The sequence below is a fragment of the Glycine soja genome, chromosome 3 (genome assembly GCF_004193775.1).
Source record: "Glycine soja cultivar W05 chromosome 3, ASM419377v2, whole genome shotgun sequence".
In the NCBI taxonomy this organism is placed as follows: Eukaryota; Viridiplantae; Streptophyta; class Magnoliopsida; order Fabales; family Fabaceae; genus Glycine; species Glycine soja.
In genome coordinates this window covers 846,420-901,166 of record NC_041004.1, presented here as the reverse complement: position 1 = coordinate 901,166, position 54,747 = coordinate 846,420, and the positions used below count along the sequence as shown (strand labels likewise).

Sequence of the window (54,747 nt, the reverse complement as noted above, 5' to 3'; positions counted from 1 at the left end):
TTTTGGAATAAGTCTCTACTAAACCATCAATTTTATTTTTTGTTTTGATTTTTGATAAATTAGCAAATTTTATGTTTGTTCATTGATAATTAACAAATTTTGTTTTAGTCTCGTCTAATTACAAATGAAACAAATTTTATTAGGGAATAAAAAAGATGTCAAGGACCAAACATAAAATTATAGTTTTATTAAGGACTAAATACAAAATAAAAATTTATTAAATAATAAATACAAAAATTAAAAATTTATTAGAAATTAAAAATATATTTAAGCAAAAAAATAAATCAATTCCTTTATTAGATTTGCCAAGAGCATCACAAACATACTTTCTACACTCCTTCAAACACATACTAAGACATGAGATAGACAAAAAGTTGTCTTTCACTAAATCTCAATCTAAGAGAATTTGTGTTAAAAAAAATGTGTGTCTAAGTGAGGATGTGTTCCTAACATTTTTATAGATTTTTATTATAAAAAAGTTGACTTGAATATGGTTAAGTTTTTTTCTTCTCTTTTTGCTTACCCCAAAAAAAAAGTTGTCTTTTTTTTATAATTGACCATTGAGATTAATTTTATAATTTTATGATGAGTTAAATATGTTTTTGGTCTCTTGATTTTTATCTATAATAATCTATATAATTTTTTTATTAATATTTTTAATCCACATATTAAGTGTCATCATTAACTAACGATAAGACAACCATGCTATCAATCACATGACATCATATGGACTATTAATCTTATGTAACAATTGCATAAAAAAATTATGTTTTTTAGTCTCTTATATTTTCATAAAATTCACTTTTAGTCTCTCAACATTTTCTTTACCTATCTAGTCCTCCAACTATTATTCAACATTGTTTCTAGTTTCTCTCATCAAATATTATTGTTAAGTTATGATGTAACAATAATATTTGATGAGAGAAAATGTTGTTGTTTAAAGACATTTTCTAGTGATTATATATGCTATGATTCTTTTAGCAATATAAAATCACCCAAAAAAAAAAAGTTTGAAAATTCGAAACAAAAAAGAAAACGAGATGTAGTAAGCAAGATCAACAACCCCCAAATAATACACAAAATCAACAATCCATGGTAAGAAAAAACATAAACCATCAAACTCATGAACCAAAACTTCAAGCACTAAAATCGGATAACTCATCGTGGTGTTTTCGCTCTCTTGTCATTATCACCACCTTGTATTCGCCCTTTGCACACAATGTTATCTGTGGAACATGTTAGTAGAAGGATTTGTGGAAGTGAGATTGGAGGATTTAGTGTTTATTTGGGAAGTAGTAGTTGAGATGAGAAAGGTTTGAAGATTGGGGTTTGGAAAGGGTACTTAAGTTGTGTTTCTTACTAGTTTCTTTCACATTTTTTTCAATTTTTCAATCTCTCTTTTGTAAACTATTTTCTCATAGTATTACACCACCATAAAATTTGTAACTTCTTAGATTTGCCAGAAAAATATCTTAAACTAACAACATTTATTATGCTATTAACACAGTATACTTGAAGTCAACAAGTCATATGTCTTTCACATTATCACTTAAAGGTGATATTTTATGGGAAAGACTAAAAACAATGACAAATGATAATTAAGGGACTAAAAATCAGTCAATTGTTAAAATGTCAAAAGTGAATTTCTTGAAAGATATGAGATTAAAAACATAATTTATCCAAAAAATTTACACGTAATTACTACATTAAATTATTAGTAGTTCATGTGATAAATTGCATAATTGTGACGTCATCACTTAAAAAAAGATACATGAAGTTAGACACTATAATTATTAATGAAGAAAATATATGAACTAAGATTGATCAAAATTTTATTTGAGAACTCAAAATAAAATTAGTTAAAAGTTAAGAGAACAAATACATATGTAATACTTATTTAAATATGCAATACCCGAGAAAGAAAGCAACAATTCAAACAAGATAATTGAAAAAATGTCTATGGATAAAAAATTATTACTTATGTACTCTATGAATAAAGATGTTAGAAGAATTGTAATACATCCTTAGACACTAACAAATATCCTTACCCAAGCTCAATTATTTCTCCGAGTGTGACTTGTTGAGTATTTTTTTTTTTCATATACGCATTAGATTATACTTAAAAAAAACTTGGTATAAAGGTCATTAATTTAGGTTAGCTTACTAGATAATTTATTAGTTATTATGATATTGATATTAATGATTCGACTTATGGCATCATCATCACACGCTAGAGACATGCATAATGTCATTGGTTTCTAACTCTTAGTTTATTTTGTATCGATTAAATTTTTTTGAGTTACATTATGAAATAAAGATAATTTTGATTATAAAAAATTATATTGATTATAACAAATACTTACACAAGCTCATCGAGAAATATAGAAAGTGTTTTTAAGTATCGATAATTGACACTTAACATATTACTGAATAGATATATTGATTATCACTATTTATTGAATGATGTTGAACCTAAAGTATATCTTGGTTGTAAAAAATATTCCAAGCTATCTTTATGAATGTTACAATACTTCATTCAATTCACTACTAAATTGACGATTGTATCTTAGATTTGATTATGTTACTAAAAGATAAATGTTTGCATGGACAATTGTATCTTGTACAGAGAAAAGTATGAAATCTTGATAAATGTATTGTTTGTGAGAAAAAACATTCGGCAAGAAAATAAGAAGAAAAACAATGTTCCCAATAAAATAGGTTGTTACTTTCCTAAATTGAGATTCTAAAGATTATTTATATCAAGGGTCAAATTTTGCCAATTGAATTCGGGAGTTTTCAGTTTTCACTCACGGACCCAACAGAGTCTCGGTCTCGCGCCGCCGCGCCACGCCGTAAACGGTACAAAGTTTTTTTCTTTTTCTTTTATACCCTCTTTCATCTTCCACTAGAGCTCAATCTGCTACCATTTATTATTATTATTATTATTAAATGTATCTGCAAATTCTGCGTAGATGCAATTTTGGCTGCTTGAGCTATTTCTTCTACTCTTTATTTTTTGAAATTCCGATCTGTCACAATGTTGAAGGTTTCATTTCGACGATATTTGAAGATCTTATTCTCTCTCTCTCTCTCTCTACATCTTAGATTTTTTCTGTAAATATTTGTTCTTTCTTTTGTTTACCATTTCCACTTTGGTAGCATCTGCATAATTTAATTTTGCTGATGTAGATGCTAGATGGTTGGGTGTGTGCTTTCCTTTTGGTGCTTTATTGTTCTGTGGAGGTAATTGATGCAAGTGCTGGTGATGCTGATCCGCGCTATAGGTGCTTACTACTTAGCTCCATCTTTACTATTTTGATATATTTTGAAAGTGCATAACTACTGCTAATGTTGGGACTTGGGAGTCTTACAAGGAATGTTAGGAGCTGTTTGGATTGGGAGGAAAATGTTTTCTGTCTTTAATTTTTGTTTATAATCTTCAAGTCGTTCGTCATGTATTAGGCTGTGAGCCACGTGTTTGTGACATGTGGAGTTGATATTTACCCCATAACAATTGTCCTTGAGTCGATATTGTCTCAGAGAGGCAACGTCGGCTTATCAAGTAGAATTGTCCTTGAGTCGATATTGTCTCGGAGAGGCAACATCGGCTTATCAAGTAGAAGTTGATATTTATCCTGGAACACCTGTTTTCCAAGTTTGTACTGAAAATAGTGAAAACAAAATCTTATACGACCCTAAGCCAAAACAGAAAGCATTTTCTCACACCAAACATCCCCATACATAGTAGTTTCCGATATAACAACATCAACAATAAACACCCAGGCCTCATCACCAGGTAGGATTTGCCTCTTGGATTAATTGACATCACTGGGTTCTATGAAGAACTAAACTTTAGATACTATACTACCATTAAAAGTGATGCCTATCCTACTGGCCCATCATTTATTACCTCTGGTTCCTTTTTTCAGTTTTGCTAATTTTAGTATGTAGGAAATCTTCATTGCATCCAAATTTTCTTAGTTACTATTTGCTCTATGATTTAAGTTATGTTGTTGGATTTCTCCAATCTATTTTTATTTCTTGTTTGATTTGGAAATCAGGGTTTGTATAACACAGTGTCAGGAAACTGGATGCGTTGCGCAAAGATGCTTTCCAAACTGTAAATTTTCTTCTGATGGAGAATTTATTGATCGCCCATGGTATATGCAACAAGAACCACTCTATTTACAATGGAAAAAATGGGATTGTCAAAGTGACTGCCGGTACTACTGCATGCTTGATAGAGAGAAAGAAAGGGAGTCACATAACCTTGGACCTGTCAAATATCATGGAAAATGGCCATTCAGGCGTATATATGGGATGCAGGTATGATAGCAAACAAGCTGTATCCTTATGTTTTTCATTTTGAGTTGGCATCCAATGATCTTAAATCCCTTTGTTTAATGAACTATCATGGATCCTTTTAATCAGGAGCCCGCTTCTGTGGCTTTCTCAGCTCTCAATCTCGCAATGCATTTTCATGGTTGGGTCTCCTTTTTCATTCTTATATACTATAAATTGCCTCTAAAAGATGGAAAGAAGGCATATTATGAGTATGCTGGTTTGTGGCATATGTATGGGCTTTTATCACTGAACTCCTGGTTCTGGAGTGCTGTTTTCCACAGTCGGTAAGTTATTTATGCCTGTATTTTCAGTATTTTGCACTGATTCTAAAGAATGATTGATTTAAGGTGGGGTCAGTTATGCTGTCATTGGTATTTCTTACTGTAGTGATGCTAATTAGTTCTTATATTTAAGTCTGAATCCCCTGGCAAAAGATGTGACACAAATTGAATAACAATATATGCATATGACATGTTAATCCATAAACTGTTTCTTATGTTAAGTTTTAGTATATGATTATTCCTAATACTTCCCCTTTCTAAGACACATTAACATCTGTGAAGGCATTTTTCCTTGAAAATGAAAGCCTTTATACATTTTGTGTAGTCCGTAATATAATTGGTTTTAATAAACTAATTCTGATATTGTTCTGAATTATGTTAATTCTCCAATTGTTTTCAACCTCAATCTTGTTTTAAAATCCCACTTAAACTGTGAGAAAGAAACAAAGCATGTTTCAATTACTTGTCGAATATTGCAATTTATGTATCTTAAAACTTTCCTTTTATCTCAAGTTCTTTGTCCTTTTCTTCTAAAGCTTAAATTTCATTGTTTTGTACTGCAGAGATGTTGATATAACAGAGAAACTAGACTATTCATCTGCAGTCGTTCTCCTTGGGTACTCCCTCATTTTAGCCATCTTACGAACATTCAGTATTAGGGATGAGGCTACCAGAGTCATGGTTGCTGCTCCATTGATTGCTTTTGTGACCACCCACGTAATGTACATCAACTTCTATTTACTAGATTATGGTATGTCCTGTCATGTAATCTTTATATTATTATTGCCAAGACTGAGAGTTGATTGTAGGAACAACTCTGCTTGACAAAAAACTTACCTTGAGCTGTCCATTAATTATGTATGCTATTCATCTATGTGGCTTCTTCTTCAATCACAATGTAGGAACAACTCTGCTTGACAAAAAACTTACCTTGAGCTGTCCATTAATTATGTATGCTATTCATCTATGTGGCTTCTTCTTCAATCACAAGATTGTTAACTTATTGTTTTTCTTCCAACCCACTCTTTCGGCTTAAGCTGTGGCAGTGAGTCTTACTTATGAGGGGTGCAAAGATTGGATTTGGCTTGAATAGCTACCATCTTTAACAAAATTGAAGTTATGGTTTTACAGCAAGTATCCTAATGCGAGGGATTTTATGTGCTTCTGAGAGAAACATAAGTTTTAACTTGTAATTTTCTTCATTATGTCTGTCATTTCTCTTATTCATTCCTCTTTCTCCTCTTGTGCTTGCGGATTTTGATAACACTCCATCTAACTGTGTAGGATGGAATATGATAGTTTGCGTAGTGATGGCCATGGCACAACTTTCCATGTGGGCAGTTTGGGCTGGTGTTAGTAACCATCCTTCACGTTGGAAGCTCTGGCTCGTTGTTATTTCTGGTGGCCTTGCAATGCTCCTAGAAATCTATGATTTCCCTCCATATGAAGAACTTTTTGATGCACATGCTCTTTGGCATGTCACCACCATTCCTCTAACTTACATTTGGTGGAGTTTCATCAGAGATGATGCAGAGTTTCGAACCTCTAATCTTCTCAAGAAGGCCAAGTAGCTTCCTTTTAAGCTCACTCAATCTTTAATGGTCATGCTTATACCCCAGCTAAGCCTGAATATATTATCATCGATGGTGTACTTGTGAGTGTTCATTTCACTTTCTATCTGTAGTATAGACTTAGTTGGAGTTTTGCCTTTACATTTGGGTGAAAGATGAAGTTGACAGACATTCTTGATGCTCTCTTCAAGGCCGAAAGATCATTTCGGGGTTTTCCCATTTCTCTTTAGCTTACTTAAAATGTGTACACAATCTTACTTCTATTGGTGGAGTGATTCAATTTTGAAGGATTCTTAGGTCGTGTTTGCATGTGGACTATGAACAGAACAGAATGGAACGGTTATATTCATTTCTCTTTGATTCCAACAAGAATTTTAGTAGCATCACAATGTGCCCTTTGTTTTAAGAGAAAAAACTGTTATGCATTGAGAATGTAAAAAGTTTTCCGGCCATCTAATCACAACTCATCATGTATGATAACGTTGTTGACTTTTAAAATAATTATCTTAAAGTAATTCAAACGATGATTTGTGATTGGATGATGGTGTAAATTATTTTACACATCAATGCATAGACATTAAACTCTAATTTAAATCTCATATTCTAATGTGCTTATTTCTAAAATTCATCAACCATGTGTTTGGATAAAGCATTTAACAAAGAGAATGTAATTTTTTAAGGCATTTCATTACTTGGTAAAATTTTCCCGATTGGATATTTTAGGATTTTAAGAATTTTTCAATATTTTAATCCTTTATTTCAAATTCCTTGTTCTCTAAGGTCAACATGCTTGTACTCTGCAGATCACATGCTTGTGAGTTCCTTTGCCTCTCCATGAAACTGATTTTTGACGATCTCATGTAACCAAAAATTCATTGGGATGTGGCATTTCTTCGATGAGACGAGGCTACGAATTGAAAGATGAATGAGATTACATAATATTATTTGTCGTGAGACTTCAACGACAATGACATGCACATGGTGGCGATTGTCATTGGCATGTGCTTGTCGTTAGCATCTATGTTGGGGTATGCCAACTCTGACATCCTCATCATCGTTGTTGGCGTGGTGTCCCTCAACATTGGAGGCATGGTGGTGTTGTGTGGGGTCACCCACCACTTTCTCTTGGTGGAGCTTCGACACTCCTGTGGTTGGAATTCTGGATCCACACCGCCATAGATCCAAGAAGGAATAACTTTGAAAGGAGAGGTTTTTGGATGGAAGTGTACATAGGGAAGATGGGTTTGGTTGAATAGAGGTGGAAATAGGTCAAAATGTTTGACATAGACTATGACCTAATCTATATTAGGCTTAGGTCATACCAAATTTTTTCATGATATAAATTAGGCCATAGCTTTTATTAAAGCTTATTTACTTAAAAAAGCTAAGCCTTAGACAATTTAAAAAGCCTTTTAGGCCTAACATGTGTGCCTATATTAAAAATAAGCTTACATAATTTTTAGGTTCTTGATAAATATCCAATTTTTATTTTGAATTTCTAATAAATGTTTTTGTCGTGATGGGTCCTTGATATATTTAAAATTTGTTCTGGATTTTTGTTATCAATTAAGTGATAACGTGATATCATCTCAATGATTGATATATATTAAAAGAATCGTTAAGAATATGTCATATCATCACTTAACTGAAGGTAGAGATTCAGAACAAGACTTTTAATATATTAGGGATTTGGAACAACGAAAAAATGTATCAAGTACTCAACAAAAATCGGATATATATTAAGGATCTCAAACATATTTAAGCCTTAAAAATATAAATAAACATTTATTATTATTATTATTAAATCTTACAATTATTTTATCTTTTTAAACATGTTGATCTATGTAAAAGTCAAACCAAAACTTATATTTAACTTTATTAAAGATAAATTTGTGTCTCATTTAAAAGTCTTATTTTGGAATTTTTTTATATAAATTATCATGAATGCTATATTAAACCTTTAAACCTTAAAAAGGTTTAACGTACAAACAAAATAAATTTGATTTTTATAAAGCTCAATATATATATTTTTACCTTTATCTTGATGTTAAATTATAACAAAATAAGCTCTTAATTAGACTTGTAAGTCAGTCTTAGGTCTTTAATAAAAACCTTTGATAGGGAAGCAGGCCAGACTTAGGCCACGTACTTTTCACTTAGACTGAGACCATACCGCATATTATTTGTTGGTTGCTAATGTATATACTATTTGATATTTGATTTGATAATTTGGTATATAATCTTTCTTTCTAGTTGGCTGTTGTAAGCTTGATTTATAAAATAAAAGTGTAATTCCATTAGTTATGAAATAGTTTAGTATGTTTCTATTTTGAATGTTAGATTTTAGAAGTATTAGGTCCATAACTTGTTGAACATCTCAATTAAATATTATGAATGTTGCAACATTGGTATCCAAAAACTTAATTATGTATATCTTAAACCTAAAACTGTTTTTATTTATTTATTTATAAATGTGTAGTTAATTTTGATTTAATATAAAAAGATAAAAAACATTATAATTTGTAATCTTGTTTGGTACTTATACGATTGATTGCATAATTTTCAAATGTATTAATTTCAATCTTTGATTATTTTCTTCCTACATCTTTCAAATGTAATATAATTTTAAGACTTAAATATATTTGAAGTTATTAATAAATGATTGATTTTTGTTTTTAGTCCCTAACAAAATTATGTTATAATGGATCTCTAATATATTAACATTTTTATTTTGAGTTCTTTTCATAAGCAAGTGATTGAAAAAGAATGAATTGAATACCTTGAAAAGTCAAAATATGAAGCATATATACCCTGGACATATTCATGTGTAAATCGTGTAGGTTTTATTTAAGGTAGGACTCCTCATAACAAGAAAAAGAAATATTTTTGAATAATTGTATTGTGCTTCATTCATACTAATTTTACATGGGAATAGCCTCATAGGCTCTCTCTGCACTTTGATCACTAACCAATCATACAGGACACTGTAGCTTAGGCTTGGGCCTGTTAAGCTTAATATTCCTCTTTTATCGGGGCTTTGCTAGGTGCACCAGGAATATTATTTGTGCACCCAACATTAAAAGAAAATTTCAAAAATACCCTTAAGTGTTTTTTGTTTTTACAGATTACGTAATCCATATAACTCATATGGATTACGTGATCCGTAAGTGTTTTTTTTTTTTAAAATTTTAATAATAAATATTTTTTTATTTATAAAAAAATATCATATTAAATAATTCGTATGAGTTATATCAAAATTAATTGTCACAAAATTTATTATTTAAATTTACATGTGCATTAAATATACATTATAAATTTTTAGTGTTATATATAACAACATTATTTATTTTATAACATAAAATTAGAATGTCGTGCTAATAACCTGAAAGCCACATATTCGACTCTTACTTGGATAATTAATTTTAAATTTACGGATTAACAGCTAATCCGCATGAGGTACCAGCAATTTACGGGATTAACAGCTAATCCGTATGAGGTACCAGCAATTCCGCATTGAATATTAATTCATAACTCATAATATATTTCTAAAGAAATGAGATTTCATGTGTAAGTGTCAGCTTTTTATAAGAAAAATAGAAACTAAAATGTGATATACTAGTTATTACCAACCGAACTACTAATTAAAAGCTTACAAAATGTATCAAGCAATGAAAATTTGTTCACATGTTCTTTAGCTTCAAACAAAGCACTTTGCAGTTTCCTAAGACGCTACTGTCACGGTTTCATGTCTCTTCTTTCTTCTTCCCTTGAAAACTCCAATATGCTGAGTTCACACTATTATTTTCTATTACATACAATATATAGCTTAGCCAAAAAAAACAAACAAGTATACAAAGTAAGGATGATAATGATATGATTGATATCAAACACACCTGCTAATATATATGATCAGCATGTCAAACTCTACAAAATCTACAACTAAATACCATTGGCCCTTAGTGGGTGAAGTGAAGCACACACAAAATAAAAATGTTAAACTTTTGTCATTGTAAACAAGACAAGCATCATTTGTACTTTAGCAAGAAGCAGTTGCAACTGGCTTCTTATTTACTTATTGTGACTTGTGGTCCCTTATTTGAGTATCCTCAGTCACCATGAAACTATTTAACACTGGAGAAGTCAGGCATGACCAAAGAGAAATGTTATGCTACCATATATGCTTTTAAAAAAAGCCTACAAGTCCCCAGTATTATTTACTTCTCTTCCACCTCTCATAAAGGAATTTAAGAGGTGATAATGAACAAAAAGTAGTGTGTTGTCTTTTTACACATTTTAGCTGTTGTCATTGGCCTTATATTCAAATTGAAGCTGAGAACATTCACTTTCTGGACTGTTGCTTACACAGCTAAGTATTGTATCTTCCATCAGTTCTGTGAGGATCGCTTCTCCCATTTCAAAACCAATTGTTTCAGCTTCAAGACTATGGTCCAACCATGCCCCATTTTTATCCATGTCTTTTTTAATAATTTTGTCCAAGGTACGTGGTGGGGGCAAGGGAAGGAAATGCCAGCACACTCCTTCCCAGACCATGAGAACAACCTTCTTCATATTTGGACTAAGCCTTATGCTAGGATTTTTGAATGACACACAAGGTGAGACCCCGAAGTAATTCCGACAAACCTCCATGAGAACGTCATTGATGCAGTCATTGATGAGCTTCAGATCATGGCAAAGCTGGTTTGGTAAGAACTCTATTACCTGATCAAACAAGGAAGGATCTAGTATCTTGTCTGAGGAAAGACATTTCATCAGCAATTGATCTGCAGTCAATCCAGAGGCTTGCAGGACTGCTTTGATGCAATCATATATCCATTCATTTTCTTTCAGACAATATTTGTCTCCATTGATTTGATTCAAAGGAGAACAATATTGTTCTTCAAATAGCAGCAGCCGTGCTGGTACTTCAACTGAAAATCATGAATGAATGCGATGTCAAATTAAAATTAATATGGCAAACAAAAAGGTATGTTACATTGCTACATTTTATGCTGATTGGTCCCTCAATATAATTCTAACATTTATTATCTCCAAGGAAAAAAAAGGATAATAATATGAAACTGAACAAATAAGTTGAAACTATTAATTTCTAGAGGAATTTCAGGATAAGTATGATTTAGAGCTCCCCACTAACCAGCAAGCAGAACTCTATACTTTATGTCTGTGTTTAGTAAACAGTTAGAGGCAGTAAAACCATTGGAAACAAGTTTTTAAAGATCTAGCTTTTAGAAAGAGAGTTTAACTGTTTAGGAACACTGTTAGATAGCCTTGATGGCTTTAGTGCAGGAATTCTTACCAGGTTGAAATCTGGAGTAGCCAGGATTGATATCATCCTCTGAGAACGGTGTGTCAAGAACAGATACAGGACTTGGTCGACCAGGTTCCTCTGTAACACTTTCTAGCTCTTCAATTTTTTTAGTGGTGGAAGAGTGTGGGGGGGATGACAGTGGAGATGTTGTTGGTTTGTTTACTTCTGTTACATCCTATAGATAGAACAAATGATAGTTTTGAATTAGTTAAGGGGTCACTTTTCCAAAGAAGCCATAAGAGTACACTGCTAAACAAATCATAACTAGTCCTTAACATATATGTCTGGCATAATAATCAATTTATCCCAAATCATTGATTTATGTGAAATTATAATGCAGATAGAAATACTACCTGCTTTGAACTTTGGGAACATCTTGCACAATCAGAAGTTTCTGAGATACCATAGTTTTGGTCCTCCTTTCTTGCACTGAGGTCAACTGGTTCTGAGGAAGATTCCAAAACGCTCACCTCTTTTGCAGATTCTACATCACCTGCACAGAAATCAAGAAAATGATAAGCAACAGAATATGTAAATAAACATACACCATAATCTATCATAGAATCTATTACTTAAATCATATATTTTAGACATGATACCTTCAGTAACTATCTCATCTCTAACAGGACTAAATTTTTTTGCTTTATCAACATGACTAATGTCTTCTGACTTAATTTCTTGTACTTTATTATCAGATCTTTCATCACAAATGCTTGACTGCTTCCCTGAATTGTCCATTTCCTGATCCAAATCACCAACAAAGGTTCCTTGTTTGGAAGACACATTATCCTTATTAGCCTCCCAAATTTTATCTGAGGAAGAAAATCTTGTCTGTGCAGTCACAAAATGGTGCTCCCAATCCCTTCCAGGACTGCTAAGGGGGGAAAAGTTGTACTCAGGAAGAGATAGTATTTTCCCAAGGGTTCTGGAAATATTCCTACTTGACAAGTCTATTTTCTCATCTCCATTACCTACAATCTCAGACAAATGTTTCTTAGCCTCAATGTACAAGTTAGAAACCCTTTGTTTTGGATAAGTACCATTTTCATGTTCCACAATCAATTCAGAATCTTTAGCTGTACCAGTCTTGTCTCCTTTCAGACCACCAGTGGTAGGTCTTGCAATTTTTTCAATGAAGAAGTGGTCTTTATTAGGAGATCTCATTCCAACATTGTCTTTACCAATGGCTTTGCTGATAGGCCACTTATTTTGAATTTCAGCAGCAGGGTGTCCAGGGTTTGCATGTCTCTCCTTTCCCATAGCATGCTTTAACTTCTTTTTTATCTCTGCAAGAGAAAAATGTGAACTACCTCTCACAGAAGGACCATTATATTTGACAGAATCATGAGTATCTTGGTATGAGGCAAGGTTGTTTCTAGTTTCAAAATTTTGCAAGCCTATCTGCCCAGGCTTCAGAATAACAATTCTACTTGACGAATTAGTATTCTCATTTTCATTTATTGATGTTTTTGATTGAGACTTCTCCTTTTTTCTGAAAAACTTATGCTTTTTATGGTTGACTATCTCCCTATTCTGTTCCAGGTTGCCATGATCTTGTTCTGAGAAGTTGGAACCAGTGACACAACCATATTCTTTTTCATTTGTTCCCTGAGAATTCCTAAACTCTTGAACACATTTCAACAAAAGTGAATTCGGGTTTTGTAGAAGTGAAAGAAACAATTCCTTATCCGAACTTATAAGCTGGAGAACTTCCATAAGTTGATGGGAGCAAAGGAATTTTCTCGCTTCGGCTGGATCTTTGCCATTTAATATCATCTGATCCACAAATTCACAAATTGCATCTCTTGCATTTTCAGAAATAGCTTGCCTGTGGTTTGATTGTGCATTAACTTCTACTTCTCCATCATTGCCATGCATCATGGAATAAGCATCTTTTAGATGACAAAAGTCTTCAATCATCTTATCCAGATCAAGATTATCTTTCAATTGCTTCCTTGAGTGCTGATTATGTGTGAATTTAGATTTCAAGGTACTATCCAAATTTAAATCATTGGTGTCCTCCTTATCACGGTTTTTCCTGTAAGATTTCTTCTTCCTTTTGGTATCTAACTTCAAAAGGACTTCACGCCTTAATCTGGATTCCTTTGATTCTATTTGGGCACTATATGTATCCTTCATTGTATTCTGGTCAATGAACATCTCTTCTTCTATGAGTTTCTTCACACTAGGCTTATTAGCAGCAGTTGCTACTGTTGGTCTTCTACTCTCTCCATTGCCCTGAAACATTCATGATACATCAATATCAATAAATGCACAGGCATCCTCTTAGCAGATAACCGAATTTTACCAATGACCAAGAATTTATTAAACGTTTTAAGTTTCAAATTCAAGACTGGCAATGTGGCATAAGCATATGGATGGACAGACTTACAGAACTGCCGTGACAAACTTCATCCAAATTGCCCAACATCTCAAACTTGTTCTTAGAATGCACAACACCTGTGAGAAAAGAAAATGAGATTCAATAATTTTTATTAATTTTTCTGTGAAACCAGTGCAGTTGTACCACAAGGTATTCCACAATCATTATCATTATACATTAGACAGAAGAAACATATTTTTTTATGATTAGGAAATATTTAAAATCCAAATCATTACAGGAAATTGCTTGACATGCAAACATCAGCCCCTGCACAATTATTCAGTATATAGTGATTTTGTTATTCATTTAGCATATAGAAAGTCTTAGGTGTTTGGTGGACATATCTTATAGATTTATCATTTATGCACATGAGGATGATTCTCAATTCTGTACCAATCTAGATATTAAGTAGAGTTCTTACCAACAGCATGCTTGCTGCTTTGCCTCTTATCTGCAATCATCTTCCTTGTAGAGTGACCATGGCGAAAATCAAACATATTAATAAAACCCCACATGCAGCCTGATTTATCTTTCTCATACTGCACCGGGCGTCTTTGGGACTTCTTTGTCATGATGATTGGGTACAATTGACCTTCTTGTTTCCTCTTCTTTTTTTTCCCTTAAAGGGTGCTAAGATAGTCTTGGCCTCCTTTGCCACAATCATTCAAATGATTTCATAGGTGAGATTGCCCAACCTGACAGATGAACAAAGTAAATAGATGCAATTAAAAGTCAACAAAACACGTATCAATATATCATTACTCACTCACTCTAATACCCCCAAAACCACTTCGTGTGTGATTTGATTTAGAGTTAGCACAACTTTCAATGCACCCCAATGGAAAAAGTATGTCTCTTATTGCTTTTAGTTGAACAGACGTTTGAACTGGTTCAAGGTTAAAACAAGCATGCTATTAGTTCATGCATACAACACACTAACAATGGGATAAATGATGCATTAGATACATGCACATCAAACTAATCTCTTCATGCCAACATATTTTGTTAAATCAATTTGCGCAGACAACCTAGTTACATATTGAGAGGATGTTTTTTTTTGGTATTTATGACATTGATGCAGAGTATCCATCAGCTTTGTTGATGACTAATCTCTGCCAAGAAACTTGGTTGATCATCTTTAGTGGGGTCTCCCTTCCCAACCACGATTTTTTTCATCCACAAAGCTCGAATCCAACACCTTGCTTAAGAGGATGGAGTCCAATACCGCTCAGACCAACTACTTGTTGGTATGCTGAGAGGAATGAAACTTAACCACGCAGTGATCATCAAAATTATCAATTCCTTGGGGGCACAAAAGACAAAACTGAACAGTCATAGGAAAATAACTAGGAAATATAAGAGCCGAACAATTTGGCATGTTATGCAACTAAATTGGTTATCAATTTATGTCATGTTACAAGAACTGAACAATCACACAAAAAATTGAGATTGGTTCCAACAAGTACCTCATATTCTGAGCCTTTTTGACTCAATATGGCGAAGGAACAAAAGACAAAGATGCAGCCTGATGAGTCCACTCAGGAAGCATTTAGGAATTCCTGTTTCAGTCCTCCAAGTTTCCCAATTGAGTGAAGCTCACGTGGTTTTAATCTCCTTTGGAGGGGAAGGCATCAATGCTTGGTTCCCACTGGCCTTAACTATATCAATTCTGAAGTTCCACAGAGAAAGCTTAAAATCCCAGTTATCTATCTGCTCTTCCCCAAAAAGAAAAGGCCAATTGAGATAACTCTATAAGGCCTTAGCTTTTACAATTGACAACAACGAGTCAAAGAATCACAGCTCATTGATTCTCCCCTTCTTCTTCCAATAAAAAACATATTCAATGATCAAACGTGATGAAAAAAGTTTGATAATTAATCACACCGCACCAAGAAAAGCTTATCCTTAGCACTCTCAAAATCACCAATTCACGCAACAAGACTCATTACTTCTGCCCAACTGAATCCATGCCTGCAATAAATAGCACATTTATCTCCTCCAACAATTCAGCTACTGAACATAACAGCATGTGGTGCATCCAAATTCCATTAAATCCTTACCCACCTGTAACATAAAACACCTACACATATTTCTCTCCACAAAAGTCACACCATCAAAATTCAAAATAAAAATAGAATCAAAACTTATGACTCTCTCAATTCTCAATTCCACCACCAACTTATAATAATTCCCTCAAAAGACCCAGATTGCAAAATTGTCCATCAATTATCAAACACGTACACCACACACACTCTTTGAGAGGAATGCCACTTGGTAGCAAATTTTTCCCACAAAAAAAAAATCAGAACTCTTGCTCAAGGGCATCTCTTTTTTGCTGTCAAAGATAAGAAAATGCTAATCTAACACCGTCCCAAGATTTGTTGAGGCATAATTCTGATATGGGGAGGCATTGAATACATGGAAAAAGTGAAAGAAAGAAAGTAAGGAGAGAGAATTGGTGGTGAAGGTTAGGATTGTGGGAAGAAAAGTGAAAGTTGATTGAGAGGGTAACACTTTTACAATGTTGTTGGGCGACACGAAGAATAGTCATAGTACATGACAGTTGAGAATAGCTAGATAGAGGGGTCCACACAACAGTTTTTGTAGTTAATGTCAAGGAAGAAAAAAATTGTTATTTTTTTTTTGTCTATTTTCTCTTCTTTGGTTCTATATGTTAGAAAAATAACTAGGAAACCAAGCTGGAGAATTATTTGACATATAATCAATATACAATTTTTTTTTTTAAAAATACTTAATACAAAAATAAGTATAATAATAAAGGAGGGTTTAAAAAAAGATTGGGTTTAAGCACATTATACATTATCTTTAGAGAAAAAATATCCCAAGTGCACCATTAAAATAAATTAATATACATGTGCTCATTTCTACAATTCATTAATCCAATTGACTGTGGTAAAAAGATTTCGAACCAAAGAACATCATATTTATACTGCAAAACATATAATTGTAGTAATATAATTTTAAATTTATATTAAAGGAGAGATAGACAAATGATATTTTGCTGTAGGTGTGTAAAAAAAACCCACCAAATATGCAGTCCAAGTATCAACTAACAAATTAGTAACAAACATAATATCAAATTTTAAATACAATAGATAAAAAGACTAGAGACTATAACATCTAAAATATAGGAATAAATAAATAGGGAATAGTTTTTATCTTAAAAAAATATTGAGAAAACAAATATTTACTTTAAATTTTAATGTATTGGAAAATATTTTCCAACGCTACAGTGCTTCAAAGTTGAAACAGCATCATCAAAGTCCCACCAAAATGCAAATGCAAATGAGAGAGAGAGAGAGGAGACAAGGGATTAACGTGTACGCCACTTTCAACAGGAACGTGAGCTTTTTAGGCGTTATGCAAGTGACAAGGAAAGTGATTAATAACGGATACATGTAATCATATCATATCATGTGTTCATATATTTATATTTGTATAGTATTGAAATAAAATAAGAATGAAACGGTGTAACATGATATAACGGTTCCAAGTTTCAACTCTAATGGTATGTTAAGTTTAAAAAATGAGAGAAAAGAAAATATGGAAAACAATATGCATTTTTTTTTAATTTAGTTGGAAATAAAATAGAAAGAAAATGAATACATGCAATTGACTTTCAAAAATAAAATTCAAAAACTATATTTTTGTAATTTTCTTTTTAATTTAAATTTCAAACTTTTTTACTTTCTTTTATCATCTTTCTGCGTTACCAAATATAGAATCTAAGATTTACATTTCTGACCCTTTGCAGTCAATTATTTCAAATTCACTCTTTGAATAATAAGATTGACTAATTAAAAAATAGATTTTTTTTGGGTACATTGTCCTTTTTTTTGGGTTCATAATTAAAAAAATAGATTGACCATTTCGTTTAATAAAGATTGACCATTCTTATAATGTTATTAATTAATTTCTTTGAAATTTTGATCAAATTTTTATTAATAATGTGATTTAGCAATTAGAAATATACTTAGTAGTGTAAGAATTGGATTGTCCAATTATTTTTATTAGTTTTAAATATAGATTATTAAATTTGAATATATAGTTAAAATTTTGGCAGAGAGGATATAGAAACAATTTTTTTTATTATAAATTAAGCTTTTAAGATATTAAAAAATCTTAGTATAATAAATAAAATTGATTAATAAAAATATAATATTTTATTCTTTAGAAATAACGTATATGTATTTATGCAATTTATTTTTAATTTCAAACAAAATCTAATAATTATTATGTTATAAAAGCACATATACCAGATCAATGCACATGCACACAATTTTTATTGTGTAATTACAATACTCATAGTATTATTCTTTAATTTTACCCCCTCATCAAAAATAACAAATTATAAATGTGTGGTAGAAACTGAAGTTCATCATGGATTCTTCTGATCAAAATCGAACTTTTCCTAATGATTTCTTTATTAATTTATTATTATATACAAAAATTAAATTTACATATGCGTCCTACTACATGTAATGGTTACCCAAATTATCCTATAGTAAAATAGTCGTCCACTATTTTTGCTTTTGACTCTCAATTGTCAATTATCCACTGCATAGATCAGTTCACTCATTTTGGAATGGGCACTATGAAAAGAAAGCAATTTATTTTCAGTTTTTTTAGAAAAGGAAACCGAATTGAGTAATGTTCAATTTATATTTTGCCTCTAAAAAATGTTATTTTAATATTTTCAAAGATGAAAGATTTACAATTTTTTTATTTTTTTTTTGTGAAAGAATGATCACAAAGGGGCCTAAAAACCTCTAGGGAACCCAACTTGAGCTAAATCACTCTCAATTCAGCAAAAATAAAATCAGGAGCAAAGGAATAAACTTTGATAATTAACTTATGTCGTTAATGCATGATTCCAAGTGATCTGTCCAATAGGAATGCAAAGTTCCACACCCTTTACTTAATAAGTTTATTATCGCCAACTGTGAATCTGAATCAACTCTGATATGCATGTATATATAGATGAAAGATTCACACTTTTCCAACCAATGGCGGATCCTTATGTTGAGGTGTTGGACAATTGGTCCTACAAGAATATATTTCTTAGTTATACTTGCATAATAAATTATTATTCTTCTCCCCATAAAAAAATAGGTATTATCCTCATAAAATATATAAAAAAATATATAATAAATGAAAAATACATTATATTAATTTTACTACTTTATTCTTTTAATTTTTAGGTTTAATTACTTTTTATTTAATTTGGTCCTTTAATTTATATTTAAATTCAATTTGATTCTCTTATTTTTTAAAAATTGAATTTGATCTTATGAATTTGTTTATTAGGTTTAATTTGACTTTTTTTATTTTAAAATATTCAATTAGATCCTTTATTCTTTTTAAAATAAATTCAATTTGGTTCTATTTTTCTTCCCTTGATCATCTTTGACTATTTAAAAAAAAACTTTATTTATAATTTTGATCATCTAATTTATTTTTTGGATATAATTAACTCTATTATTATTAAAATATTCAACTAAGTCTTGTAATTTTTAAAAATAATTCAATTAAGTCTTTTTATTTTTACAGATTGGATCCACATATGTTTGGTAAAAAGAAAGAAAAATATTTTTCTTTGAGAATAATAAAAAAGGAAAGTGTTCAATTGGAACATGAAAACGTGACAGAATTAGTCCTAGTTACTCGGAACGGAATAGAAGAAGGGGAGAGATTCCCGAACTGTACTAGAAAACAAATCCAATGACTTCAAAAGAATTGAACGAGGAGCCATATGAAGTGAAAATCTCATGTACCGATATAATCAAATTTGTTCTATTTTTAAATTGTTATAAAGCAATTAGAAGAAAAATAGAACCATATTAAACATATTTTAAAAATAAAGTATCTAATTAAATTGTTTAAAAGTAAAATTAAGAATCTAATTGAATCGTTTTTAAAAATTATAGAACCTAATTAAAAAATTTTAATAATAAGAGAACTAAATTGAACCACACAAATAAATTAAAGGGTCAAAATAGAAAATAAATCAAATAATAAGACCAAATTTAATTTTAAATGAAATCAAATTGAATTCATTTTAAAAAATGAAGGACTTAATTAAAAAATAAAGAAACCAAATTGAATAAATAGATTAAAATATCAAATTAAACCTTTTAAAAATAAAAAATCAAATTAAACTTAAAAAATAAATTAGATGACAAATATAATAATTAAACCTATTTTTTTCCACTAAGAAAGATTTTTGTATCCGCGCCAATGTAGCCAACATATTAATGATCATTTAGAATTGACAAATATATTAAAATATAAAAAATTCATTAATTTAGTTTTTTTTATTAAAATAATTAAATAAAAAAATATTTTTATATAGAGACAATAGATTATAAAATATTTTAAAATTTATTAAACAGACTTATATCTGATTAATTGTTTAGTAGTAACTTACAAAACATAATACGACACATTTACACATTATTTTTCAAAAATTTAACGACTTGATAATTTAATTAAGAGATTAAGTGCAAGGCCTAGTTAAGTAAAAAAAAAAAAAAAAGAGCAAGGCCAAGTTATTCTAGCTTTTTTTTAGATAATTATTCTAGCTAACAGTAATACGATATCTAGCAGTTAATCTGTATTGATTAGTTTTTTTTAAAACCAATTTTCAGAAAATAGTTTTACCTACATCTATTTAAATGTTTTATTTTTATTTTTACAGAAGGCAACTTAACTCATTTCATTATAAATCAAAGAAGCAATACGCATAGATATATTTAAATGTTAAAATTCCCAATTATGAGAAATTATTAATTCTTCTAATAAATTAAATCGAATGAATATTCATTTTTAATACTTAATTATTCAATTAAATGTTTTTTTCTTATTTTATTTAATAAATATTTAAATATTACATGATATATAAAAAATATCAGTAAAATATAATTATATAAATTTTTGAGATTTTTAAAATTACAAATTTCAAGTATAATTTATATTTAGTTTGTTTTTTTTCTTTAAAATAATTCTTCCTCAATGAAATCAACTTTCAAGTATTATTTAGTTTAATTGTTTTGCATTTTCACAAAACACCGTACGTACACGTAATTTAACGATTTAATATGTGATTATACTTTTTTAACATTACATTATTATATAAAACGTTTTCGTTTATATTTTCCTAAAGTGCATAGGACCAACCTCTCTTTCTCTCTGGTGAAGCTTTTTTGGACAAAACTCAAAAGAAATCTACTTCTGTGTGAATCAAAGAAGATAATAATTTATTAATGCAAATTAAAATAAATCAAAGTAGAAATCTACTTCTGATCGTATCACTTTACTAATTTTTTTTACCGCAATTACCTGCTCGCTCTCACTATTATTTGCGATGATCATGATTACAGAGTTTTGAAATTCGAATTTTGTGTATCATAGTAAAGAAGCCTTAAAAGCAAACCATAATAATAATAATAATAATAATAAAAGGTTGCTTTGTTATTGTCTTTTGAAAATCATAGCCACTTTCATAATATTGAATCAAATCGTCATGTTCAAGCTAAATTGTCAAGCCTAATTTTCGACTTATGGCATTTGATATTAACCCTTTGGTTGAATGTATTTAGGTAGGAAAAAAATACGAAAGAAAGAAATAAAGAAGATGAATTAAATTTCTAGGATTTGGATGAGTGAAAATTATGTGGAATGGAGATTCAGTTCACGGGCCATATGCCCATATTAAAAAAATAATCCCCTCTACATGAGGCATGAGCCATGAAATGAGAGAGCAAAGGTGGTGTCTCATTTTTATTTTTAGATTTTAAATATTTAAAAAATCAAATTATTTTTTATAACATAAAAAATAAAAATAATTTACATTAACAAAAAAATATAATAAAGAATCATATTTTAAGAACGAATAACATTACATCAGTTTTAAAAATTAAGGGTTCAAAGTAAGCTTTTTTTAATGATAAAAATGTTAAATTAAACTAATTAAATTAACATACGAACCAAATTAGTATTTTATCTTCTATGTAAGAGATTTTTTTTTAATGGGTTCTTTAAAATTAACGATCTTCATAATAAGTAATTTTTCTAGGCTTTGAAATTTTTTTCAAAATAAGACTAGAATTCTTATTTATTAAATAATATAAATACTCTTTGAAACTACTTTTATTAGTGCCGAATCTAAAAACCTAAGTTAGGGGCAATCAATTTAAAAAATAAAAATTAATAATTACTATTGTGAAAAATTAAGAACAAGAAACTCAAATATACAAAATTAGAGGACAAAATATACACATTTACTATATTTAAGTGTAATTTTAAAAACTGAGGAGATACGAATGAACCCCTGAACGTAACATGAATCTACCACTGCCTTTCATGTAGTTCACATCCTATTAAATGTATTTTTTGTTTAAAGTTTTCATAATTGGTTCTGCCTAGTGGGTTAGACTAAACTCTCAAATTTAAGGTCCAAAAAGAACTAGGTCAATTTGACACAGGCTAGGTTATACATATGAATTGTTGGACTAGAGACTATCATGCATATAAATTTGGCTTGAATTGCTTTTCACTTCTTAATTTGCTAGATTGGACTAGACAATACATTTTGACAACTCTAATTATATGATTTGTGATCTTGAACCCAACAAATATTATGCTTCAAAATCAAGTTCGAATGAAAGTTACCCACACTTACTTTCACGGTTGGTTAATGAAAATTATGAATTTAATTCTAACAAAATTATCTAAATAATATTATTTTACACAAACTATTTTTAATAAAAGTATAAAAACATAAATCACTTCTCTTTAAACTCACTTTTAACTAAAATTAATTTTATAAAATCAAGCTTGAAAACATTCATCCAACATGAACTAAATTACTACATACTCCAACGGATCCATGCAGGGGATAACTTACTATTATGTTTCCTTTTCTAGAAGGTTAATTGGCAGGTTTTATGCCTAACCACTTATAAAATCAATATGCAATTTGTTGTCCAACAATTCAACTGATATGACTTCTGTGTGTTTCTTTGGTTGAACTAAAAAACAATGCATTGTTTCTCAATCATCATTATAATTAAGCTGATCAGTACCGGGTTTTGCAAGTCTCACTTATGAGCTACAATGGCTTCAGTTTTTCCTTGTTGCATCTTCTAAGCATTTGTTTGATTTTGATAGGAAACAAAAATAAAAAAAAAGTGGGACCGGATTGTTTCACATAATCACATTTTCCCCCTTGCATATATGGAATCATAATTAATATGTGTGTTGATATAAAGTGAACATTACAATTCAAGCTTTTTAAATAGTCTGTTTGATAAATAAATTAAGTTTGAGTATGATTTTAAACTTGTCTATTTAACAACTAGTTGCATTTAAGAGATTCATCTGAAATAAGCACTACTTTGTTCAACTCGTCAAATATTATATATTTGATTTTTCTTGTTTCTTGTCTACCATCCTATGTTTCACTAAACATAATAACAAATCAAAATAGTACATTTTTGGTTGAAAACAAACCTAATTGGTGTACTTTTCTTATTTTTCAAATGACTGTGTCCAAATTAATCAACTAAAGTTTAGTTAAATCTATAAGGAAATACGTTTGGTTTAAGCTAAACATAATATATATAATAATAATCTTAACTAATATTTTAAATGAACCATACATATACGCATGTCAAAACTAACTACTTTGAGATTAACTACAAGCCAATCTAACCCCATTTAAAGTAGAGATTTTCCTCTGTTATTGTGAGTTCTCTGGAGAAGTGGTTAAGTTGCGTTTGCAAGTTTCTCATATGCAATCCTGTAATTAAAGCTGAAAGCCTATTTTAGCTATAATTTTCCACTAATAAGGATTAAGAGAAGGAAACATAGAAATAGTCTCCTATCTTCTAAAGCAATATAATAGATAGGAAATCTAATATATATGTTGTACTGTAGAACTAATTGTTTTTCGAAGGAATTGTAATATTGTATAGCGATTAAAAGAAAAAAAAGCATGACTCTTTTTTTAAAACTAATCATATGACTTCTAAATAATTTTTAATTCATATGATTGTATTGACTAGATTTAAAAACACATGTACACAAGTGCATATATATTAGCAAAAGTTTGCTAACCCATGTCCATTTCTCTATTCTAGAAAGAGTTTGTTGGCCAGTTATAATTATGATTTTCTTAAAATATACCTAAGATTTAGCTTGCTGACATATTCTAACTCTAAAAGAATGGGTGTGCCATGTATCTTAGCAAAACCTATATAGAACTAATAAGATTGTTATATAGAACTAATAAGATTGTTAATTTGAGTGATATTAGATTTGAGTTACCTTAAGTAAGATCTTAGGTTTAAGTACTATGAATTAAAAAATATAAATAGGAGGAGAGATCACACTAAAGATGATCAGTCAAATTTTTCTGACAGAAATTAATCATAAACAAAACTGATGAATACTTCACAATAATGTCTTGGTGAACAAAAAAAAATTATATAAATAAATAGAGAATTAGATCATTCATGAATTAAATAAGTCAATTTATACATATTCCAAATTTATTTAATGAATTCATTTTTCAATTCAAATTCAACCAGTTTAGTTCACAAATAAAATTTAACAAAGTAATTATTAAATTAAATTTCAAACTAATTTTAGATTCTTTCGATCCATTACCATTAGTGTTATGAAAACTAATCCGTTCATTGATTATATGATAATAATTATTTATTATATATATTTTGTTATCAAGATAAAAAAAAAGAATATCATAGAAGCATATTATATATTATTCAATAAACAACATTTCACTTGAACGATAGGTTGGTTTTTAAAACTATGATTAGGAGCTTATTTAACACCATTTGTTCCTTTTTCTACTAAACAACATTTCACTTGAATATTTTTCTTTCCTCGGAGTAAAATACTGCTTCAGTTGCAGAAGCATGATATATTATTGATGCAAAACTAGAAAGTTGCTAGGACACTGATTTTTAAGCTTCTTATTTCTGCTAGGCAGGCAAATTGATTTTGGCCCTTTGAGACACTAATGCTTTTCCAATGAAGCATGCGAGGAGGTTGGGCCTAAAAACAGTTCAGTTGGGCCCCCACTGAATGCAAGCAAATGGGCCCACCCAAATTGGCCGTGGCCATATGAGGCAAAACGTGTGTCCCTTCACTTCATTCCTCATGTCGCACACATATATAATTGATGCAACTTCTAAATAATACATCATACCGAAAGTTACTTAGACAAATGATAATTCAAAACCTAAATCTTTTAATTTAAATTTGAAGTTTAATTTTTGACTTGTGTATGAAATAGTAGCCGGAGATAATATTTTACCAAAAACTTGGACTGATATGATGGGAGGAGAATTATAGCTCTTGATTAAAAAAAACTTATAAACAATGACTAAGAGATGGATAAATGAAATATCATAGGACTAATTTAAAATTAATGAAACTTGAAGACAAAAAACGACTACTTAATCCTTATTATTTTCATCTCACACTTAATTCCCTTTCTCCCCATCCCCTCTAATCATATATATATATATATATATATATATATATATATATATATATATATATATATATATAGTGTGTGTGTGCATGTGAGAGGTACAACTCTTTTATTTTTGCCTTTGCTCTCAAGTCATTCTATGTAGTTAAAGGTGAGTGGGGGTTGTAGGGTGGATGCATGACAAATTGAGGACCATGAAGAACAAAGGAAGCACTTACTCTTAATGTAATAATTCATACCAGCTTTCCCACAAACATGCCAATAGAGATGTGGAGCCAGCAAAAACTTAAACTATCTCCGAATTGAAAATGAAAAAAAAAAAGATTTTCTCTATTTCTTTCTCTCTCAATTTCTTTTTAATTATAGTTTTGAGAAAATAATTAATGACACTTTCCATTATATGTATACCATGCATCTCCATTTCACTTATTTCCCTAAATACCGGTAGCAATTTAAAAAAATAGAGAGGATTAGCTCATTGAAAATGACCAAGGCTGGTTAATCATAGGACAAGGGATATCAAATATTTGTGTCTTTCTTTTCTTCTTTTTGATATTTGATATTTGCATGTTTCTAGTGACACTTAATCTCCCGCATTTTCTTTCTCTTTTGTTTATAATATATATACACACACACTTTGATGGGGCATTCCGTAAAATTTAAATTGAAATTTTTACATGAAAAAAACATAACTTGAACAAGTGCCAATTATAGATGTACTTGGGTTCGTGTTGTGTCGGTTCAAAGGGTATTAAGCCGGTAGTTGCTAACTTCTTGTGTGATGTCTTTGGTGGTTCATAATTGTACTTTTTTCTTATTCATATTTGTACTATTAAATCGAAGATAAGGTTTGGACAGGTTCGATTAAGGTTGTTTTACGAAAAGAATGTTTTTAATTAAGAAAAAAAATAGTTTATGCATTTTAATCACAAATAAACATAAAAAATGACAAGTTTAAAGCCCTTTGTATTAATAATTAAAATCTTAATAGTTAAAATCATAATTTCTGATTAGTTGACCAAGTAATTTTTGTTATACCAATAGTATATAATAATTAAACTCTTTAATTAAAAGATATATTTAAAATATTCATAATATTTTTTCTAAAAAAAAGTAAAAATCTCAAAATAATTGTTCTTGTATTTCTTTTCCATCTTAAAAAGAATTTATCACTTAATTAACTTTTTATTTTAAGTTTAAACAAATAGATCGATCAAGTTATGCCCATGAATAAAACTAGATTTATCAATTATTAAAACATTATTAATTTATTATTATGTGAAACTTGTGATGGAGTTAACTTCATGTATCCTCCTTATTATTCTGCTTTACATTTTTTGACTAATAATAGTGGGTTGGCTAATTACTCCAACTACTGTCTTTTTATGCATTGGATACCCCCACTTTTCTACCTTCTGTCTTAGAAAGTATGCATCTAGAAAAATAAAGAAAAAGCAAAGTTGTGCCGCACTGTGATGAAAGATGAATCTGTTAATACACATTTTACGTATAATAATGGTTAAAACGGCCAACTTAGGAAGTAGGAAAATCTTGTTCGTGGGTGGGGAATTGGAGTGGAATTCATGATTAAATAATTTCTCTTGGACTCAGATATTTGTCTTTCGACAAAAACACTCATTGACGTAGATATTAATATTCGATAGTAAGACAAAATAGCTGTCATCAAAGGGGAATAAACATTAACAATGTCTCAATGTGTACACTAAACAACGTTCTAGCAGCAGCTAATCATTTAAAAAGAATAGATAATGTGAAGAATCTTTGTTGGTTTATCCGAATGGAGTTGGTTTGGCAGACAAGCAGCATTGAAAACTCTGAATAAAACATTACAGTAATGTTGACCTCCAAGATTAATTTTATTAATTACAAAAAAGAGACTATATTGGCATTTAGTGTATATACACTCGATTTCTTTAGGATAACAATAATCAATCCAAAAGGAAAGGAACAAAGTGCTTTAGGTGTCATATATTGATATTAGTACTTCAACTCCGCTACATCTTATCTTGTCTTAATGACATTATATTACTTATTTTTATTTGAAAAGAAAAGAAAACTAGGTTTTTCTATGTAGTTGCATTGGAGCTTCAAGCAATACTTTTAATATTGACAAGATGGAAAAAAAATCACACATAAAAGAGAAATGTTGCAAAAATTTCCACATGATATATTACAAAGTTAAGTATTTTGGAGTATGGACATGCTTGATTTCCATTCAACTTGTTATGTATGAATTTAAAGGCAAAATCTAACGGTCTAATGAAAAATGAACGCAAAATAAAAGATATAGATGCTTTTACAAAATTCTTTTTTCTAACAATGTTCGTTTGCAACTATTCTAACATGCCCATATGAGTGAGGGGGTGTTCATCTTTTACTAAAGTTGGTTTGGGTGACGTCCCATGTTCCCTCACTATTGGAACCCCACTATTATAGAGTCCACTTACGTACTAGAGGTGAGATTGGTCAATTGCTTCTTATACCTCCCATTATTTGAAAAAAATAGGGAGAACGAACAAATTTGCCCCTCACCCTTTTAACTTAACCTAGGCTTCTTCTTTCTTTTTTTGGTTTTCTTGTGCACCGCGCGACACCTCCTCTTCCCCCCTCTTTGCCGCCCTATACCTCCACTACTTCTTGCATTTTTGTTTTCTTCAGCGTGTTTGTGAGTAGAAGGAGTGAAGAATCACCCACTTCGACAAGGATCCAAGAGGTAAGTTCGAGATTGCTTTTCCCCTTTTTTATCTTTTGTAATATTTCTGGATAGCTTGTTCCAGATTGTGTTTTGTTGTATTTGGATCAAGCTATCCATAACGAGAATCTTCATTTTTTTTTTCTTTTGTTTATTTTATGTGATACATCTGAATAGCTTAATCTGGATTGTTGTTTGGTGATGTCCGGATTAAGCTATTCCTAATTGGACAAGTCAATCCAAAAATTTATTCTGGATTGTATGATTCGTAACATTTATAATTTTACAGATCATGCAATTTGGATTATATTTTCGAATTGCGTTATTTAATTACGGATTGATTGTTGTTAAATAATGTAAATCAATCCAAAAATCTGTTCTAGATTAACTTATCCATAACATTAAAATAAATTATGAATAAATCAATCCAAAACAAATTTCCAATTTGATTTACATTATTTCAGATCAATTTATCCATAGTTGTAATTAGCAAATTGAAATGAAAATAAAGTCTCAATTAAAATAGTTTAAATATAATATTAGGCGAATTTGTAGGTGGATATGAATGAATGTTTGAGTATTATAATACATACATATCGAGTAAATCTTTAACCCTCTCCCCTCTTACTAAGACTACAGAATGTTCTTGTAAATTATGACCAATACCTGGTATATAAACAGTAATTTCAAATCCAAAGATTAAGGGTACTCTGGCTCTTATGTCTTTTACAAGCACATAATAGACACAAACACAATCATATAATTTTATAATTATATATTTTATATCTAGGATTTGAAAGGTCTCTAGATATATTTTTAAATGAGTAAGAAGTTTCATTTCCAACCTTCCCGAGAAGCAAATGAAAAATAATACACCAGATTGATTTATCCAGAATTTTAAAAATACTACACCAAATTGACTAATTCATAATTTTAAAGCAACGATTCCAAATTCCCTTGATCCAGAATATAATATAATTTTTGGATCGGGCAATTCAGAAATGTTGTTTAGAAATTCTGGATTAGTTGATCTGAGAAACAAAAACACTCAATTTGGATCAAACAATTCGAAATTATAACTGTATAATTTGGGATTTGATTTGATCTAGACTAATTAACAAATACAAATAATTTCGAGATCAATAAATGTGTACTTGTACAAGAACAAATCCAAATTATCTAATTTGGAAATATGTTACATTTTCGGATTATTTGATCCAAAATTATGTTACTTTTATGATTTTAATTTCGGATTTGTTGATCTAGACCTATCTTGAAAATTCATTTTGAAAAAACAAGACAATTAATAACTCACCTGTGCAAGTGAACCTGTGCAACCAAAATGCTTACACAAAATGAACAAGACAATGTTTCAGGCATGAAGAAGTGTGGAAAACAAGCTATGGACAACTGAGGAAGACAACGTTAGTATGACCATTTTGTAAAACTGGGAGGTGCAGGAAGCAAACAAGGGTGCAGGAAGCAAAAGCCGAGAGAGATCGTCTATTCGGACGAAGCTAATGGGCTACTTGGATTTGTTTTCCCGTTTTTGGTGGAAATGCCCTAATTGGGTAGGGGCGTTCAACCAACAAATTAAAATTATGATTAGTAGCAAATTAGTGAAAAACTGTCTCACCATCGTAAATACGACATGTCATTGGATGTACGGAGTGATGTTTCAATAAAAAAAAAAAACGAAGTGATATTACATGAAAAGAGAAAAACCCGTAATCCTATATACAATTTGTGAGAGAACGTTGCACAATTTTAGGGATGAAGACATTCTATGGTAGCCCAATTGACTATATGCATTGTGTTGTCACGAGATTATGTGGAACTGGGATATTATGTATTATACTAACAATTATTAATATTAATTTCTGATTTTTGCTAACATACTAACAAGAACAATCATTTTAGCAAGGAATGTTGGGAGCTTCTGGGTTTAGATGCATAACGTCCGTATATCCAATGACCTAAAGAAAATCCAATCCTTCTACCATTTCCAAATGGGGGTTGGCCCCAACAGTATTGCTCCTAGTCCCACCCACATTTCTAAATTTCCAAAACTACCCATCCCCACATTGTAGAGCGAAATCATACTTCTGTTACACAAGTAGGGGTGTGAAAAAAAATTATACAACAAAAATATACGATTCCATTATATAACGTGCAATTAATGTACAAGTGGGGATGTGAAAAAAAAATTGCACAGGAAAATATGATTATGCTGTAGTGCTGTGTATTTTTTTTTTTTGCACCCCACAACGAAACCGAAACACAATTTGGTTTTTATTGAATATTGAAACCGAATCGTATTTCCGTTGAGCACCTCCGCGCACCTCGACCCAAACAATACGTTGTGCGGGGGGAACATTCTAATATCCATGATCTTATGCCGTCATCGAAAAGGAGAAGCGTCGCGAATGTGGCCGCATATTACTCATGGAGAAGGAGAAGTGCCACTGTGGTGTTTGGACATGGTGGTGCAGGGGTGGTTTTGCGGTGGCCGCATGGCTGGAGTCAGGAGCGGCGTTGGGGTCTTTGGGTTTAGATTTGGCCGGGGTGGGTGTGCATGGTGAGGAGGTCGCGCGTAGATCTGACCCATGTGGGTGTGTGTATGATGGTTTTGGTATTTGGTTAGTGGTGGTGGTGCGCGGCATGGAGGAGACGAGGTAAGATGGCCGCAAGGTGCGGAGGTGGTCGGCGGTTATGATGGCTGCGCATGGAGGTGATGGATTGGGAGAGAAGAAGGTGAAGGGAAGAGTGAAGGGTAAAAAGGTCTTTTTCTCATTATTGTAGGGGCCAGTAGCAATAAGGTTGGGGCCAATATCTATCCCCTTTCCAAATTTCTACCAACACAAGGCTCAAGAAGGCCCAACAATTTGGAACTGCAAAACCCAATTTTAGAAAGGGAACACAGTTTTCTTCAGAAAAAGTTCAATTGTCTTCTGAAATATTTCTCCTCTTTTTTTCTGTCAATTTTTTCTTTTTTGTAATTACTATAATGAACTAATGATTTCTTTACAATGTGAGAAAAATAAGAGAAAAAATGTGAGATAAGATATGATAATATGGTGTGATAAATTGAGAAAAAAAATAAGATAAAGTCGTAAAAAGTATTATAAATATTTGTTACATGTATATTGTAATAAAACTACAAGGAATGAAAAAACTTAGTAAGCTTTCAGTGAAGTTGAATATCTTGCAATCAAAATAGAAAGAACAAAGAACTTCTACGGGTGAAAATGCACTGCACAAAATTAATACTAGTTAACAAACCAAATAAAAACGAACAATTTCTTTAAGATAAACTTAGATACAGTTTAATACGTGGTTTTGATACTATTGCTAATTAAAGTTACAAATGAGTAGTATCCGTATAGCAAAGATTGATACTAATTTTTAAGGTGAGATTTCACTTTATTAGGAAAAATACCAAAAGTTCCATAACCTTTTATCCAAAATTTAGCCCGGGTTTTTTTGTTTCCTTCTGCATCTAAAAGTATCAAATTCCTCCTGCACAACCAAGAAAGAGGCATTCAAATGACATCCATTTTACTGTCCTTAACTGTTACTGAATTGTAAACATAGCTTGTTGACAATTCAATATTACCCATGACTTGCAAAATTGCATAAATATTTGGTAGACTTAGGTTTGCCTTCTTTCGTACAGAATAAAATAGTTGAAAGTTTTTTTTTGGGTGAATAAAATAATTGAAAGTTGAAACGATTCAATCTAACATATTGTTATAGTGATATGCACATGGAGTCAGAAGTGGAAGATGTTACCTTCACTATATTGTTATTGTAGTATTAAAATACTTTCCTCTTGCGCCTCCTTGCTTTCCGCAAAATTCGCTCAGTTTCTTCCTCTGTTTCCTTGGTCAAGTTGCCAAGAAGGTCTTCTCCTGTTCTCCGTGGAAACATACATTTACAGCAGTTATTATTTCTATTCAAATGACGAATAACAAGATATTTATAAAGAGTTAAATTAAATATATATTGCAAATCAATTAATACACAGTTAGCTTTGATAAATCATTACCATAATAAGTGATAGCTTTATAGTACAATGCACACAAATTTCCATAATTAAAATCTGGCCACAGTGTGCATTTTTAAGTATAGTCATATAGTAGTAGTAGTATTCATTGCCTATAATATAAAAGAAAATCAAGAAGTTCTATTGTCGTTTTGTCAACTACCTGAGTTTTCTTGGAACAAGCAGGAAAAACCTCCATCAATATCCTCATCAGATTCTATGACAATAGCACAGTCTCTACCTCCCCTTATATACTGTCATTGAAACAGCACATGGCAATTGATAAAACACACATAAGATTTGTAAAATACTGAAATTAATAAAAAGAAATCATTAACATGAAAATTAAGTGACAATTCTCACTGTCAAATGCATCTTATATGACTGTTCGTATCATAATTCAACTAATAAAAGGGCATGTAACTTTCTGATCATGAATAGAAAGAGACAATTTTTTTTAAAATACCTTCTCAATGTGTGGTTCTTTTTTCTTTTGCACCATATCATATTTTCTTCTATCTGAAAAAGGGACTCTTTCTTTTTTTACTGGCTTCCAGCCTCCCATTTCCACCTCTGGAGCTACAGTAGCTTGTATGCTCACCTTCGCCTCACTAAAGTCAAGAAAAATACCTTGACCTTGGTCATGCTTATAATCATAACAGATGCTTTTGCAAGTGTCAGATATAACTAGTCGTAAATATAAAGCATTAATAATTCGATACAATTGGAGAAACAAGTATACTATAAAATAAATCAGCACTCCGATGTACCTGGATTTTGTCAGCCAAATAGCAAAGGTGGATATTATAAATAAAACTAATGATTCAGAGTGCAGAAAATCGAATAATTGCTATCACGTGTTTGTTGTGAAAAAATAGGAAACGCACAATTCTAAAGAACAAAGGATGAATAGCCTCCAAAAGAAATAACTCACCCGTTCAGAAGGTGAGAATTTGGAAATACATTAATTACGGAAAAATGAACCATATTTAATAGTTTATGATTTTTTTTTCTTTTTTTATATTGCTGGATTAGTGAATATCGATAGGATCAGGTTTCCTCCTGGAGAAGAAGGAAACTTATCATACATTCAGAGTCCCACATTGAGTAAAATAAATTACTGAATGTGGTACTTAACTGATAAAGCTCCCTCAACTACAAAGTCCTAACAAATAGTGTTATTCTCTATTTTTTGAGATAATGTGTTTGTCAAATCTAATTCATTCAGCCACAAAGCAATGCAGCGGTTTAATCCAATAAATCGAGTTTTTTTTACTCAACTATCATGTTGTTTAGAACAACTTACGCACATATGAAAGCTACGAAATAAATAATTGTCACGAATCTATCTCTTTCAGATCAAATATATGTCATGCCATAAAAAACTAGCGTACCCCATTGCCATAAAAAACTAGCGTACCCCATTGCCCAGAGACTCTTCGCTATGCGAAGGTATGGGGGAGGGATGTTGTACGCAGTCTTACCCTTGCATATGTAAAGAGGCTGTTTTCGGATTCGAACCCATGACCAATAAGTCACCAAAGCACAACTTTACCGCTGTACCAGGACTCGCTCTCATCTATGGGGGAGGGATATTGTACGCAGCCTTACCCTTGCATATGCAAAGAGGCTGTTTCCGGATTCGAACCCATGACCAACAAGTCACCAAGGCACAACAAGTCAGCATGCCATAAAAAATTAAATTCAATCTACAGTATATTAATCCTCACATTTTGTAGCGAAAAGTATATGATAATATTATTAATATACAAATTGAAAAGTATATGATAAATATATGTCATGTCAATGCTTCAAAATTGCTTCATAAATAAAACTTACTGAAATTGACAAATAATGCAGACAAATGGATGTAACATCTCTAATTGATTAGACACTAATAGTAGAGTAGGCGAAGTTAAAAGGTAAACATACTTAGCAAGAGGCTGACGCATTTTCGGTGTGCTAATCTGTTTGGTAATACTCTGCAAGCCAACAATGGAAAGAATAATCAGGATTCCAGAGCACGTAATCTTTCACAAATGAAAAAAATGGAACAAGCTAATAGTACATTTACCATTAAAAAAATAACAGCGAAGTATGTTAATGGTTCATTAATAGAGATAAAGCACCTTTGAAGACAAAGTGGTCGGCGCCAGATCCTTTTGGTTGACGCTTTTTAGATTGCAAGAAATTTCCTGCAAGTACTCATTAGTAAAGTATCATTGTTGACAGCCATCTGGGTAACTATAGTGGTGAAAAAAAAATGAGAAGAGGGTTTCAAGAAATCTTTACATTGTAAAAATTATATGTACCTAACCTTAAAAATTAAGAGTTTACTACGTGTTCATGTTTTAATCATTATTGTCATATGGTACGTGCCTGCATTTCCTTGGTGATGTTACGGAGATCATTTTGTACGTTTTGCAGAGAGGCTTCAATTAGCTGAGGCAACGCAGAAACCGCCAAATATACTTCCCGTAACTTCTCTTTCTTTGAAACATGGCTCATTTGTTCAGCTAAAGATTTCAGGCTCCCTTCAATGATTGCTTTAATTTCTTCTTGTCCTTTAGTCTGATTTAAAACCAGACTATCAGTCTCATTTGTTCAGATAAAGATATCCATTGATGTTAGTGAAATAATGCACGTTAAGACAGAAATCAGGCTATTACCATTAACTGAAGTGAGTTATCCTGAGCAATCAACTTCTTCCTTATGCATTCCACTGAATGGAAAGTGAGGAGTTAAAATTATACACTAGGTTATAAAAGTAATTCACATAATAGACCGAGCCACAGAATACTTTCAGATTATAAATTTGAAGATGAGTGCAATGCACCCATCCAAAAAAAAGTCCAGACTGAGCAGGTTAGCATCAAACAGTAAATCGAGCTAGATATCAGAGTTCTTAGTATAAAAAATGAGTCTGCCTTCAGCTGAAGTGTGTTTCAAAGAATATACAATTGTTGGAAAATGCAACATAAGCAGAGAATCAAAGGAGCGGCATACAAAATTTCAGTAGAACATCTTGATTGGTATAAATACAACTTCAAAAAATCTTTTTCAGAATATTGTCAACAGTTATAATGTGAGTCTCTTACCCTCCAAAGTAATTTCCTTTGTTCCTTTGTTTACTTGCATTACATCACTTTGAACAGAATCCAAGATCATTGTGAATCTGCCCAATGAAGTTTCCATTATGCCAATTCGGTGTTCAAGTCCTTCACTTAACTGACCTGCTAGAGCAAATAATAGATTTATTATCATCAGTAAAGTAACATGCGAACGTAAAAGGACTCTAACTCAATTGACTTCCTGCCTTTGTCTCATGATCACTCTTAGATATGTGTCTAATGTGGATGCCAAAAATATAAGCTAGAAAAATAAAACACATTTTCATTAAATACTCTTACTTTTATGATCAGCAGAATGCCATTTGAGCATTAGATTGGACGAAGATCTTGAGTTAGGTGCTTGACTCTCTTCCCGTGAATATGTAGGTCGGGAGAAGCTAGACATCCTCCTCAAAGAGTTTTCATGTTCTTGAGAACCAACTCTCTACAAGGATTGTAAGAATATAATAAACATTCAAATAGAATCTTGAATTGCTCGTAGTTATGCTTATATACTTATTAATGTTAAAAACCAAATATGTTAGGTTTACTTAAAACATTTCATAATTGAGTGAAGCCTCTTAGAAGATGCTTTCTATTTACCAGGAAAACTTACTGGTAATAACCTGTTAGTATTATGCATCTGAATAATCGGAAGCAGGGCATAGGAGGTTTTTCCTATGAAATTTGTCAGCCAAACTTAACACGTAGTGCTTTTTAGTGTTGTTATTCAACCTAGATTGCAGTTTCAGCTTGATAATCTATGCTGATCTTGAATGCAAATCTTTTTATTATATGAATTACCGAGCTAAAACTCCAAATATAATTGGAAACAACACCAAAATTACCTAAGGAATGGCATCTAAGTTTTGTCCTAAATTAGTAGTTTTACTTTTAAGTCCCACACAACACAAGATAATGACAAATATGATAAATCTAAGGTTAACCACTGAATAAATTGCTACACTCTCTGTCTGTGTAGCCTAAGCAGAACAGGGACAAAATTAACAGCATCATTAGCAATTTCTCTCGCAGATCATGCTTTATTTCTACTGGTTTGACATTAGTTTTTTTTTTTAGGAGTCACGAACAATTTATAAAAAGAAGTACAATCAGGCTTATTTTCAGAACAAGAATGCTACAAGGAAAACCACTACTACATCATCATCATAAAGCAAGAATTAACCTGATCGTTCGTCGTGACGGCCTCGTCGAGAGAGTTTTGGGAGAAATGTGACAGCAATCCGTGCTGAGACGAAATTCCCTGAGAAAGCGACTGCTGAGATGGCTGCGAGCGATGCTGAGAGTGATTCGCTTGCAATCCACTCGTTACATTGTTCGCTTTCCTTCATACAGCAAAAAACGATAAAGAAAAAAAAAAGTGTCAACATCAACACTACTACATCACTATTTGTCGTATACAGATAGCTCAAGAAAAGAAGCACGAATTCGAAATGCGTCATAATAATATGCCTGAACTACGGTTCATCAGAGTTCGCCTAGATAATTCAAATTACAAATCATTTTAGCTTAGTTTCCAGATCTCGTTGTTTCGCAGGATCCAAACAGAGCGTGATCTGCAGAAAATCATGATATTCGAAAACACGAAGTGAATTGAATTGAAGCAAAAATTCATCCTCGAAAGGACGCGTGTCGGAACGAAGTTCAAATCTACAACTACAGCTTCTTGTTCTCTCGGAACAAACTAATCGAATGAAGATATTCTATGAGAAACAGTGGATTGAATGAAGTGAATCGTAATTTGAAAAGTGAAAAGCGAGAAAACGATGAGAGAGAGAGAGTGACCTTCGATGAATGAGAGGAGGAGGAAAGACAGAAATGGAATTGAGATCGCAGGCTCTGTTGATCTTCATTTTCGTTTCGGATCGGAGATGAAACGGTGGTTAAGTAATCGTCGTCGTAACTTGCATAAACGGCAAGCGTTTCGAGATTGCGAGAGAAGAAGAGAAGGAGGATCGCAAATAAAGGCGGGAATGGAATGGGAATTTGAAGATGGAAGAGAGAGACCGTTGGTTTGGTTCGGGGTGGTATTTATTATATTAGTTGGTTTAAATAGAAAATGGGCTGGATCAGGAGACACGGTTCTTTTCCACCAAAAAAAAAGAGACACTGTTCTTCTTTCAAAGTTCAAATTAGGAAGAATTTCAGATTTCATCTTCCATGTCTTTAATAATTATCCTGATTTAGGATGAAAGAAAAGAAAATAGAGATAAAAAAATATAGATAATTATACATTTTTTCTATTTGGTTAAAGGAAAAATATAAAAAATACAAATATAAGGTTTTACAAATAAAAAAATGTTCTTTTTTATTTTTAAATTTGAATTTTTAAATTTTCTCTCCTCTCTTATTTTGTATTTCCTCTAAAGAAAAGGTAAAAGGAGCGTTAGAATAATTTATTTTATATTCACAAGAATTTTCCATTAAAACCATATTTGTAACCAAAAGCTCCTCTTTTTTTTAGATCGACAAATTAAAAATATGTCTTAAATGAAAATCATAAGTGTCAATAAGTACAACAATTTGTAACCACTCATTTAATGTCTAAAGCTAAGGTTCAACAACAACACATTTTCTTCATGCATCTTACACTATACAACTCAAAATGAATGCATAAAATAAGATTCAATAATAGACTTACATCAAGACATCAAGAATAAGACACATGAATCGTCAATCCACTCTCACACTTCCTATACCCTCCTCCGTGCACGTCTTCCACAGTTAGCCAAGCTCCATGCACCTCAAAGCCTCCAAATACACCATCGCATCTCATAGATGCTAAGGTGATTTGCAATTCACATAACAAAAGTGTAGTCAAAATGACTTGATCTTGTTTTTCATCCAAGACCAAGCTAGAAACTCCACTTCTTGTGTGACCGATTCCTCCTCAAATTCCTTGTTTTGAAAAATGCTTTCATTCCTTCGCTTCCACACACATCACAATAATATTGCACACCACACCACATATCATCATCTCTCTTTTGCCCGTTTATCATTGATAAAACTCACATGTTGCCACATTTTGAGGTAATACCACATCAAGACATAACCAATTATAACACCTTTTCCATATGGCATCTACCTTTGAGCACATGAATAGGATATGAGAGCAAGTTTCTATTTTACTATAACACAACGGGCATGTCAACAAATTTTATTCAAGTATGATATTCCTCTCTTACCAAGGTTCTCTCTTGTTGGGAGCCTATTTTTGAGAGCTCTCCATATAAAATATATCACCTTGGTAGGCACATTTGGATTCCACATGAAGGAAAAAAATGTGATTGGGTTGTGAAATATATAGTAGCTCATGTAAAGACTTATATGATGAGCTCACACTATATTCCCCATTACCATCTTTTAGTCACACCCATTTATCCTCCTTTTGCAAATGCACTTGTACATTTTTCAACAACAAATGAAAAGCTTCTACCACTTCATGCTCCCAAGCAAACCAATTCCTCCTCCATTTGAAATCTCATTTTCACTCGCTTCCCTCCCACACAGTCATATCTTTTATAAACCATTATTTTTGCTCTGAATTTATAAAAAAAAAAGTCTACTATGAGACGTGGTAAAACACTCCCCTCCCCATAAGCTCCTCTAATTTACTTTTCTCGAAATTCCTTACCCTCACAATTTTTCTCAAAAAAGTTATTTAATTAAGAACTTTTATATAAAGAGTGTTTAAGGAAAAAAAAACATGTTGGATTGAATATTACCAACAATATTTTTTTCGTAACACAACTTCTTTTACATATTGGAGAATAAGCCAAAAGAAAAATGAAACTTATTAAAAAAAAAATACACCCACATCGGTGAAGATAAACCTCCTTAATCCAGTTTACTTAAATAATTAGGTGTCCCAATTAGAGTTAGAAAACCATTTGTTTTTTTGCACTTTAATGAAAAGTATAATTTTTAATCTAAATTTACAATTGAAATAAATTTGTAAACATAATCTAATTACACTTAAGAATTTAATAATAATTGTGAAGCATAGTGGCTGTACATCTGTGGGCTCCATGTTGACCAAGAACAAGAAAAATCTCGTATGTCTGTATGGCCTGCTTCGTGTCTTTGTGATCATGCATATTCCCTGGCATATTCTTCTGCCGGTGTCCACCTTCCATGCATATAGTTGCTAATTAAACCATTAATGTCCACAAAACTAATTTTTTTATTCTGTCTTTGTTGTAGATGATAACACATTAACGATGTGTTTGGTTTAAAGAAAACAAATAAAAGATAATTTTTTTAATTAAAATAAAATGTACAAGACATTGATCCCACAAAATATAATATAATTTTTTTTCCTTTAAAACAATCAAAGTCTGACACGTATGGGTCCTCCTATTGTTTAATATATGGTGTTAATGTTAATTAGTAAAATAAACGAGGTTAGGTTAGGCTAAGTGGCTAACCAACCATATCTCCAAGAATCATGGACTCAAAGCGACGCCAATGCTACAGCAGATATGTAATCACGTCCTTTATGATGCAAATTTCTTTAATCAACGGTCCAACGACTCATGTAATAAGATATAATATTTACTTTTTTTATATATTGTCAAATTACTCCAAAAATAAAATAAAATTAAATCCATGAATAAAATTGACCTCTTCTAAGAACATAAACCACTAAATAGTTGACCACAATTAAGTTCATGTAGATAGATTTTACGTTGAGTTAAGTTGTGTAAGACCTGAGTCTGACATTAACATATATGATATTTTTATCATTGCAGTTGTTAATACTTAATTTCGATCTTTTATTCCTAAATATGAGGCGAACTTTTTTAATCAACAGCACCAACTCATGTAAAATTATTTTTAAAGAAAAGTAATGATCCATTTTTCTAATTATCTCGATTCCATTATCGGGTTTGCCAGTGGAAAACTATTAAGAAATACTGCTTAGTTTTTTATTTATTGTTTTATATTGGCACATTCCTCCCAAAAAGAACAAAATCTATGGAATAAATTTGGCCTCTTATTTCCTAGAACATGATTTATTGATTTATTTAATTAATTGGCATGATATACATGCAAGTTAAGCCTACGTTTCTAATGAATGGCATGCCCTATTTCCTTTCTTATTCTCTAATTAATTTTTGGCAGGTTAATAAACTGACAAAAGCACAGCAAACTTAAATTAATGCCAACTATAAAATGAATGTCTATGGTTTTTCCTTTTCTTTCATGTGGACCTTATCTAGGGAAACATCTCTGTACTTTCGTGAATCTTTACTAGGAAGATAAGATTTCATATTAACACATTTTATGCCTGGCACGAAACCTACGTTGAGCCTCCAGGGCTCCCATAATCACTAGTTTAGCATCATCATGCTATTAATAAATGATTCTAGTTTCTTTTCCATTGCGTATCGCTTGCATTCTGATTTTTTAATAAACTATTATACATTTTGGTCTTTTAAAATGTATAATATTGTTACATTATATTAGTCCTTAAAATTAAGAAATTTTTAAGCAAGTCTTCTAAATTTTCAATTGTTTTATTTAAATCTCTGAACTTAATTACTTTCTTTCTTTTTGATTTCTAAACATATCTTAATTTTATCATTTTAAGTCACATTTTTTTTTAATTTTAGATTATTGTGATTGATGAAATATACTTTCATAGACTTATTTAAATTTTTCTTGGTTTTATGAATTAACGTTATAGTACTATATATATATATATATATATATATATATATATATATATTATACTTTAGATTAAAATGGCTGTTTACTTAAAATAATAATCTTCCCCAACTTGTTAGTCTCCACATACATTTCCTTTTCCTTTGCCTTTCTGTCATTCTGTGTAGACTTTTATGACCATCTTGTTGCAAGGCATGCATAACACGAAATTAAATTCAATAAGAGTGGGCCAATACATGCCGAGGGAAAACAACTTCTCCTGTCAAACGTTGCATCATGCATGTAGTCTATTTTTCTAATGTGACACGTACACGGTTTACTATTAAATTTAGGAAAAACTATGATTGTTAGGTAATTAAATTTTCCGGGGAAAAGAAAGTATATATTACGGGTTCACTAATTAAGGGTCATTTTCTTGTTTACATGTTAATTTCTTTCATCCAATTTCAAGTTTCTCCATGAGTTCTTACCTTAACCAAGTGATCAGGAAGAGATCTGTTCCATGTGGAATAGCATGGATAAGGTTAAGTTGGAAACATCTAGCTAGAGCCTAGTAATGACCAAACATACAAGAAAATTGATATTTCTTAAGATTTTTTTAACAAAAAAATTATAGATAATTTTTTATATTTTCTTATTCAATATAAAAGTCGTAAAAAGGTAATATGGATTTTTTTAATAAGTAGAAAATACTTTCTTTTACAGATGTAGAAAAATAGTTCGATATCATAAATTAAATGCAATTAATTAAAAAGTAAGTAATATGTAAATATTATCATTTAATGTTTAAAATTTCATATAAAAATAATATTATCAAAATTACTGCATTTAATTTATATATTATTATTTTAACCATGTTGGTCCCTCCAAAAAAAATTTCTCAAGCTAGCTGGTGGTGTGTACAATGACATAAATGAAATTTTGAATTTAAGATCCCGTGTAAATTACCTAAATTCCTCACGCCACTAGCTAGTCTAACCCTAATATGTTTATTTGTTATATCTAATTTATATCCAATAAGTGTATGAAATGGGTCTTGTTTGCATTATATATGATAATAATTAATGTTTTACTTAACTGTAATATTGATCACACCATATATATGGGTGTTGTACGTACTAGAGTGAAAAGAGTAAATTTTAATTATTAACTACATGTCAAAATTTATTAAGAACAAGTTATTAAGAAAATCATTTAATTATAGTTTAAAAGTATGAAAACAAAATTTTGAATGTATTGGAAGAGTTTAAGATTTATCTTATGAAATTAAATACTTGTATAGGTATTTGAAAGAACTTATAAAAACAACTTTATAATCTATTCATAAGTTATTTTCAACTTAATTATTTCAATAAGCTCTTTAAGATAGATTATGAAAATAGTTTTCAAATTATACTTAAAAAATTTAATCTTATTTTCTTTAATTATAGGGAATATCTTACATCCTAACTTTTTTTAGAAGTATAGTAATAAGTTATGTTTTAGACTACTTTAATAATAGCTATAATGTGTTAATTTAAAAAATAAGTAAGAGTATATTTTATGCGAGTGGTTTTATTATCCCTGGGACTGCAGGTTGGAAAACTTCCCATTTGCATCATTATCAATAATCTATATCTATACTGTTAATAAAAAAATATGGTATTTTGGTGTACATATTTATTTTCTTATTTCATCCTTAAATCATCTTTTCAAATTTCTTTTTTATTCTATAAGTACTCTTTTCAATTAGTCCACATTTCACTCACATCTCAAAAATTACTCAATAATTTTTTTATTTCTCAAAATTTTTATTCTATAAGTACCCTTAGGTACTATTAATAAAGGAAATATCTCTTATTTGATGTTGATATTTCATTGGACAGTTTTATATTTTTATTGATATTTAAATTACTTCTTAAAATTTTAATTTTTTTCTAACCTATAGTAACTTTCCACTACTTTTGTAAGTTTTTTTTATTCTATCACTTTTTTTATTAACTGTATTTAACTTATGATTTTTAATTTTTTTTACTTATTATTTTAAAAAAATTAGAGGCACGGACGGAGTGTATCTATCTTCCCCTAGTTATTATAATAATATAATGGCCTAATTTTTATATATCTCTATTTTTTTGACTGATTTATTTTTTTAACTAACATTATAAACTACACTATTATTTTGTCTTTTTTTAGAGGAATTATTATGTCTTAACTACATATAAAAATCATTGCATATAAAATTTAATTTGAAAATATATAATTATACACATTCTCATTTTTATTTAATCTCCATTATCATTTATTTTTATTATTTAAGAAATATAGAGTCACAAAATGTCTCTTTTTATCTAGTGCAGTATAATAAGACAAATTTTCCATATTTATTTTTTGGCATTAATATCTCTTTTTGTACGGCAAGAAGTGCGCCATGCAACAATATCTCTTCCTACGTTGAATGAAAAATAAGAAAAATCTTTCTAAGTTACAGTTTTGACAGCTACTTCTGAAAGTTAAGTTTGATTTCGATCTAAATCAATCAGAACCAGTTGTACTGTAGTAGGGCAAATGCCAAGACATGAGTGTGTGACGAGTTCAGAACTTCGATGTTTTTAGCGAAAACAACAAAAAGACCTTTAAATACAAAAAAAAAAGTCTCCAGAGTGACCACAATTAAATTGCAGAAACCGCGTGAGATGAAGAGATGTAAGTAGGTCTATTTGAATTGGGATGGGTGAAATTTATGATTTAATCTAATCAAATTTAGATAGGTTGGTTTGGGTTGATTTTTTAAGAAAGAAAAATGAAATTCAACCAAAATTAATTTATATGTAAACGGTTTGGATTGAATTAAATAAATGAGTTAAAATATTTAATTTTGTCTGTTTTTTAAAAAACATAATATTTTTTATAAGTTAAATTTTTTATTAAATGAACCAGACATAATTATTTTTTGTTAGATTTTTTATTAATTTTGTTATGATGCTGTCACATCTCACTCCATTCTGCTGACTCTTCCTATGTATTTATCCAATATTCATGGAGAATGAAAAATTAAACATACTATATTTGAGATAAGGAATTTCAATAAGTATATACTGAGATGAGTTTCAAACACTTTTTTTTATGCTAAAATTAATGAGACATTATGAGGACTACTCTTTATAAATATATTCCAAATATTTTTAGAAACTCATCTAATGTGACTTAATAAAACCCTTGTGGCTTTGATCTTGAAGGTTAAGGATGCATAGATACTTACTCAATTCAGATTGATAAGTCTATGTAATCAATAACCAATAATATTTGATTTTTTAAAATTTAAATATATATATATATATATATATATATATATATATATTACATATAATAATAATAATATAATACAAATTAACGGGTCAATGAATCGGTGGATTCAGATATTAAAACTCATGACTCAATTCAAAATTCAATGGATTTGATTGATTCAGTTCTTGTCTGACTCAAATACAAAAATTATCCAATCTAAATTTTTAGGTTGATTTAGGTCAATTCAAATTTACTGGTAACCCACACCCGCTTACACTTTATTGAGATCAGAAATTGGGTTATTGATTTCTCTTTCATTCAATTTTTATTTTATTATATATTTTTTTCATTTTTTATCATACCAGTCTATATGTATCCCTATTGATGCACCGTTTCACATATTTATTTTAAAATGAATAACATAAATAATAAATCATGAAAAATTATAGTAATTATATAACGGTTGAATAAGTTTTTTCTTATATATATATATATCTAGATTATTTATTATATCTATTAATTACATATCTCATATAGATAGATTATTCATTATATCTATTGATTTATCTTTTTATCACTTTTTTCTTCTACTCATATATACTTCCAAATAAAAGATTCACCTCCTAATCATATGCTCCTACAAACACAAAATTCGAGATTATCACATTCATTAATTCATTACTACATGTGCTACAATGTTGTAATACTTACTGAAAACAAACATACTTAAAACAATTTATAACTTAATAAAATGATACATATTCAAACTCTATATCATCTTTAGAACATAACATTTGAAAATGGATAATAATATTAGAATCATGTAGAAAGGGCACTCATGAACCATCATCATGAATCATGATCAAAATCAACATCATACATCAACCATCATTATGAGTCTATCAATTATCATAATCATATACACCAATCATAAACAACAAAAACAAACTCTATTTCATGGAACGATTAATCTAAGTACATCTCTTTTTAAGCCAAGTGTTTAAGTTCTTTCAAAGTAACATGACTTAGTTAAGAATCATGGAGATGGTGTGAGGCATTGGCCTACAACTAAGGTTTCTAAAATCTAAAGTGTGTCTAACTTCTTAAAGTAAAAAACCAAAAACAGAAGGACAATCATGAGTTCTATGTCAAAGTGTAGATAATAAAAGTTGTATATGACAAGAAATATGATTCTAGAAGTAGCCAAGTCAAGGGATAAATATCAGAAACTACACATGACAAGATTATCAAGAGATGCATTATTGAAGATGATAGTGAAGACAAACATGTTTACACAGTCAAGAAACATACACCAAAAGTTGTGAAGAATAACATCGATCATTCACTAGTGTATTGATGCACTATCGTGACAAGTTATTCTGATGATAATGATTAGATTTGAAGAGAAGAACTAGTTTCGAATTGCTAGTCCTATACCATCAAGGCAATCATGTAAAAGAAAGGAGTCTCTCACATTTGCAACAATCATAAAAAGATCAAATACTATTTTGTAGAAAAATCACTTTTTTGAAGAGTAACAAACCTCATGACTATGCTGGAGAAAGGAGAAATCATAAATCATTGACAATAGTAGGCATCGACAGATTAATTTAAAATTCAAAGTTGTGTGCAAGTTGTTCCAACTAAGGAAGGACGAGGAACCAACTTGTGATGGGTCCAACTTAGAGTAGATCTCCTTGGCCTCCAAGCCTCTTAAGACAAGGAGTAATGAATCTCCTTGGCCTCTAAGACAAGGTGCAATAATCATCTTCAAAGGGTCTATATAAGGACATTGAAGTGCAACTGGAGTTCTTTGCTAGAAAGGAAAAAGTATAGAGAGGACAAAGGTCAAAAGCCATATTGTATATATATATATATATATATATATATATATATATATATATATATATATCATTAGCTTCTGATACTAGACTTCGTTAGCCTAGTCTCTCTTGAACTAAAGAGTCAAATCTATCTAGTCATAAAGAGTCTGCAAACATCTTCTCAAAGGAATCTTATTGATAGGTTTTCCTTGTGAGATGTATTAGATACTTTCCAAATAGAACCCATTTAAGATAGGCAGCCTCAGAACAATAATTAGGAGAATTCTCTTCTAAAGGTTGAGAGTGACCACAATAGATTATTGTGAAGATCAAGTAGCAAGTGTTATTGAGGGTCCAAAGTCTGGAGTGACTTTTCGAAATAATACTTAGGGGGAATTTGTGAAGGCTTAGAAAATATTGAGTCTAGGAGCTTGTGGAGATTTCAAGAAAGAAAAAATACCATTGTTGGTGCAAATCCTAAAAGTGTAGGGACTTGGTGTAGTCCAAGATTGTATGAACCAATATAATTCATGTGGGTATTTTATTCTTTTTATTGTTTTTGATGCATTTTAAATGATTATATATCTGATTACTTTGATTACCCAATGGATACCAATCAATGTGAGCTTCATCAATTATGTTTGTTATTTTTTTGCTGAATGGTCATCAATTATGCTTTAGGTCCTTGTTGTTAGATTTCATCTTAAAATCAATTGACATTAAGTGAAGTTGCCCAACAGATATTTAAGCTGCACTCCAGGGATTGAGACAACCGATGTGAGACTTGGGCATTTCCCAATACTTGTAATATAGCTTTCTTTTTATAGTCCTTATAAAATATTTATCTTTCAAAATAATTCATGTCAAAGGCATTTACAATAACACACACCCACACACATATATTAGAATGAATTAAATTATACTGGTGTAATTTTGACAACTATTATATCATCTATAACTTTTAATTGAATAATATTTTCTTAAGATTCATTATTAGATTAAAAATTTCTTTCACATAAATCACATATGTAAAATATTATATATATATATATTCACATTTATTGGATGAATAATGATAGATGCTTAGATAAACACTTCTCCATTACAAACATTTAATGTCATTGTCATTTTCTTTTTTTTTTTCTTCTTCTCATCACGTTATATTATCATCTATGAACCTATATTTAGTTATTAACCTTTTTCTTTCTTGATGTCAAAATAACACAAGAGTGTGCACCATTTTTATTATTGGATATCAATCCAAGTTACACCTGTTTTAATGTGTGACAAATATATCATATTAATTTAATAGATTAAGATTACAATTGTTGTAACACCCCGATCGAATCACACCAAAGTGAGAAGGATTTAAAAGTTGTGCAAGTATGAGACTGTAAAGCTGAAAATGACTTAAAAAAAATTAATTGGTACTATTTATATCAATTAGATGTATCTACTTTTCCGTAGCCTATTACATAAAACTCCACACTTAAGCGTGTTTGGTTTAGAGTAGTTATGCGATAAGTGACCTTGTGGAAAATTTACTAAAAAACGTGTGAGTGAAGATAAAACACGATGAAAAGTTTCATGTTAATTTGTAGAGTCAATGCCGAGAAGTTAAGAATCAAGAAGTTACCGTCGTTATTCCCGAAGATTGGAAATTGGAAGTCCAAGTAGTGTGGCTAAACTCTTTCTTCGAAACTTCGCAAGAATAGGGAACATGGAGGGAGAAGAAGAAAAAAAGGTGCATGAGCCAAAAGTTGTAGGGACATGGGGTTGTTCTTGTAATTTCCTAGGTTCCTTTGTGTTTCTATTTATGATTACTTCGGTGTCTCTTCTGTTTGTACATTACCATGGTATCAGCTCAAGACAACGGCACCCTTTTCTATTCCTATTAGACAACAAGATAAACACCTGCAGATATATAAAAATAAGGCCATTTCCTTTTCATTTCATCACTTTCCATCATCCTATGAATTTTTTTTATATGATGATAGACAATGAACATGTTGCATATTTTTGCAAATTTGAGTGTCCTAGGTTGAGTTTGTGCCACTTCTAGGTAGAGAAAAGCTGAATATTTTGTTCATGCTTTTTAATTTAATATTTTGTTGAGTGGGAATTCCATTTCAGCTAGGGGAGATTTTGGTTATGAATTCTCTTAATTGAGACAAGTGGAAAGAGCTTTGTAAAGAATAAAGATGTGCTTTTTTTTATATTTCTTTTTCAGTTCTTGAGAGAAATTTTGGCTAGTTTGAGAAATTTTATTTATTGCTTTATTCATTTTTTTTGGTTTTGGGTAATTGGGATTACCAAGTTTTGATGATTATGTTTTTGGGTAGATTGAGATGTGGTGTGTAATTGATAAGAATCAACAGGACAAGACAGAAAGACACAACAATTCCGGATGAATTGATAAGCCATGGACCTTGTTCTTGTAGTGCTTCAATGTCCTTGTTTCTTGTTTGATCCTCGTTAGTAATAGAGAGAAAATTCTTAGTAACTGAATTCTTTTATATTTCGTTGGCTAGAAAGTTGAATTGGAATGTTGAGTTTCTCAGTTTAACGTAATTCTCTTCAGAAGAGGAAGAAAGAGTCTTTTTAGAAGAGTCTCTTAACTGTTTTCAACCATCTTTCATCTGTTTTAGCATGGCTGTGGTGAGTCCTATGCCTGCAACTCCACCACAGGTCAATCCTGTGAACTTGCTTCGTAATACTGGGGTTCCTGGAATCATGACTAGTAGGAGAGAAATTGTAAATGAACCTAGTCCAAGTATGGTTAATGAGACAATCTATGTTGCCGTGGCAAAAGATGTGAAAGATAGCAAATTAAATCTGATATGGGCAATACAGAACTCTGGAGGAAGGAGAATTTGCATCCTTCATGTTCACGTGCCAGCACCTATGATCCCCTTGGCCTTGAGTAAGTTTGCAGCATGTGTGTCTGTGTGCATATGCAATTTTATTTGCGGATTAAGATTATAGTTTGATACTTTTTTCTTTTTTCTTTTTTTTGAAATTTTATACAGGCTAAACCTGCCTAAATTAAAGTCAGTGGCTCATTCCTAGAAGACATAATCAATCAAAAGTTAAAGATAATTTTTAGTACAAATTTTATTTATTTTTAACAAATCATAGGCTTTTTAATTGATTGTGCCAATGAACATTATTCTTCTCTTACAAGAATTGCTCGTTTGATGACCATTATTTTAGAAATTACTAGGGGATTTGAACTGAAACTCAAAATGGCCCAGAAGATAATCAGTCCTTTGTTTAAATTCTAGTGTTAAGAATTTATTTAACTACGCTATGACTTATGATGTTTTCTAGGTCTGCTTTTGTCAAATCCAACATTTGACGTATGATTTATTCTTTCTAGCAGTTAATTTCAAGGACTGAATTTAGCTGTAAAAATAATTTGCTGTGCTGTGTACGATTTTCATTTTCTCATGATGATCTTTAACTTCTTCATTTGGATATTTACAGTGGGTGCCAAATTTCCTGCAAGTGCGCTGAGAGAGGAGGGAGTTCAAGATTACCACGAAAGAGAAAGACTAAAAATGCACAAGACTCTGGATGCTTACCTTTTTATCTGTCAAAGGATGGGGGTAGTTTTTCTAGCAAACCTTTTTTTCAAAAGTAAACTTACTTTGTTTTTGACTAATAATAATTTTCTGATATAGGTTCGTGCAAGGAAACTACTACACATTGAAATGGATTGCATAGAAAAAGGAATTGTTGAACTCATCTCCCGGTATGGCATACAGAAACTTGTAATGGGAGCAGCATCTGATAAGTACCATTCAAGGTACGAAGCCAGCTAACATATTAGCTAATTCAGAAGCTAATTTTAGCTCATAGAGAAACTCACTTCATTTTTTTCTTTTTATTTTCTTCTCCTAAAAGTCTTTCTGGAGAAGCTTACCCAAACAGACCCGTAGCCATATTATCTGTGTGGGGCTTGGAGCTTTCTGTTAAGCATGTTATACTTTCACTGTTTTGAATTACTATTTCTCAACATTCTTATCTGTGGAGCTTGACTTTGATCTCTCCCTCTTTGATTTAATTCCCCTCTTGAGGATTTTGGCTTAACAGCAAAATTCATAACCCTTTGAAATTTATATCCATTTGTAACTTTGCTGGACTGTATTTCATTTTATAAATAAATTCTGATGATAAACCATTTGTAACCTGAATATTTTGTTATCTCTATATCAGTTATGAGTCACTATAATCTTTCCAATGAGCTCCCACTTGGATGATGTTGCAGGAGGATGACATCCCTCAGATCTAAGAAAGCTATATATGTATGTGAACAAGCTCCAGCTTCTTGTCATATACAGTTTATCTGCAACGGCTACCTCATACATACAAGGTATGTTGTGTTATGAAAACTGATGACTTCTAAGTACAAGGGATAGTGTCTTGATTTTATTTTGAACTTTGATTTGATGTACTCTCCCAATAGTATTTGAACATATTATCTTTGGTACTGATATAAGTGCTATATCAATTCAGGGATTGCAGTTTGAATAGAGGGAATGTAGAGGTTGAATTTCCTTTGTTGCAGCAAATGGCAAACTCTGAAGTTGGACATTCACCTAACTTGAGTTTCCAATCAATTTTGCAAGGGCAAAACCATGGGATAAAATTAACTAATCCAGCTCAAGAGTTATTTCGTAGAGTAAGGTCTGTTAATGATGGACATATGAGAAGCCTTGAATCTGTTTCTTCTTCAGAAGGGTTTTTAACTCCACCAAGCAAGTTCAGTAAAAACATAAGTTCTATTGAACCAGGATTGACCCCAAATTTGATTAATGATGGAAGTGAGAATGCATTAGACTTGATTTTGAATGACCCTTCTCTGATTAACAAGGATCTTCATCATTCATCATCTCCTAGTGTACTGGTATGCATACTTTATCCTCTTTCAGAATGTGTAAGGCATCTTACTTCTGAGCCTTATGATAATATTTTAAAATTGTGATGGAACGCTAGCAGGATGAAGGAATGGATGATGCTCTCTATCATCAACTTGAACAAGTAATGGCTGAGGCTTCGAATGCTAGGCGTGATGCATATCAAGAAACTGTTAGGCGCGGTAAAGCTGAAAAAGATGCTATTGATGCTATTCACAGGGTAACTATTCTCTTGTTGAGTTCTTATTACTTCTGCAATGTGTGGATGATCATGTTTATAATGTGAATAGTTAGTTAATTCTAGTTGTTTGTATCCCATTTTCAAGTTTTTTAAATAATTCTAAGTGGTAAAGCATTGGTCAGACCTAATTATAATCTTAACTGATGCTAAGCTCATTTGAATGAATGAGCATCACTTGAGGTTGTCTCATCGTGTGCTGAAATTGCAAGTTGATATAAATTCTAATTAGAATCTTTTTGAACCACCCAATTGGCAGGCTAAAGCCACTGAAAACTTGTACAAAGAAGAGCTGAAACTAAGGAAAGAACAAGAAGAAGCAGTAGAAAAAGCAAATGAAAAACTTAACAATATGAAGAGCCAGACAGACAAAGTTAATGAGGAACTCCGACTTGCCTTAGATCAGAACTCATCACTAGAGAATCAAATTGCATCAACTGAACTTATGGTAAAGGAGTTGAAGCAAAAGATTATATTTTCCTTGGACCTGTTACAAAACTACAAGGATGAGCTAGATGATTTGCAAATACAGCGTGATAATGCAGTGGGAGAGGCTGAGGAGTTTAGGAGAAAACAAGGGGAAGCCTCATCAAGCACACAGGAGCTTCACTGCTTCTCAGATTTTTCCTTTCAAGAGATTAAAGAAGCAACAAGTAACTTCAATCCATCCAAGAAGATTGGAGAAGGTGGATATGGAAGTATATTTAAAGGTGTCTTGCGTCACACTGAGGTGGCTATAAAAATGTTGAATCCTGACAGCACGCAAGGACCTTTGGAGTTTCAACAGGAGGTAGGATGGATTGAGTTTTGCTTGATATTTTGGACATCATCCTATTTTGGTCAGCAATAATAATTTTTGGCTAGTTGAATAATATGAAATGTCTTAAAGTTGGTTGTAATGTGTAAGTTGTTATATGTGGAGCTATAAAATGAATTTGAATTTGAGTCCTTTGACCTTATCTAGTCCAGTTTTGTAGTGACACAAATATATTCTTTACTCCCATTTTGGTTTGAGTTGTGGTATTCATGCAACAACTCATTGTGTCGATTTCTCTCTATCACATCATTTGTTATATCTCATCTTTCTCTCTCTGTTAGTTGTACAAATTGTTATACAAGTTGTTGGACAAATAACGTTTTTCTGTTTTGGTTTTGTATCAGGTTGAAGTATTGAGCAAGTTAAGGCATCCCAATCTTATCACACTTATAGGAGCCTGCACAGAATCTTGGACTCTTGTGTATGAGTATTTACCTAATGGAAGCCTTGAAGATCGTCTCAACCGCAAGGATAACACACCTCCACTATCATGGCAAACTCGAATTTGCATTGCTGCAGAACTTTGTTCTGCTCTCAATTTTCTTCACTCCAATAAACCTCACAGCATAGCGCATGGCGACTTAAAACCCGCCAACATTCTCCTCGATGCAAACCTTGTTAGCAAGCTCAGTGACTTTGGAATCTGCCGTATATTATCTTGTCAAGACAGTTCCAGTAATAGTACTACACAGTTTTGGAGGACTGTTCCAAAGGGAACTTTTGTGTATGTGGATCCTGAATTCCTTGCTTCTGGTGAACTTACACCAAAGTCAGATGTTTATTCATTTGGAATCATTTTATTGAGATTGATGACTGGGAAACCAGCCCTGGGAATAATAAAGGAAGTGCAATATGCATTAGATGCTGGAAAGTTGAAATCCATCTTGGATCCTTTGGCTGGAGAATGGCCATTTATGCTGGCTGAAGAGCTGATTCGCTTGGCTTTGAGGTGTTGCGAGATGAATCGGAAGAACCGGCCAGAACTTTATTCAGATGTTTGGAGGATACTGGAACCAATGAGGGCTTCTTCAGTAGTCACAAACACCTCTCAACTGGGTTCTCAAAGGCTATGCCAACCTCCTCCTTATTTTATTTGTCCAATCTTTCTGGTAACTCATTCTTTCTATCTTCATTTTTAGTTTCAGCTCAACCAAAATATGTATCCTCAGATGCTTTAGGATCTTTTGGAATAGTGAACTCTTCAAAGTTCAAACAATATATGCATCTCAATGACCAATTTACATAGAAAATTTAAGTTAAATTAATTTTTTTGTCCTCTAGTTTTTTGTTTTGTTTAAGTTGATCCTTTAATTTTAAAAATCTTTTCAATTTGGTTCTACCATCTAAACTAGACCAAAGGTGATGGTTTTAAACGGCTACAATATACATATTTCCTAGTCCTGTCAATTTAATTTAGACCTTAGAATCCAATTGAATCTTTCAAATATTAGACGATCAAATTAAACAAAAAATAAAGAATCAAATAGAACTTAAATAATAAATTAGAGGACAAAAAACTAATTTAACCGAAAATTTAATCAAAGTTTTGTGAGATAATTTTTTGCTGGCTGTTATGTCATATTGTTTACTCTACATTTATATCCTTTTTGTATTAGTTCATACTTGCCTATTCCCAATGTGATTTTTATTTCATAACTTTTTTAAGCTTCCTTTATACAAAGGTTTTCCAAATCCATCATCCTTGTATCTGTGAACCATAGAGCTTTCATTTAGAAAAAAAGAGTAGCATATAAGAAAGTTCGTTCCCCCTCATTGTTTTCCTACTTTGCAGGAAGTCATGCAAGATCCACATGTAGCTTCGGATGGTTTTACTTATGAAGCTGAGGCTATACGCGAATGGCTGGAAAGTGGTCGTGACACTTCACCAAGGACAAATTCCAAGCTTGCTCATCACAATCTTGTTCCCAACCACGCTCTTCGCCATGCGATCCAGAACTGGCTTCAAAGTCAATGATCAAGTTTCTCATTTTTTGATTAAATTGTAGCTCTACTTCTTTATATTAAGTTTATAGGAGAATTTGTTATCATACCAGTCTTTAAAATATGTAAACCACGTTTTGTATAGCCATCATGTTGTTTAGGTTCTATTTGTGCGCTTCTTTCTACCTTCAGTTATTGTAACAAGGTAGCATATCATGTATATATGGATAAACACTATCTTATGTAGTTATCTTTAGCAGTTGGTGGTAATGCTACTGCTAATCTTAATATGAATCATTCAAAGATGAACCATCTCAACACTGTTACGAAGGTAGTGCGCAGCACCAAATCATGCCATTAGAGGATAGAAACAGTAATCAGAAGTTACAAATAGCAAGGTCCAATAGACAAATTAAGACTATGTGCTGAATGTGGAACCAGGGTCATGCAAGCAGGCACGTGAATAAGGAATAGCGCAGTACTATTGGTTAATATAGAGTCTTCTAGAAGATGTTAGTAGAATAAAGGGATATTATTGTTAGGATATTATTGCTTGAAGTTGTTCCACATTTAGCACATAGTCTTAATTTGTCTATTGGGCCTTGCTATTTGTAGCTTCTGATTACTGTTCCTATCCTCTAAAGGCATGATTTGGTGCTGCGCACTACCTTCGTAACAACAGAGGATTAAGAGTTGAATCATCAATTACAATATGCAAGGTTCACATAAGATAAACATG

General features: G+C 31.2%; 4 protein-coding genes and 1 long non-coding RNA gene across 12 annotated transcripts; 3 read left to right on the top strand and 2 right to left on the bottom strand.

Moving 5' to 3' along the window:
• Positions 1-2,707: 2,707 nt before the first annotated feature.
• Positions 2,708-6,579, top strand: LOC114405742 (post-GPI attachment to proteins factor 3-like). Of its 5 annotated transcripts, none has more exons than XR_003665292.1 (7): positions 2,930-3,046; positions 3,190-3,284; positions 4,062-4,326; positions 4,432-4,628; positions 5,189-5,376; positions 5,672-5,814; positions 5,910-6,046. XR_003665292.1 is itself a non-coding variant. In XM_028368222.1 (6 exons), the coding sequence occupies exons 2-6, from the start codon at positions 3,190-3,192 to the stop codon at positions 6,194-6,196; spliced, it is 1,032 nt and encodes a 343-aa protein (XP_028224023.1). In that variant the 5' UTR covers positions 2,708-2,859; the 3' UTR covers positions 6,197-6,579. The 5 variants fall into 5 exon arrangements, 3 of the variants coding, with proteins under 3 accessions (XP_028224023.1, XP_028224024.1, XP_028224022.1); XR_003665291.1 differs by having other exon boundaries at positions 5,663-5,814; XM_028368222.1 differs by lacking the exons at positions 2,930-3,046; positions 5,672-5,814 and adding an exon at positions 2,708-2,859 and having other exon boundaries at positions 5,910-6,579.
• A 3,278-nt stretch (positions 6,580-9,857) lies between these two features.
• On the bottom strand, positions 9,858-16,452 carry LOC114405741. Of its 2 annotated transcripts, none has more exons than XM_028368220.1 (7): positions 15,372-16,452; positions 14,327-14,600; positions 13,915-13,982; positions 12,122-13,760; positions 11,876-12,006; positions 11,511-11,697; positions 9,858-11,124 (listed from the first exon to the last, which is right to left on the bottom strand). In XM_028368220.1, exons 2-7 carry the CDS (start codon positions 14,475-14,477, stop codon positions 10,490-10,492), a joined length of 2,811 nt encoding a protein of 936 aa, XP_028224021.1. In that variant the 5' UTR covers positions 14,478-14,600; positions 15,372-16,452; the 3' UTR covers positions 9,858-10,489. The 2 variants fall into 2 exon arrangements, with proteins under 2 accessions (XP_028224021.1, XP_028224020.1); XM_028368219.1 differs by having other exon boundaries at positions 11,876-12,015; positions 15,372-16,451.
• Positions 16,453-27,809: 11,357 nt separating this feature from the next.
• On the top strand, positions 27,810-30,053 carry LOC114405740. The gene is made up of 2 exons (XR_003665290.1): positions 27,810-28,178; positions 29,534-30,053. It is a non-coding gene; the product is annotated as an uncharacterized LOC114405740 (long non-coding RNA).
• A 1,338-nt stretch (positions 30,054-31,391) lies between these two features.
• On the bottom strand, positions 31,392-37,324 carry LOC114405607 (protein PAIR1-like). Its single transcript, XM_028368062.1, has 12 exons — positions 37,119-37,324; positions 36,499-36,658; positions 35,613-35,757; positions 35,301-35,435; positions 34,872-34,924; positions 34,582-34,773; positions 34,332-34,397; positions 34,135-34,184; positions 32,669-32,813; positions 32,366-32,456; positions 31,950-32,068; positions 31,392-31,676 (listed from the first exon to the last, which is right to left on the bottom strand). Exons 1-11 carry the CDS (start codon positions 37,184-37,186, stop codon positions 31,974-31,976), a joined length of 1,200 nt encoding a protein of 399 aa, XP_028223863.1. The 5' UTR covers positions 37,187-37,324; the 3' UTR covers positions 31,392-31,676; positions 31,950-31,973.
• Positions 37,325-47,886: 10,562 nt separating this feature from the next.
• Positions 47,887-54,313, top strand: LOC114405739 (U-box domain-containing protein 33-like). Of its 3 annotated transcripts, none has more exons than XM_028368215.1 (9): positions 47,887-49,016; positions 49,580-49,701; positions 49,777-49,901; positions 50,364-50,468; positions 50,612-51,002; positions 51,092-51,232; positions 51,510-52,040; positions 52,412-53,176; positions 53,860-54,313. In XM_028368215.1, the coding sequence occupies exons 1-9, from the start codon at positions 48,743-48,745 to the stop codon at positions 54,040-54,042; spliced, it is 2,637 nt and encodes an 878-aa protein (XP_028224016.1). In that variant the 5' UTR covers positions 47,887-48,742; the 3' UTR covers positions 54,043-54,313. The 3 variants fall into 3 exon arrangements, with proteins under 3 accessions (XP_028224016.1, XP_028224017.1, XP_028224018.1); XM_028368216.1 differs by having other exon boundaries at positions 47,889-49,016; positions 51,095-51,232; XM_028368217.1 differs by lacking the exons at positions 47,887-49,016; positions 49,580-49,701 and having other exon boundaries at positions 49,787-49,901; positions 50,312-50,468.
• Positions 54,314-54,747: the final 434 nt, after the last annotated feature.

Bases quoted from the DNA above. Each gene is read 5' to 3' on its own strand.
- LOC114405742 (XM_028368221.1), top strand. The intron at 4,629-5,188 runs GTAAGTTATTTA...TTTGTACTGCAG, and splicing joins AGTGCTGTTTTCCACAGTCG to AGATGTTGATATAACAGAGA. The intron at 5,377-5,909 runs GTATGTCCTGTC...CTAACTGTGTAG, and splicing joins CTTCTATTTACTAGATTATG to GATGGAATATGATAGTTTGC.
- LOC114405741 (XM_028368219.1), bottom strand. From the start codon at position 14,477: ATGACAAAGAAGTCCCAAAGACGCCCGGTGCAGTATGAGAAAGATAAA. The intron at 13,983-14,326 runs GTAAGAACTCTA...CTTTTCTCACAG, and splicing joins AAGCAGCAAGCATGCTGTTG to GTGTTGTGCATTCTAAGAAC. The intron at 12,016-12,121 runs GTATCATGTCTA...ATTTCTGTGCAG, and splicing joins AGATGAGATAGTTACTGAAG to GTGATGTAGAATCTGCAAAA.
- LOC114405607 (XM_028368062.1), bottom strand. From the start codon at position 37,186: ATGAAGATCAACAGAGCCTGCGATCTCAATTCCATTTCTGTCTTTCCT. The intron at 34,925-35,300 runs GTAAGAGACTCA...CTTTCCATTCAG, and splicing joins AAAGGAAATTACTTTGGAGG to TGGAATGCATAAGGAAGAAG. The intron at 34,398-34,581 runs GCACGTACCATA...GAGTACTTGCAG, and splicing joins ACATCACCAAGGAAATGCAG to GAAATTTCTTGCAATCTAAA.
- LOC114405739 (XM_028368215.1), top strand. From the start codon at position 48,743: ATGGCTGTGGTGAGTCCTATGCCTGCAACTCCACCACAGGTCAATCCT. The intron at 49,902-50,363 runs GTACGAAGCCAG...ATGATGTTGCAG, and splicing joins TCTGATAAGTACCATTCAAG to GAGGATGACATCCCTCAGAT. The intron at 51,003-51,091 runs GTATGCATACTT...ATGGAACGCTAG, and splicing joins CATCATCTCCTAGTGTACTG to CAGGATGAAGGAATGGATGA.